This window comes from Triticum urartu, chromosome 4A, assembly GCF_056163025.1.
Source record: "Triticum urartu cultivar PI428250 chromosome 4A, HENAU_Tu73, whole genome shotgun sequence".
Taxonomy (NCBI): Eukaryota; Viridiplantae; Streptophyta; class Magnoliopsida; order Poales; family Poaceae; genus Triticum; species Triticum urartu.
Window position 1 is genome coordinate 50,356,132 of NC_141876.1, and position 70,548 is coordinate 50,426,679.

The window sequence follows — 70,548 nt, forward strand, 5'->3', positions numbered from 1 at the left end:
CACAACTCACTTGTGTTCTACTCGTGCATATGACATCTACGCATAAAACCTGGCTCTGATGCCACTGTTGGAGAACGTAGTAATTTTAAAAATTTCCTACGCACACGCAAGATCATGGTGATGCATAGCAACGAGAGGGGAGAGTGTTGTCCACATACCCTCGTAGACCGAAAGCGGAAGCGTTAGCACAACGCGGTTGATGTAGTCGTATGTCTTCATGATCCGACCGATCAAGTACCGAACGCACGGCACCTCCGAGTTCAGCACACGTTCAGCCCGATGACATCCCTCTAACTCCGATCCAGCCGAGTGTTGAGGGAGAGTTTCGTCAGCACGACGGCGTGTTGACGATGTTGATGTTCTACCGACGCAGGGCTTCGCCTAAGCACCGCTACAGTATTATCGAGGTGGACTATGGTGGAGGGGGGCACCGCACACGGCTAAGAGACGATCAACTTGATCAACTTGTGTGTCTAGAGGTGCCTCCCTGCCCCTGTATATAAAGGAGCAAGGGGGGAGGCGGCCGGCCTAGGAGAAAGGCGCGCCAAGGGGGGGGGTCCTACTCCTACCGGGAGTAGGACTCCTCCTTTCCTTGTTGGAGTAGGAGAGAAGGAAAGAGGACGAGAGGGAGAAGGAAAAGGGGGCTGCACCCCTTGTCCAATTCGGACCAGAAGGGGGGCGCAGGCCTCCTTCCTTTTGGCTATCTCCTCTATTCCCGTATGGCCCAATAAGGCCCATATACTCCCCGGCGAATTCCCGTAACTCTCTGATACTCCGAAAAATACCCGAATCACTCGGAACCTTTCCGAAGTCCGAATATAGTCGTCCAATATATCGATCTTTACGTCTCGACCATTTCGAGACTCCTCGTCATGTCCCCGATCTCATCTGGAACTCCGAACTCCTTTGGTACATCAAAACATATAAACTCATAATATAACTGTCATCATAGCGTTAAGCGTGCGGACCCTACGGGTTCGAGAACTATGTAGACATGACCGAGACACGTCTCCGGTCAATAACCAATAGCGGAACCTGGATGCTCATATTGGCTCCTACATATTCTACGAAGATCTTTATCGGTCAGACCGCATAAGAACATACGTTGTTCCCTTTGTCATCGATATGTTACTTGCCCGAGATTCGATCGTCGGCATCTCAATACCTAGTTCAATCTCGTTACCGGCAAGTCTCTTTACTCGTTCTGTAATATATTATCTCGCAACTAACTCATTAGTTGCAATGCTTGCAAGGCTTAGGTGATGTGCATTATCGAGAGGGCCCAGAGATACCTCTCCGACAATCGGAGTGACAAATCCTAATCTCGAAATACGCCAACCCAACAAGTACCTTCGGAGACACCTATAGAGCACCTTTATAATCACCCAGTTATGTTGTGACGTTTGGTGGCACACAAAGTGTTCCTCCGGTAAACGGGAGTTGCATAATCTCATAGTCATAGGAACATGTATAAGTCATGAAGAAAGCAATAGCAACAAACTAAATGATCAAGTGCTAAGATAATGGAATGGGTCAAGTCAATCACATCATTCTCCTAATGATGTGATCCCGTTAATCAAATGACAACTCATGTCTATGGTTAGGAAACAAACCATCTTTGATCAACGAGCTAGTCAAGTAGAGGCATACTAGTGACACTCTGTTTGTCTATGTATTCACACATGTATTATGTTTCTGGTTAATACAATTCTAGCATGAATAATAAACATTTATCATGATATAAGGAAATAAATAATAACTTTATTATTGCCTCTGGGGCATATTTCCTTCAAAAGGTGGTATGTGAAGACATTCACATTGAAGACTATGACAAGAGAAGACATCGCGTGAAGACTATGGAGCGCGAAGACTTAGCAATTTCATCGTTCTTTTTCTTCTTTGTTGAGTCATAGGAACCACCGTACTGTTAAGTGGGGTCCAAGAGAACTAGTCAGAATGACTGAAGTGATGCTTAACCAAAATCCTATGTCTTCGAGTGAAGACTATGAGAGCAAATCTTATTCAGAGTTGGATAAGTCAGCTTTGCTTGTAGCCCAAGTAAAGTTGCCGTGTGTGTTTGAAATCTAACGTTGGAACACGTGTCAGTTCCTTAGTGACCCAGGGTCATTTCGGACAAATCAGGTTGGGTTGCCTAGTGGCTATAAATAGCCCACCCCCTACAACCATAAACGGTTGGGTGCTCAGAGTTAGTGCACGGCTTTTGTCATTTGAGAGCAACCCACCTCGAAGCCTTTGAGAGAGAATTCCTTGTGAGGATAAAGCCCAAACACCCAGAGCCAAAGAGTGTTAGGCATCACTTAAGTCTTCCTGTCTGTGTGATCTGAAGACTTATTATAGTTGAGGACTGTGAATCCTCCAGCCGGTTAGGCGTCGCATTCTGAGCATCCAAGAGTCATTGTGGATCGTCGGTGAACGAAGTCTGTGAAGGTTTGGAAGTCTACCTTGAAGACTTACCAGAGTGATTGGGCGAGGACTGGGTGTCCTTAGCTCAAGGGGAATAAGGTGAAGACGCGGTCTTCTGAGTTGAATCTCAGCCTCCCTAACTAGACATACAGTTGTCACAGCAAATGGAACTGGTCCAACAAATCATTGTCTTCAACGAGTCACTGGTTTCATCCTTCCCATTCCTTTACTTACTGTTGGCCCTGGTGAAGTCATTGTATGATTGCATTATCTTTTGTTTTCACTGAATGACTGCTTGTTCTGATTGGCTTCACACTATCTTCCTACCTGATCTATACTGCATAGCTGCTATTAGTCATTGTGCTTTCACTTCATTGAATACTTGACTATGGCTTGCTTAGTGTAGTCTACCTTCCGATGCATGGTAATAGGTTTATTTCTATCGTTTGTCTTCGAAACTTCCATGTTTTGAAGACTTCCATAAAAATCGCCTATTCACCCCCCCCCTCTAGTCGATCACTAGCACTTTCACAAACCCCCCAGCAACGCTGACTGTTCATCCAGAGGCAGTATCGATCGGCTTCAGTTAGCAGCAGTAGCGAAGGAATCGCTCGATCGGGTTCAGTTAACAGCCATCGATCGATTGCTCGGGTTCAGTAACGCGTAGCCTGCAGTGCAATCGCTCGGGTTCAGTTAGAGCCCAACGCCTCGCACCCACGCGCGTGCGTGTACGAGAGAAACGCGCATCGCTCGGCCCCGACCACCCACCGTAACCGGGAACACCCCAATATTTTCCTCGCCCTCGCTTCTACCATGGTTTTTTCTGTCATGGACGACCCAAAGAATGTCATGCAGCTGCGTCTCCGGCCCACCCAGGATGAAAAGCCCATTTTTTGTCATGATTTTTTGTCATAGAAGTAGGACCCCACCACATCTATGATGATATCGGGTTTTGTCACAATTATCGTCATAGAAGTGTCATAAGTATGACAGAATTTTTTTCCATTCGGCCCAAAATGTCACGGATGTGTCTTTTCTTTGTAGTGTAATTAGGAGGTGGGTGACTAGGATAATATTCAGCTTGAGCAGGTCTTTGAGTCTTCGAGGTGGCTTTTGATGCCTCTCGCTGTTCTGACGCCACTGCCAATGCCTTCTGTAACACCCGCTTCAACCGAGCTAAACTTTGGCAATCGGTTCGAGGTTCCTCAACCTCTTTCATGGCAATCCACTCCACCATGTGCGTTGTTGGACTAACCAAGGGTCACCCGCACCTTGGCTGCACCACCTTCACCATTGTTGTCGACATCAAGAAGAACTCCCAGGGGATTTAGGATTAACTTGGTGGAATCATAAATCTAGGTCTCATATTTCTTTTTGCTCACTCAAATTGAACTTTGGAGCTTTGCTAAGAGAGATATGGGAACGTAGAAGGCCAAGACTCGTTGAATTTCTTATTTGATTGCCTTCCTTGGGAAGAAGGGATTAACTTTATATGCCCCCCAAAATATGCCCACTATTTGACCATTTCAAGCCTTGGAGACTCCGACGCATTCCGAAATTCCGGGGTCCTTATGGGAAATACTCCAAGCTAGATAGAAGGGTCAAACCACATATGTAGGCCTTCCCGAAGTAGGCATGGAGCCTTCGGGGTTGCTTTTCCTATAACTCAGTAGTTTCAAAGAGACTTTAGGAGTGCATATGCTTCGTATCAGTAATGGATATATACTCTTCATCATTTGTTAAACCACTCTTAATACGGTTTTCCTATGACAAAGATAGAGAAATGTAACAAAAAAGTTTAAAGATGTAGTTTATGTTTATCCTTTTTTGTTTGCGTGTGTGTGGGTGGGGGGGCTCAAACCACCTTTATTTCATTTTCATGGGACTAAACACAAGTTTCGTATATTCATGAATTAGGCCCCGCTTGGATCATGTCCATGATCCAGCTTCCCGACCCGTAGGACCATCCACCCATCTCTATTTTGTCTAAGATGGCTAGCGACGTTCGTTGGCACGTTTCCTTCACACCGTACCTCACTACGGCACACACCGTCACCTTCACCGACGGGGAGATCCTTCTCCGACGAGGGGCTCTCCGGCTCGTGCTGATCGACCAGAAGGGGGTCACGGTGGACGTGCGTTATCTCCGCGAGGGGGAATGCGTTGACATCGGGCAGATCGTGTCCTTCCCGTGCCACTTCGCGAGGGTTCGCGATCGGATCCCGGCGAACGCGGCGGTACACGAGAACGCGGCACGTCCCGGTGGGGACGGAGTGCATGTATCGGGTCGGCATGATGCGGGTTTGAGTTCTCGGGCCCCAAGCATCTTGGGTCCGTGCCCGGGTGTGGTGGCGCCGCCTGCCGCGGATGCTGGCCACGTGGACAGAGAACGGGGGATCCATGGCGCAGACGATGGCTGCGCGAGGGGTAAAAAAGCACAAGGTCAAGCGGCTCGCCCCATTCTTGACCTAGACGCCGCTCTTTCCCATCTCTGGGCGGTGCCGCGAAACCCTAGATCGAAAATTTCATCCTCGTTCCAGTGGTGGGAGGGGAAGATTGGTGGTGATCATAGATCATTCGCGGAGGTGGTATCTTCTTCCCCGAGCGAGTTCAAGGTGATGGAGGAGTATGGTGATCGGAGTTACCGCGGAGGGAGACGCAAGGGTTTCGGATCTGGCCGGATGGGGCGTGGGCCAGTCGCTTCAATCGCGGCCGGGGACGCGGGTGCTTCTCCTGGTCCAGGGAGGCGGACGGCGACGATATCTCCACCAACAAGAAGATGGCGTCGGCCTCCGATGACACCGAGCGCTGGGACGAGGCAGCGGAGCGCGCCAAGCGGGCAAGATCTGGGGGGTTTGGGTGGCGAAGAACCCTAACACCTCTGGATCTGAAGCAGCAATCACGTTCAAGAAGAAGTAGATGCCTGATGCTACATCTCGTGTGACCCCCCCCCCAATCAGGTGCCCCCTTCCAAGGCCTATGATCCATGTCCTATATGCAAAGCTACTAGCCATACTCCTGCTAGTTGCCCGCAAGCCTTTTGTGAAAGATGCAGTAAAATGGGTCATTTGGCATCGGTGTGTGTTATTTTTCTGCATTGGGAGTGCATTGCTCCCATGTGTGCCTTCCAGGCCAAGGGGCAGGGCTTCTTTTACATTCCTGATTCATGCACTGCTAAGCAGCTTAAGGAAAGATCTACCAGTGTAGTGATTACTATCATAGAGGGTGAAGCTAGTGTTAAGGACCTAGAAGAGGCTTTTTCTGATTATATTGGGACCAAGTGGCACTGCACTGCTCGAACCATTGGCCCTAATACTTATGTGATGAGATTTCCCAATCAAAGGGATGTGAAAAAGCATGTTATAATGATAGAATGACCCTTAAATCTTGCGGTGTGGTAGTTAAGATTGTCCCTTGGTCGGCCAACATTGGAGCTAAGGGAGCCATGGAGATGGCATGGGTAAAACTTGCTAATATTCCCCTAGAAAGAAGGAATGAGAGGAATGTTGCTTATGTTTCTTCCCTGGTGGGCGTCCCACTTGAGATCGACATGGCCACCCTACATAAGCCTGAATTTGCCAGGGTCCGGTTGGGCTGTCGCAGTGTGGACGAGCTCCCTGGGGTTGCTGAGGCAGTGTTGGGCACGCACTTCTTTGATTTCTTCTATGAAATCGAGAAGGTGTTGGTGCGTGATCCAAAAAGAGAAAGGAAGGATGTGTAGGTGGGGGCGGATACAAAAAAATCCGCCCATGTGAAAACATCTACCTGGGGTAAAAATGATCCTAAATCTAGATACAAAGAAAAAAAATGAGGGATGCAACAAAAATGGTAACGAAGGGGACGATGACCCTATTGATGCAAAGGAGGAAGAAAGTGTGGAATCTGATGAATTAGAGGATAACACATTGCTGACTGAGACTATGGCTGTGGAGGCTTACAACAAAGAAAAAATGCAGGGGTCTCGGGCAATGCTGGGTATTGATGATACCAAGCATAATGCTGATGAGATTCGGGTAACAAGAAAAAATGATGCATGTTCATTCGATGATGCTATACCTCATGATAATGTAGCTCATTTAAATGTGGCTATGGATTGTGAGCAGGTGGTGGAAATTGAGGGAGAGGACCTTTCCAAGTTGGGAAAATCAGAATATCTGGTACAATATCCTACCTCTTCTTCTAAGGATGTGGGAGAGGTGATCCCTACTCCTCCCCTTTTGTCTGAAGAGGTCCAGAGATTTAGCTTGAGGAACTTGCAGAATATGGAAGGAAGAATGCAAGAGAAAGCTATTGCCATTACCAAGAAGAGAAATCTGGAAGGTAACTCAGCAAATCATAACTCCTTTGATGCCTTGTCTAATCCCGAGCTTATGATTCGAGCTTTAAAAATGGGGGTAGCTTTCCCTGACAATAACTTCTCTAATGTGGACATTATTAGAGAACTTGAAATAGCCAGGGGAATTCCAAAAAAGAGGGGGAACAAAAAATGAGGATTGAGGAAGAATTGATGTATATCACTGATGGGAAGGGAGACCAAACCCCTATTAGCACTGAGTGGGGAGATGGGGATGAGGATATGGAAGAACAATTTACCATGGTTCGGTCTAGGAAAAGAAAAAGCCCAAAAGTACAAGTGGCTATTTCCAGATCCACTACCAGAAGCCAAAATCTTGTTGAAAAAAACAAGCTGGCAGCCCTGTCCATAATACTAGGGCCACCAGAGGGGGGAGAAAGGGAAAAAAACATAAATGATAGGTCTATTTTGGAATTGTAGGGGGGGCAGGAAAAACAGGGATGAAAACCTGCCTATCCCACATTATTAGTGACCATTCCCTTGATTTTCTCTGTTTACAAGAGACTTTAAAAAAGAATTTTCTGGATAGTTATTTCAGAAAACTTGACCCACATAATTTGTTTGAGTGGGAATGGACCCCCTCAATTGGTAAGGCCATGGGCATCCTATGTGGGGTTAGAAAGGAGAAATTTGAAGTAGTTGCTTGGAGGAAAGGTAGATTCATTCTTCAAGTATCTCTGTATGATATCAATATGAAGAAAATTTGGACGCTCTGTACTGTTTATGTAGCGGCCCACGAATGTGATAAAAGTGAATTCCTTAGTGAATTTGCTGATTTTTGCTTCCATATTCAAACACCACTATTGATCGGAGGTGACTTCAATATCCTCAGGCATAGTGGGGAGAAGAATAAGAAATGGCGGTGATCAGCCCATTCTGACTAATAACCAAGCTCATCCTACCTTGGATAAATTGGACCATGTACTTATGAGCAATGATTGGGAGGATATGTTTCCTCTTGTTAATATGAAAAAGCTCGTTAGGGAGGTATCTGGCCACAATGCTCTCCTATTGTACTCTGATAATCATGTTATCAGAGCCCCACAAAAGAGAGAGTTTAGATTTGAGTTGAGCTGGTTAAAATCTGAGGATTTTGTTCCTTTAGTTAGCAGGATTTGGAATCAAAAAGTGAATGCTACTGATCCTATTGATATTTTGAATATCAAACTTAAACGATTTAAGAAGTTTTTTAAAGGCTGGGGATCGCATAAATTCGGTCATGAGAAAAAAGAAAGCAAGAGATTAGGGAAGAGCTTGCTTCTATCGAAATGCTAGAGGAGGAGGGAAGTATAGACCATGAATTGTTTGGTAGAAAGATTGATCTCCTTGTGGAGCTGAATGAAATACTTGTCAATGAGGAACTTTTTCTGTTGCAACAATCCAATGAGAGATGGTTGCTTGGGGGGATCGAAACACTACTTATTACCAAAAAATAGCAAATGGTAATAAGCGAAAAAATACGATCCACTCTCTTAATGTTGGGAGTACGGTGATTGAGGGGACCGAGAAGCTTCTGCAACATGCTACTGATTTTTATAAGAATCTTTTTGGGCTAGCCCAGGGAAACATGTTTCATCTAGACCCTGATATTTGGGGGGAAGAAGAGAGGCTCGATGAGCTGGATAATGAGATTCTTAATAGACCCTTCATGGCGGAATAAGTGAGGAAAACTTTATTTTCCATGAAAAGCAACAGGGCCCCGGGCCCAGATAATATACCTGTTGAGTTTTACCAGCACTGCTGGGATATAGTGAAAGAGGATATTATGAGATTGTTTACTGCTTTTCATGCAGGGGAGCTTGATGTTAGTAGATTGAATTATGGCATTATAACTCTACTGCCTAAGATCAATGGGGCTAATAAGATCCAACAGTTTAGGCCAATTTGTTTGCTTAGATCTCCCTACAAGCTGATCAGTAAGGCGCTTGATAACAGAGTGGCCCCCCTTGCGGACAAACTGTTTAGTAGGCATCAGAATGCTTTTATCAAACATAGAAATATTATGGATGGAGTATTATCTTTGCATGAGATCTTGCATCATACTTCTATCCAGAAAAAAGTGGGCATTGTTATTAAGCTCTATTTCGAGAAAGCGTATGACAAGGTAAGTTGGGACTTCTTGTTGGAATGTCTCAAGATGAGAGGGTTTGGTACCACTTGGTGTAAGTGGGTTAAAAGTGTCTTGGTTGATGGCACAGTCAGTGTTAAGTTGAATAACACTATGGGGCCGTATTTCAAAAGCTTTAAGGGGGTTAGACAGGGAGATCCTGTGTCGCCGTTCCTCTTTAACATTGCAATCAAGTGCATGTGTAAAATGGTGATACAGACCCAGAAAAAAAAACTAATTGTTGGGCTTGCACCGGATCTTATTGAAAATGGAGTAGCTATTCTGCAATATGCAGATGACACGGTCTTGTGCATAGATCACGACCTGGATAAGACAGTGAACATGAAACTGTTACTATATGTCTTCGAGCTCATGTCCGGGCTCAAAATCAATTTTCAAAAAAGTGAAATCCTGTGTGCGGAGGGAGATGATGATATTCTTAAAGCTTATGTTGATATCTTTGACTGTCAAATAGGGCATTTTCCCATGAAGTATCTGGGGGTGCCAGTGACTTTTTCCTCCTTGCGAGCAGCAGATTGGGACTTTTTGGAGTCCAGATACATTAAAAAGTGTGATTCTAGACTGGGGGCAATGCCTCCTCCAGAGGTCGCCTGACGTTACTTAATGCCAATATCTCTAGCATTGCTTTTTACTATATGTCCATGTTTCTTCTATCCAAAACTATACTTGCTAGGATTGACAAGTGTAGAAGAAGATTCTTTTGGCATGTGACTCAGAATAAGAAACGCTATTATCTGGTTAAGTGGACTAGAATATGCAGATCTAAGAACAAAGGAGGGCTGGGTGTGAAGGATTTACATAAACAAAATCTCAATTTGCTTACTAAATGGTGGTGGAAATTAGAAACTAAATCGGGCTTGTGGCAGGATACTGTGAAAGCCAAATATTTTAGTAGGGCCACAGTGGCTGATATTAAAATGAAGAGCAATGACTCGCCATGCTGGAATGCCATTATGAAGGTGAAATATCTTTATATGGCAGGAAGGAGAGTGATTGTACAATCAGGAGACATTGCCAGGCTATGGATTGACCCCATTGGGGACAATATCCCTCTGGCTGAACAATTCCCTCATTTATTTTCTATATGCAACTATCCTGAATGCACAGTTGATAAGTGCTTAAATGTTGATCCCTCCTCTTTCTTTAGAAGGAGACTGAACAATGAACTCAGCGAACAATGGTTGACTGTGGGTAACATGGCAAGAGAAGCCTGTGTCTCAGAAGCCACTGATGTGATTAAATGGGGCCTGGGAGGGAAATCTTCATTCACCACGAAATCTGTATACTCTCTCCTGGAAAGGAATATTGCTGGGTGCGACTACAGATGGATCTGGAATGCCAGGATACCTCTAAAAATTCAAATCTTCTTGTGGCAATTGTTTCAGGATGCTGTCCTAACTAGAGATGTGATGTAACATCAAGGTTGGAAAGGGAATCCTAAATGCTCTTTCTATGGTGGGCGAGAGACTGCACAACATTTGTTTTTACTTGCCCTGTCGCTAGGGTGACCTGGAGGACAGTGGCATGCATGTTTGGCACTGCTCTGTGCCCTGATAACATTTGGCAAGCTTATGTATGGTGCTTTACATTCTTCCCTGGTGGGGAAAAGTTTTATACAGTGGGGATTGCTGTTGTGTGTTGGGCGATCTTGTCTTGTCGCAATAGAGCTACCTTCGAGTTCAAACCGCTTAAAAATCCTTTTGAATGTATTTTTTCTGCATGTGCTCTAATGTGATACTGGGCAGGATTGCTGAAGCAAGATGATGCGGCTACCATGAGGGATGGGGCAAAGATGCTGAAGGAGAATGCGTCGATGATGATGAGAATCTGTGCGGCGAACCATGAAGAATCGGCTCGTTGATCTGTAGAAGCTATGATTCCGTGGTTTAGCTAGATGTTGAGTTGCTTTCCCTCTGCGTGGGCCTGATCATTTGTTGCTCAGTTGTTGTGAGCCTTATAACTTGTGTCCTTTTGGGGCTGTAGGCCCTGGATTCTAGATACTGAGATTTGGTGTCGTCGGGTTTTCGCCCCACGGTGAGTAATCTCGATGGCGAGTGCTCACGGTGGGTTTCCCTGCGATGCTTTGGATTCGCTTCCCCTTTTCCCATTCTTTGGACTGCCGTATTTCCGTTATGTTGCAGTAATGGAAAGGGGTAATGCCCGGTTCAAAAAAATGATCCAGCTTCCCGAAATAGCCTTGAGAAGCCAGCTGAACGATCCAGCTTCGAGAAGCCCGCTCATGGAGAAAGAGCAGCCCATAGTGCAAATTCCTAGAGCGGGGGAAACGCAACTTTGTGAAAATGGAAGGGGAAGTTGCCCGAAATTATGTGGGAATGCCCTTCCAAAGTGCCATCCTCAAAACGTTTTTCACTCCTCGAACAGTTTTCCTCTCGCTACGAGCCACTGACTGGGCCTCAAGCTCCCTTGGGCTGCCAGCCCATGCTGACGGAGAGGAGCTGCTGCTGAACGCATCATGCTCCCATCAGAAGTTGGTGGCGGCTGGCTTCTCGGGAAGCTGGCAACGTTCCAAACGGGACCTTAATACTTTGTCATTACCACGTGAATCCACATATTGGCCAAGACATCCTTTCAGTCTCTCACTTTTTAGTGGATGATGACAACGCGATTTATATTTGAATGCTTCTAAAAATAAGTGTTTTTATTAGATATGGAGTTTGCGCCTCTAGATTTGTGAGTTATTTAATTTTTTTGCTTTTGAATGCAAAATGCACAAAATAATGTTGATAGATATATATTTATATTCCCGATGGATGCAAAGTGATCAAGATATCTAATAAGAACACACTTTTGTACTAACCAGCGAGTGAGACATGTCATTGAGCAAATACTAAAACTCACTTCACTAAAGTGCATGTGTGTGTCATGGCATATGCATAACACATGTATGAGAACATCAGGAACACTAATGTTCTCTAATATGATGGACAGTTTTTAGGATCTGTCCCATGAAGACGATTTCTATAAGATTGACTAGTACACACCGATTCCATCCATATATTGGGTTCCGATACACCTTAGCTAATAATCCAGGTGTATAAACTTTCCTTATCTGGTCACATGCTTGCTGACTGCAAAATTTGGTTGGTTTAACAAGCATATGTTCTCCACACACAACCCAAATGAAAGTTTACTTATTTTTTGAGTTGTAATGGAAGCTCACTTGAAGTGTTAGTGTTAGATTACATAAGAAGTAAAGATAGAAGATTAAGTGTTGCCATAAAGCTCCAAATTCTGCCATCTGTATAATTTTTTTCTCATTTGCTCACATATATACTGAGAGAAAGGAAGAGCAATAATCTTGCATAGTGAGTACTGATGTGTTTTTTTCTCTCGTCGGAGTGCTGTGGAATGGAGCTAATTAATCTTTTTAATAACAGTATTAGGAACTTTATAGCAACAGAATTTGGAGGGGAATGCAAAAGTTGGGGTTTGAGTGCAAGAATGGTTTGATTTATTGCCACTGGTTTCCTAACCTTTTCTCATCATGAGTTATCTTGTCATACGTGGCCAATAGATGAATCCCTGGTTTATATGGCATTCTTTTCTTTGTCGTTGGTTATCACAAGTTTTATAACCTTTACCTAAGATGTCCTTTCAGTCCCTCACTTTTTGTTGGATGCTGACAACACGGTTTGTATTTGAATGCTTCTAAAAGGATTTGTACGTGCATTGTTTATTAGATATAGAGTTTACCCTCCTTGATTTGTGATTATTCTTTTTTGCTTTTGAAGCAACATGAACAATTTGGGCCCCGTTGCAACAAAGGAATTGTGTAGGAATTTCATAGGAACGGAATCATATAGATTTTTTTTCCTATGTGCCCTTTGGATTATAGAATTGGCTTCAAATTCCTGTATGAATCCTTCCTTCCCTTCACATTTTGGAGGATTCTAGACATTTGCTCAAACATCATGTTTTCACTTCCATTGAGAAGTCCAATGCAACAATGTGTCTTTGTCTCTCATCTTCTCTCTCTCCTAAAAAAACAATTCCTGCGAATTTCCTATGGAGCATCCAAACAACTATGTTATACAATTCCTACATTTTACAATCATGTAGGAACCTACAAGACATGACTTGTAATTCCTACACTTTTCCATTCGTGTGTTTTTCCTATCATGTGTTCCGAACAGGGCCTTAGTGTTGATAGAGAGCTCCCCGTATATATTTATATTTCGATGGGTGCAAAGCGATCAAGATATGTAATAAGAACACACTTTTGCACTAACTAGTGAGTGTGACATGTCATCGACCAAAGATGGCATATGAGTGTGAAAACATCATCGTTTGTGAGTTCTCTAATATGATGGGCCATTTTTGGATCCGTCCCATGAAGATGGTCTCTATATGTTAGATTCCCTATATGTTAGTTGATCCAGGTGATGTTCTCATCTGATCACATGATTGCTGACGCAAAATAAATAAATAAATAGAACTTGGTTGGTTTAATGAGCATATGATATCCAGAGTCCGCACACAAACCAAAAAAAGAAGTTCAGCACTGATACTATTTTTTCATTCGCAAAAAAAAAAGTATCAGTGCTAGCTCACATGAGAAATGAATGCAGAAGAAAAGGATGCCATATAAACCAGGGATAAAGCTATTGGCCACGTATGATAAGATAACTCATGCCATATTCATGCTGAGAAAGTTAGGAACCCAGTGGCAGCAAATCTGGCCATTCTTTCACTCAAACCCCAACTTACATCCCCTCCAAATTCTGTTGCCATAAAGCTCCAAATATTGTTATCGTAAAGATTAATTAGCTAGTGATACACGACATTAAAATTTCCATTCCGCGTGACTCCAACGAGAGCAAAAGGCACAACCATAGTTACAACGCCAGTTGGCGCTCTTCCCATTCGTAGTACATACATATACAAGCAATACACATCTAGCTAGCCTACCTCAAACTACAGACATCCCATCCATTTGAAAGAATCCACAGAATGGCATTCATGTCTCAGCTCATCCTCTCGGCCGCCGTCCTCCTCGCCGTACTCGCCGCAACCTCGGCCACCGTCGGGACTCAGTGCGTTCCAGGGTCGGACATTCCATACAACCCACTACAAGCATGCCGCGACCTTTTGTCCACTAAAATATGCAGCATAGGGCCCGTGTACGCCTCCGTCGGGATGTTGAAGAGACGGTGTTGCAACCAGTTGTCGCGCATCCCAGCATACTGCCGGTGCGAGGCGCTGCGCATCCTCATGGATGGGGCAGAAACTCCGCAGGGTGTGTTCGAGGACATGCCCAGTTGCCCAAGGTTTACCAGGAAGTACACCATGGGCCTTGTCGACCCGGATGAGTGCAACTTGGAAACCATCCACGGCAGCCCGCACTGCCCCACTCCGATCACTGGGGGAGTGGACGTGTAACTTTAAAAATAGCTCGATCGTGAATAACCGTGTTGCATCGATCGATGGATGAAATGGCAATACATGTATCTGTGCGCATGTGTGAAAAATGGCACCAAAGAGCATCCTAGAGCCTGCTTGTTAATCTTCTGTAAAGATGTGCGGTGGTTATAATTAACTACGAGGCGGACCATGGGTTTGATTCAGAGATGAAGGAAAACCGGGTTCTCCTAGCCCGCTGCAAGGCACGCAGCGTCGCGCTGAGGCGGGCTTTGAGTGAACGACTGTGAGACGAAAAAAGGTCATAAATTATGTCGTTCACTCTTCTTTTTGAGGAGATGCATCCATCAGGTCCAATGTGGGCCATTGAACCAGAACATGCGTCTTTTTTATCGCCCGTCGACCCTGTCCAAACAAGTATGTTGCAATGTGGCAAAGGCACTGATTACGTAGGATCTCCCGCTTTTGGATTCGCTTCGGCTGACGCGATGGTACTAAGCATTGTTCCCTTAAAAAGAAAAAACAACCATAGCATCATACGGCAGATTGTTTTATGAAGGCCCATAATAATCCAGCCATGTCAGCCTGTTTGCCTTGCATATCAGCATTAGTCTGGTGCATATAACATCGACGAACCGAGCAACTAACGAAGGAGTATTCTATACTAGGGTATGTGCTCTTCGCAAGCAGTGTTGGCCGCCATTTGTATTCTGACAAAATGCTATCACCCAGAAAACAGAGATTGAAAGGATAGTAGAGGAGCTGTTGCAAAATGATGTAATCAGGCCCAGTACAAGCCCCAAAGCAGCTCTGGTGTTGGTGTGAACCAAAAGGAGTGCTGTTCTTGGGTTGTACCAAGTATGAAACCGAATGGATTTACTTCTTTCCTATTTTTCTATTCTATATTTTTATTACTGGGAATCAAAACCTCAGATGGATCTAAAGATTATTTAGATTTCTTTATTGTCTTTAGTACAATTGTTATATGATACATGTTTTTTATGGGGAAACTACATCCTCGCATCCTCATCTTAATTTTCTATTCCACTCTTATGGAATAGAGTAGCGATATTTTACCGGAATCTATACATAAATCGTATTCCCTTTTTATTTCTTAGAGATTACTTCTCAATACAATTTCTTTTAAATAAAAATTTCTTGTACGGATTCTTCAATACATGCTATTGTAGAATTATTTGTGCGGCACGCCACCAAATTTTGCACGTGTGATGAGGGGGGGGGGGGGGTCATAAGCGCCTGTGCCGTAAAATAGATTTTCAACGGAATTAAAAAGACATATCTGGTAGAATCGCAACCATATCTGCCAAATATGGTTTTTTCACGCAAACATTAGAGGTGAGATCGATTATATGATGGAGACAGATGGAGGAGCAGAAAGTGAGAGATTGTGGCGTGAAGCAATGGTTTATACAAACTTCAAAAATAAAAATCTGTTGAATTTCTTCGGGAGCCTCCCCAAGGGTCACTTCGAGTGGGCTGAGAGCGCGTCACTTGGGATGCTCCCAGCCGCTGTCACGTATCGCGCTTTGGTTGCTCCCTTCGATTTTTTTTATTTTTCTGCACACATTTTTGGCTTTTTAGATGGTTTTTTTATGTTTTTTTCCGCTTTTTGGCTTTCCACCGGACTTTCTTATCGGTCCTTTGTTTTTAAATTGTATAGGTACCAACTCCCTCTTAATAGTATATCTATCTATACTAATAAAGGGGAGTTAGTACGTCTGTTGTTTCACACACGGTTGATTTGGCACGAAAAAATCTCTATTATACGGACCTAATTAATTGCATTTGTAATTAATTGCATGGTCAATTCATTGCATTAATTAGTTGATTTCTAAATTGATTTGGTGTTCGGTTGTCAAATTATTTTTGCATATACTGTTAAGGGGAGTTGGTACATTGTCGTTTCGCATGCAATTGATTTGGCATGAAAAAATCCCTATTTAAACCGACCTAAGTAATTGCATGTATAATTGATTATCTACCTAATTCATGACATTAATGACTTGATTTTCAAATTATTCCGACGCACGGTTTCTAAATTATGTTTTCATTAACTCTCCTTTAGTAGTATAGACTACTACCAAAGGTTTGATTTGGCGCAAAAAACGCTATTTAAATGAACCTAATTAATTGCACTTAATTATTTGTTTGCCTAATTCATTGCATTATTGACTTATTTTCTAAATTGATTTGGCGCTCGTTCTCCAAATTGTTTTTCGATTAACGACTACGTGTGAAGCAACGAGCGTAGCAATCCCTTTTACTCCCTCCATTTTTGTATACAAGACCACAAACTCAGATTACAGGTAACAATGTAAAATTTAATGCCTGTTTTACAAGTCAACTTTTTTCTTGTTTACTGGGATCATTAATACTTCGCATGCATGCAAAGAAACTGAGTGGAGGAAGTAGCTGACTGTCATTATGACTGCATGCATGCAACTATTAAACAGGTTGTTAGTACGAGAAAATATCATTAACTTTGCTTCGATTACTGTTGGTGGCCTTGTATAGATGCAAAATGTATATTCCATAGTGGCCTTGTATATAAAAATGGAGGGGGTAATAGACTTGGTGCGAAAAAATCCCTATTTAAATGGATCTAATTAATTACATGTGTAATTAATTGTCTGGCTAATTCGTTGAATTAAATGACTTGATTTCAAATTGATTTGGTACTCGGTTTCAAATTACTTTTGCATTAATGACTTTGTCCGAAATGACAACGTACCAACTCTGTCATCTAGCCTTTGCACCAAAACCGTCCACTAAATTTCCATCACAACCCTCAAACCTATCCGCCTTACACAATCACTCCCTTCGAGCAGATTCGCCGTCCCCAACCCCCAACACCCAATTCCTAACACCGACTCTCCATGGCGCGACGACCCCTCATCCTCCTCGCCCTCCTCGCCATGACCCTCGCAGTCGCCTCAGCGGTGCTGGGCGGCCACAGTGAGAGGCTCGGCGAGTGGGGACCTATCCTGAACGTGAAGGATGCGCACATCCAGGAGCTGGGAGGGTGGGCGGTGCAGCATGCGAGCCTGGCTAGGAACGGGCTGTGGTTTCGCCGGGTCACGCATGGCGAGCAGCAGGTGGTCTCCGGCATGAACTACCGCCTCTTCATCGACGCGGAGGATGACTCCGGCAAGAACGCGCCGTACCTCGCCGAGGTCTACGAGCAGTCCTAGACCAAAACCCGCCAGCTCAAATCCTTCAAGCCACTAATCTGTCCCTCGCATCTCATGAATATGTAGTTGGCGACCACAACCAATTTCATTATCTCGTCCTTTGAAGCACTAATAAATGAGTAGAATATTACTCCCTTGTTCCATAATATAAGATTGTTTTTCACTCTGACTCATAATATAAGATCATTTTTCAAGTTTAAAAAACAATCTTATATTGTGGGACGAGGGAGTACTCAAGTGTCGTGTGGTTGGATCGTGACGCCTACGGTTCATCCTCACTAGTGACTACTACTACTCCGGATAGTGTATTTGTTACAGCGTATTACTGGCAAATAAAGTTGTGAGTTCTCTAGATTGTTGTGATGGCCCATAATTCACAGTTAATGTGTACTAAAAGAGTTGGGCATGCTTTGCTGCATGGTTAGTGTTATTGGGTTTTCATGATTTCTTTACTCCCTCTATTACAAAATATTAGATGCATTAGTTTTTTGAAAAGTCAAACCTCTTTAAGTTTAATTAAATTTGTCGAGAAATATATCAATATCGATAATATCAAACCGGTGTCATTCGATTCATCATGAAATGAATTTTCATATTTTTGGCTTTGAACTTGGTCAATGTTAATGAAATTTGTCTTTAAAAAAGACTAATACACCTTATATTTTGAAACCGACATAGTATTTCGTTTGGCGAGTTAGAGAAATGGAGTGTGTTTTATTTTTATTTATAATACGGTGTTTTTGGTGGGCCTTTTGCGGTGCGATTCTAGGTTATCTGGTAATCAACACACACTTATGCAGGAAATTTTTCTACATAAATGACAGAGTGTACTATATTTGTGTTACAACATCACATGTTTGCGCTTCTTTTTTCTACTGTGCATGAGGTTGATATGTTTTTATGTGCATGTTGTTGTCGATTGATTTGAAAAAAACTGTTGACCTGATCAAAACGTGAACTAAGTCCAAATTTAATACCTCAATGAAATGGGAGAGCCTCAAAATTAGGGACTGTAGCGAATTAAAAAAATAGAATGAGAGAACTCATTAAGAAATTATTGACCCGGTCAAAATCGAGTGGTCAAATTTTAAATTGAACACCTCAATTGATTAGGAGGCCTCTAGACTTAAGGAGCATAGTATATTAGATAGACTAGTAGAATGTCCGTGCGTTGCTACGGGCTTTTGAAATGTTTTGTTGAAGTTATATAAACATAATGTTACATGTATAGAAAAGATAGTCAATAACGATTTGATGATAATTGAAATATACTTAACTTAACTTGCAATGTAAGTTGATTACAATATAATTTGATCATGTATTGTACACATAGAGAGCGGTGATCCAATTATTAATCTTTTACGAATTAAGATATGCTTGATGCGTTTAATATATTCTCACACAATACAAAAAAATTGTTGTCTTTAGCATACTTTAGCAAGTATAATAACAAATTCTTGATCAACTCATAATCGTCCTGCAAAAGTAATATATCTAGTTAGTACGAATATTTCATGTGTAAGGTCAAAAAATGTGCAACAGAGAATACTCAATACGCAAATCGGATGAACCAATTGTTTACCGTCTCACGAGAGCACAAAATCAAAAGAAAATAGCCAGACACATACCTGTAATTTCCTAAATCAATAGTATATCTTGAATATAGTGAAAACAAAAATAAATGCTTGTAAAATATTATGACAATGAAAAAATTGTCTATCCATATTTGTTCGAATACCAACAAAAAATATACATTGCCATCTAGATATATCCGAATTTCAGCCGGGTCATCCAATTTTGAGTGCATCATTGAATTCTCTCGCAAATCTTTGTAATGTCACTAAATACCTCGGTGTTTCAATCTCTAGCGACTATGGTGTATGGATAGGATCCATAATATATACACCGTGCATATTTTTGTCGCCGGCATACCATATTTATGGGCCGATGAATGCATATAGAAGATAAATCTACATTTGATAGCTATTAGAAACCATAAATCATTACAACAATGGACAAGAGACCTTACTTACCAAGTTGCATGACAAGATGTTGTGCTATCAAACAGTGTTGTCAACATCTGAATATTTGGCTTCACGCAGAAATCTCTCCCCTTACAGCCGCCCGTCCATCTGCTCCTGTCCCCGTCGTCTCCTTTCCAAAAACGGCGTCGCCGCATCCTCCTCATGCTTCCATGGCATCGGCCGACCCCTCCTCTTCCCACCATCTCGCCTCCCCACCACTGGTCGAGCTCGTCCCTTATTGTCCCCATAACCGACCATCTCTCGACAGTGTCACCCACAACCTCCTCTCCCCGCCACGGCATCGCCGACCTCCTCCCATGCCGACAACCTCTCGCGCCGCAACATTGGCACCGAGTCCTCGTGCCCACCGATCTGGCATCCTGGCCAATCCAATCCAACTGGTCTATGCAGAAGGGCTCGCCGCTGACGACGCCCTTGTCGTCTAAATCACGCACAAAGGTGTGACGCCACAAGGAGGGATGGTGCCCATGTTGTCTACATAGGGCACAACGGTGTGACACGTCGAAGAGGAGGGACAACACCCTCGTCGTCCACATGCGGCACATCAGTGTGACGCCGCAAGGAGAGACAACGCCATTGGCGTTTAGATCGGGCACAACAGTGTGGCACGACGATGAGGGGCGGCGAGAAGGAATAACGCCCTTGTCATCTAAATATTGTCGTGTTTGTTTCCCGCCGTAAATCTTCATCTTGTCTTCCTCATCTCATCTCCGCTCATCACTCGACTTGGCTCTACTCCATGTATCTCCGCCATAGCATGTCATTTTTCATCACATCCTAAGTATCCCCATTCCATTGTGCATGTCCTACTTCCTCCTTGAATTTTTTCTTCTTCGCACTAACTTTATTTGCTCCGTTGGGACCATAGATGTCACTTGGCAACAATTAGCAACGCCTTGATGCATCAAAAAAAATATACGATACAATGAGACGAGGGTTATACAATACGGTGAGATTTATGGCACCACATTGAAATTCAACGGTGATTGGCGGCTACACACACCCATAGGCTTCACCTTTAGATTTGACAATTGTGCTACACTACCCTCGTCTGTTCAAACTGGTCGGGTCACCCTGCCCAGATGTATGTGTAGATAAGTAGGCATTTTGTTCATCAAATAAAATTGTAAATTTAGGGGAATTTACCTTAGCTTAAACCGCAAAGATGAACCCATCCACAATATCGCTAAGCTAATATACCAATTAGAAACATACAAATGTTTTATTGTTAATCAAAGCTAAGGAAAAATGATCATACAATTTGTTGAGATTTTTCTTATGACAATTTGATGTCATGTCACAAGTTTTGATTTGCAAAGCTGCCGTGAGATAATTTGGTTAGGAAAAGGATCACAAATAAAATATTTTGGTGCCATCAAAATTTTCCATTAAATAAAGAATAATAGAATGCTATATAACAAATTGCTGAAGTAGCAAGGAAAACATTAGCTTCACCTTCACATAGAGAAACTTCATTTTATAGTCTTATCTCTAGATGGATACTAAACTAATCCTGGATCATAGGGACAAAAATATAAAGCCTGACAAGGGCAAAAAGCGAGAAGACATCCTACAATCTTACCTACAGATATCGACACACTTCAGGTGTTGCCTCTTTGCTAAAAGTATAGTTAGACATTTTAGAATGACCGACGTCTTTTAGCTCGTAGAATGACAGTAACTATTCCGATTGATGAGTAGGATATTTCCTGGCATCCCACTATGGCCAAGTACAAATTGAAGATAATATCTACATTGAAATAAAGTCTTCATTAAAACACTAAAAACTCAATTGCACATAGCTGCTGACTTGAAAGAATTATTCGATGGGAAGGTAATATATGTACAATAATTCTGAACCCTAATGCATGAAGAGTTAAAAAGATGTCTCTATGGAAAATTAGAAACATATACTTTGATGATCCATTTGCCAGTGCCATCCAATCAGGGCCTCATTCGCTAAACCATTTGTTGTTAATATCATTCACATAATTTTCTGTTCACCATCCAAAGCAGCAAAAATAGCTACAGTACATACGGATGATATTAGGTACAATAACCATGCGTGGTTCAACACCACAAATATTAGGTACAATAACCATATCCTACTTCCTCCTTGAATTTTGTCTTCTTCGCATTAACTTTATTTGCTCCGTTGGGACCGTAGATGTCACTTGGCAACAATTAGCAACGCCTTGATGCATAAAAAAATCAAAATATACGATACAATGAGACGAGGGTTATACAATACGGTGAGATTTATGGCACTACATTGAAATTCAACGGTGATTGGCGGCTACACACACCCATAGGCTTCACCTTTAGATTTGACAATTGTGCTACACTACCCTCGTCAGTTCAAACTGGTCGGGTCACCCTGCCCAGATGTATGTGTAGATAAGTAGACATTTCGTTCATTGAATAAAATTGTAAATCTAGGGGAATTTACCTTAGCTTAAACCGCAAGGATGAACCCATCCACAATATCGCTAAGCTAATATACCAATTAGAAACATACAAATGTTTTATTGTTAATCAAAGCTAAGGAAAAATGATCATACAATTTGTTGAGATTTTTCTTATGACAATTTGATGTCATGTCACAAGTTTTGATTTGCAGAGCTATCGTGAGATAATTTGGTTAGGAAAAGGATCACAAATAAAATATTTTGGTGCCATCAAAATTTTCCAATAAATAAAGAATAATAGAATGCTATATAACAAATTGTTGAAGTAACAAGGAAAACATTAGCTTCACCTTCACATAGAGAAACTTCATTTTACAGTCTTATCTCTAGATGGCTACGAAACTAATCCTGGATCATAGGGACAAAAATATGAAGCCTGCCAAGGGCAAAAAGTGAGAAGACATCCTACAACCTTACCTACAGATATCGACACACTTCAGGTGTTGCCGCTTTGCTAAAAGTATAGTTAGACATTTTAGAATGACCGACGTCTTTTAGCTCGTAGAATGACAATAACTATTCCGATTGATGAGTAGGATATTTCCTGGAGCACATACTTTCACGTTGACATGCATCAAAGGAAAGAAAATGATCAACATTTGATCTGGAAAATGCCTATTAATTAAGGATGAGAGGGTAAGAAAGCATCAGACTAATATGGTGCAGATATTGACTGGCTTACTATGGTACATGTAACATTGAAATTGCCATGAAGAAGCTAATATTCTATGGCACAAATTAGATCTCAGATACAATACAAATTGAGGAGTCTGCTTTGAAATTAATTGGCATAACCTCGAGCAAATATCTCTTCAAAGCCAAATGGTAAGCACATACAGTAGCTAGTAGCAATCAGACCGGCAGCAAATATAACAAACAAAAATAGCAGCAGTACCAGAACCACTTACCTGTGCACGCAGGTGGAGCTTATTACATGATGAAGCTTAGACTATTACTGCCCGAGCATGACGCGTCAATCTGAGGTAGCAGACCCAAGTAATAAAAAGTTTTTAACCGTATTGCATCATTAAAAACGCAGTAGGAAACGTTCCAATTCTTGCAATCTAGCATACGGCCAGAGAAACGTGTGCGGTTGGACAAAACGACATAAGACGGAAGATGGGAATGAAATGTTGCAATTTTTTTAGGTAGTAGAGATAGAGATATGAAGTCAATTGACAAATCCACCATCACCTGTGTGTAATTGCTGCTGCTGCCAATGTCATTCCGTCATCACCCTAGGAGACGGATGTCCGGTTGGTGCACCTTTGGTAAAGTATCAATCTGATGTCTAGAACAAGAACTGCAAATTTCATAATCTCCGTCAATAAGCTCTTGCATAGTTGCAGTTTCTTTCAGAATGAGAACCTCTGCAGACAACACAATAGTGTCATGTACCTGCATCCTGATATGTCTGAAATTCACGCAATAAAGAATGTTGAACAATCAAAAGATTGTTGTGCGTACTTGTTTGAATATGAGAAAATAACTACAAATTTAAATTATGAAAAGCAAGGCAGCAGACCTCTTTAGAGGAAGGCTACTATTTATTTCTTAACTGAGATACTAAAACTCGAGCAGAAGACACTCTGTAGTTATAAATAGTTATTCCGAATATTCAAAACCAACCAGAAACAGTAGGACTTGGCACTTGTTCAGCTCTCCATTTCATATGAGAGAACAAGTGCCAGTAGAACACTTAAAAAACCAACCAGGAATAGTAGGACTTGGTTATAACTTGATGGATTATTATAATGGATTGCAAAGCACATTTTAATTGACCATTTCACACATATGCATTTTTATGTACAACAAAATCAGCACCTAGAAAGAACGGCATTCATGAAGAGTGTCGACGCCATCTTTATCATTGATTTGTTCTGTTCTCCTTCGGTATTGCTGCAGCTACAGATGAATATGAACGCACACATTCCATTGTTGGAGTGAGGCCGGGTGGGGTGGGCTTACGATCTGCGCGACGACGAAGGCGAAGCAGAGCCAGAGCCCCGGGCGCTCCTGGAAGCACCAGCGGCGCGACCGGGTGACGAAGATGAGGGCCTGGCTGATGATGCTCACTTGAAGGTAGAGGGCAGACATCATCGCATCCTTGTTGCCCCTTAGCGAACGCACGTGGAACTTCTCCTGCAATTTGGAAACAAACAGGAACATTCAGCATATATTGTCTGTAAAGCAGCACGAGCCACGCCCATAAAATGTCTAGTTCGGAGGGATTAGACATGGCATGGATTGAAACAACACTTACGCTGAAGAAGTCAGTGCTGGTCATGGCGAAGAAGAACACCACGGCCTTCACAGCAAGGTAGGCGCCATAGATGATGCCGGTGATGAAGATCTCCGGCAGCTTCCAACTATCTGGATGTGGGGATGGCTTCACTCTGTCCTTGGAGATGGTCATGATTATGCGTGAGTTGAGTAAATCAATCAAACAAATGAGCAATGGACAGTAACATGTTTGGTCGGCTAAAAAACATGTTTGTTTGGCATAATGGATTTGTGACCCACCGTCGTTGAGAATGGCAATGAGCAGGATCATAAACGGCGAGAAATCGAACTTCCAAATCAGTGCGATCAGGATAAACTCCAGCTGCAGTTCAGTTGGACGGCAGAAAACGAATTAAATCAAGTCCAATGTATACCTACCTATCAGTATAGGAATGGTTAATAAGTTCAGAACAGTTTTGACTTACCACTATACGGATACTTATGGACACCGGGTAAATCTAGTACATTAACAACATAGAAAAGTTCTCCTTCGGCCACTCCTCTTGGAAATATGTGATGTTGCTTCCTGCAACACAGAATTATCAAGTTGAGTCACAACATGCGGTCGCAGAATTACGACTAATTGGGTGGCCACCACACCGTCTCACATCACCAGAATTACCATCGTCTTGGTCTTCAGTCTACTTCCCAAAACGCTTCCAAATCCTACTCCTAGAGGATGCAGGAAACAGGTTGTCAATCTCATATCATCATCGGCCAACAACTTTGCTCCCTCCCTTTCCTGATTCTGGTAATTCTGCAACAAAGGAAAGCATAGCAATAAACCATCAAAGACAAAGTTACAACACTGTTTTTAACACACCAGGATTGCTCAACAGAAGAAGTGGATCAAAACTCAACACAAGCTGCTTGTCTCAGCGGACAAGGAGAACCCAACGACATTGAGCGAACAAGCCAAGATCACGACGATGTCCGACAGCATGGGCCCGACGGCGGGGGCGGTATCGCGCTGCCATCGATGGTGCAGCCGCCCTGCCGCTGCACCCGGAGCCCACCTCGCCCACCGCACGCCGCACCACCACCACTACATCTTCTCCATCAAGCAACTCAACACACTGGGTGCCGCCGCCGTACTGGCCTTCTCGACCACCGTGCCGCTCTCGGAGATCGCCTTTGGCGTCCTGCTCCTCCCCTACCTCCTCCTCCTGGCCACGCCCGCCTTCCCGCAGCGCCCCAGGAAGCCCAACCCGTCGCGCCTGTCTTTCGCGGCCTCGCGCGCCTCCTCTCGCCGCGCACACCGTGGGTGGGTTCCTCGTCGGCGCCGTGCTCCCAGCGCTGTACATCCTCGACGGCCTCACCACCGCGTTCCCGTGGCGGTTCTCGCTCCCCGTCAGGGCCGCCGTACCGGTCATGTACAACGCGAGCAGGATGTTCGCGGCAGGGAGTGGCTCCGGCAGGAGATGGAGGGGGCGACTGCGGCGATGGGAAGGGAAGGGGGAGGGGGAGACTGCGGTGATGGGAAGGAAAGGGAGCGGAGCGGCAGGAGGGTGGGTTGGTCGAGGAGTTCCCCGGCGGCGGCGGTGGCATAGGAAACCCTAGAGGGCAGGAGTCGTCGCTCGTATGTGCGGGCGATAGGTTTAGTTTTTTTTGTCGGTTTTTCTGGTTTGTGGTGGCTAAGTCTGAGGTGGGAGGAGGTACCAAAAAAACCATGAGAGATGGGACTAAAAAAAACCTGGAAGCGAGACTACCAACTGCTTCATTAGGAGTAGAGATAGATTTCCTGCGTCCATTGCTTGGTTTTGTGGGGAGAGGGGTGGTTTCACTACTAACTCACGCGCACCGTTTCGCTTAGGGCGGTGATGATTGTCTTACCTGTGAAGATTCTGGAACGCAGAAGTTGTGCCAAAACCCCGTGAGGATTTTGCTTTTGGAGGCTTGTCACTCCTCACTTTGGTGTTGACAAGTGGCGCATTGCATGTTCATCACTTGTTGCAACCTATGAAATTTTTTTTCATAGATTCGTTCTTTTCAAAAGATTTATCTTTTCAACCATGCTTCAACTCTCAGGTTCGTTTTCACCGTTGCATTTCTCCCATCGATATCTTTGGAACTAAATCTCATGATAATGTGCTCCTTGTGTAAGCACGGGCAGTGCTACCGACAAAAAACAAGGTTGTGTTTCTTTGGCCGTGTTTTTTTACTTCTTTTGAAAAGAACAAATGTGTTTCTCATGAAAGCACATATTGTACTTCTCAAATAAAAGTGTTGCTTCCTGATTTTTGTTTTTATGAAAACCTAGGAAAAATCAAGAAAAACCAAAAAACTAACCCCCCCCCCCTTCCCCCTCCCCAAAAAACCAAGTAAAGTCCAAAATACATGCAGAAATAGAAGAACAAAATCCCAGGTATATGCCTAAAGAGCAACATGTGGCAGCGGATGGACGCACAACTTGACATGCTCTCAAGCAAAAAAAGTAACCTTTGGAGCCCTTCAAAAGGTAACCTCATTAGTTGTTTCCCATCTTGGCTCTCCTTTTTTTTGAGGGTCACCACCACACTTCATTTAACTCTCAATAATATTTGGTACAAATAAAACATTAGGAGTGGTAGATAACCAAATATGTCGTCCAGCGGCAAGAGAGGCCGAAGCGTTAGCCAGATCATGGGCTTCGAAATTCGATTCCCTTCCTTCATGCACAACTTCAGTTTTGCCGAACATCAGCATCCTATTCAAGATATCCCTGACAATAGTGGCAGAAGTACCCATAAACTCTCCCTATAAATGATTCACGGTGGCTGCACAGCCCGTTGCTACTTTAATCCTCTAGATGTGAAGATCAGCAGCTAAAGAGAATGCTTCACAGCAAGCATGAGCTTCTAAAACTTCTGGATCTGTGAGGCCATCAAACACTGTAACGGAAGCACCCAAATAGTTCCCCTGGTCATCGCGGCATAAGCCGCACTTGCTCCTCTGTCATTGTTTCTGGACAGCGCCGCGTCCACGTTGATTTTTGCTACACCCACTTCACTCTTCAGCCAATGTTTAGCAGCTACGTTGCCTGATTTCCCTTGCTGTTTCTTCTCCTTACCAGGCAGTAAATCAATGTCAGCAAGGAACCTCTGAATAAAAGCAAAAGTGGTCAGTGGGCTTTGAAATATTTCCTCATGTTTCACCTTTCGTCTCGCCCACCAAATAGCCCACAAGGTAACTAGGATCTTTGCTAATTCCTTCTCAGATAAGGAATTCTGCATCATTGATAGCCACAACCTTGCGTCATGAAATGTACAGGCGATCATGTGTTCAACCAGCTCATTATCAATCAATGCCCAAACACACTTTGACAACTGACAGTCAATTAGTGCGTGACGCCAAGAATCCGATTCAGCATTGCACAGGAAGCAAGCTTCCGTCTCAGAGATATGGCGATGTTTAAGAAGCTCACCCATCGGAACAGATTTTTTTGCTAGCCTCCATGCAAAAAATTTGACCTTTCCCGGTACCTTGGCCTTCCAGAGTTTCTGCCACTGAATTTGAGTTGCACGAGTATCCGACGTACTCTCTCGTTGCTCTATCCATTCCTCCCTTCTTCTCTTCGTATCCCCTATCCTGTTTAACATTGTGGTTGATATGTTAACACTTATGATAGGAAGGGCTAAGGAGAATGGTCAAGTAGGTGGCTTGGTACCTCATCTTGTTGATGGAGGTGTGTCCATTTTTCAGTACGCTGATAATACAATCATCTTTATGGAGCATGACTTGGCCAAGGCGAGAAATATGAAGCTGGTGTTATGCCTTTTCGAACAATTGACCGGGCTAAAGATTAACTTTCACAAGAGTGAGTTGTTCTGTTTTGGTAGAGCCAAGGATGAACAAGAGGCTTATAGGCAATTGTTTGGGTGTGATTTGGGGGCGTTACCTTTTTCTTACCTAGGTATACCAATCCATCACCGTAAGCTGACAAACAGAGAATGGAAGTGCATCGAAGACTGATTTGAAAAGAATCTGAGTTGCTGGAAAGGCAAGCTCATGTCATACGGAGGCCGACTAATTTTGATAAATTCGGTACTCACGAGTATGCCTATGTTTCTCTTGTCGTTCTTTGAAGTCCCAGTTGGAGTCAGGAAAAGACTGGAGTTTTATCGATCGCGTTTCTTTTGGCAGGGTGATGAACTAAAAAGCAAAAACCAGCTAGCTAAATGGGATATCATCTGTAGACCGAAAGACCAAGGGGGTCTTGGTATTGAGAATCTTGAAGTTAAGAACATATGCCTTCTTAGTAAGTGGTTGTGGAAGCTATCCCATGAGACTGATGCCACGTGGGCGCAAATACTTCGTAGCAAGTACCTTCAGACCAAAACTTTGTCACAAGTGACAGTTAGGCCGACCGACTCGCCTTTCTGGAAAGGACTGATGAAAGTCAAACAATCCTTGTTTAATAGGACAAAGTTTATTATTGGCAACGGTACTAGTACACGGTTTTGGGAGGATACTTGGCTCGAAGAGACACCCTTGGCCATTCAATATCTGTCTTTATATCGTATTGTTCAACGTCGTGAGGTGTTCGTTGCAACGGTATTTCAATCTATCCCCTTAATATCCAGTTTAGACGGTCGCTAGCGGGCAATCGATGGGAAGAATGGCTCCGTCTAGTTAGGCGACTAATGGAGGTTCAGCTTTCCCAACAACCCGATGAATTACGCTGGAAGCTCACTAGGTCCGGAGTATTCATAGTTAAATCAATGTATATTGATGTTATCAATTCGAGCTTCATTCCTACCTCCAAGCATGTTTGGGCTGTCAAAATTCCTTTGAAAATAAAAGTGTTTATGTGGTTTGTTCATAAATAAGTAATTTTAACCAAGGACAACCTGACAAAGCGTAATTGGACAGGATCTACTAGGTGTAGTTTCTGTGATCGGGATGAGACAATTAAGCACCTTTTTCTTGAATTTTTTTCGATCAAAGGGGAGCACCCCCCGGCTCCATTTTCATAGAAAACGAAACCCAACACGCATACAGGTCTTCTGGCAACGACACCAGGTTTCAAACAGTGACAAAGTATTGGCAACAACTGCCACTAGCAAAGATATTCTACTCCCTACTAGTAGTCTACTGGAGTATCAAAAGATAAAAGATATGATAAAACTAGATCTCATCTAGAATTGGGAAATTCAGCTCATTGGGAAGAAGACCACATGAATTTCTTCCGCCAGCCTTGGGTTCTCCTTTACTTGCTCCAGGGTAGCACGCCCTCCATGTGACAGCCCGTGCATGTTTTTGGACCAGGAAAGTTGTTCCGCGGCTTCACAGCATCTCAGTCTGGTTCCAGTTCCAGCGGTGATCTCAGCTTTCTCAACATGTGGTCTCTGAAGAGTTTCATCGCCCCTTCCTGCAGCTCCTTGTGCAGTTTCATCCAGTCCCCCAAGTATGAACTTATCTTCTGCCAAACCTGTTTGACAGAAATCCATTTAGTTCTATTAAACACAATGGAGTTTCTAGTATTCCACAGACCCCAAAGGACAGCAGAAGAAACTACATTCAGATGGGCAAATCTCTTCTCACAGAGCCAGCAAGCAGCTAACTCACCGAAAGAACGGAAGGTTTTATCAAAAATAATCTCTACCTCTTTCCACATTAATCTAGCAACTACACAGTCAAAAAACAGATGATGAACTGATTCTATTTCCTTACAGTGAACACACTCCAGAAGTTTGGGTATGCCTCTTTTTCTTAGGTTATCACAGGTCATAATTTTATTCTATGAAAACAACCAAAGAAAACCCTGCACCCTGGGTGGTATTTTCAATCTCCACACCACAGGCGTGTAAATAGGTTGCACCCCTCTAAAGTTAATAATAGCATACAAAGACTTAGAGGAATAGATGCCTTTAGATTCATATTGCCAAATCAAATTATCTTCCTGGTCAGTAAAAGTAATCGATTTGGCAACGGATTCTAGATCAAACCATTGTTGCATTAACACCTCATCAAAATTCCTTCTAAAGGAAATCTTTAAAATATCTCCATCCCAGGTATCTGCAATGGTTTTGTTTTTATCATTAACTATACAATACAAATCCCAGAACTGGGTGGCAAGTGGAGAGTTACCGAACCAAATATCCTCCCAAAACCTAACAGATCTACATTCCCAACAGACCATTTGTATCCCAGTTTAACTGCTTTCATAGCCCACATCACCCCTTTCCAAAATTGTGATGGATGAGGGTCATTACAGCAAAGGATATTAGGTCTCTTGGTATTATATTTGGAGTCCATAACTCTCTTCCAAAGAGAACCTTCACTAAAAATATATCTCTTAATCCAAGACCCTATTAAGCACAGGTTTAAATCCTGTAAATTCGGGATTCCCATGCCCGCAAATTCTTTTCTCATACACACAGATTGCCAGTTAGCTAAGTGAATTCTATGATTCCCTTCCTCATCACTCCAGAGGCAATTAGCTAGTTGAGAGTTGACCAAATTAATTGCCCATTTAGGGAATTTAAAAAAGGATAGCATGTAAATAGGGATGCTGGCTAGGCAGGTTTTCACTAAAGTAACTCTGCCTAATAGTGAAAGTAATTTACCCCTCCAGCTAGCCATCCTAGCTAGCAGAGCATCAACAAGGGGTTGTAAATCTTCTCTCCTAAGTTTATCAAAATGTAAGGGAATCCCCAAATATTTGATAGGGAATTTCCCTTTAATACAATTGAATACCTTTTTCTTGATTGCCCGTTAGCCAAAGTTCTTTGACGGACAGTCCACATTGCTTTCAATATTACTCCACCGAATTCTGTTAACATGTTATTTGGGACATGGCTTAATGGGATTGAGTCTGACTTAGCGAGACATATTCGTGTGGGAGTATGCGCTTTGTTGTGGACTATCTGGAATTGCAGAAATGATTTGGTTTTTAACAGAACATCACGCTTTCATTTTGTGCAGGTTATCTTTCGAGCCACGACATTGATCCATTCGTGGTCGCTACTCACTCCGATGGAGGCCAGGGAGCATTTGATTACTGGATCTATCCGCTGGGAGATGGTAGCTCGGGATATCTTCAACCGGTTTGAATGGCGGCATGTAATAGGATAGTCAATTAGTTTACCTATCTTTCTTTAGCCAGCCGGTTGTGGCGTCCCTTATTTGGCTAGTTTGTCTTTCTAGCCTATTTGGCTCTGAGTGAGATTTTTTTTCAGTTGGAGACTTTGAGACCTTGTTGGAACCTTATTTATTTATTTTAATAAGATGACCATATGCATTGTTCTGATGCAGAGGCCGGGGTAACCCCTTTTCAAAAAAAAAAAAACTAACATGCGATACGCTGATCAGACCAAGAAAGACCCAGGACGCTCGTAGTGCCAAGCCCACCAATCACCTGAAGTTGCAGTGCTCAAAGGAATGTTCATGATTGCATCTGTATCCTGGCTCTCCTAATTGGTGCATTTGGGTAAGTGGCGCTCACACACGGAAGTGTATGCGCCACCCCCAACGAAGTTTTCTTTTTTAAATCTTAACGGTGGACTGCGGTTGTTGATCGTGACCGGTCCACCAACGACCGATGACCATGTAGAGTTGACCGTTGAGTTTCTTTAGAAACGGAGAAAATTCTCAAGAAATAAAAATAGTTCAACAAATTTGAAAAGGTTCATGAAATTTGAAAAAAAATCAAGAATTTTTGGGGAAAATAAAATTTTGAAAAAAGTTCCTAGATTTGGGAAAAGTTCATAAATTTGAAAAAGGTTCAAGACTTGGAAGAATTCATATTTGAAAAAAGAAATCATAATTTTGTAAGAATTTGAAACGGAAATTCACAAAAGATTTGAAACTAGTTTGTAATTTGAATAAAGTTCACGAAATTTGGAAAAAGCTCACGAATTTGAGAAAAATGAAAAAATATAACTAAAAGAGAAAAGGAAATAAGAAAAAGAAATCAAGAAAAGAAAAAAAATGAGAAAATGATTGGAAAAACCCGACATGGTCTGACCCATTTCAATACCAGAGTTGTTAAGATGGTGTGCGCTAGTTAGCAAAATGCACTGTAACCGGCACTTACGGCACCAAACAGGAATTGGGCGTTGTGGCACCAAAGAGAGCAGCAGGTCGAACATAATCAGTAGCACGCCTGTAGTAGGACGCAGAGTGCAAGAGCTATATATCTCGCTCAACAAGAGATGGTAGCTCATCTTGCTAAAGGATTTTCCACTCCTGTCATTTTCTGGGCTGACCTGTTTTGGTTTGTTTTTTCATTCGCCTCGGATCTCATTCGCTCGATCGCTGTCATGTGCATAGGTTTGGTCTGGTTTTCTTTTGGTTTTCCTCTATTATTTGTTTTTATCTTTTTTCTATTTTCTTTGTTTCTTCACCGGTTTTCTGCGGTTTCTTTCTTGGTGTTCTGTGTTTTTTCTTTCTTCTATTATTTTTATACTTTTTATGGGGTTTACTGGTTTTTTATTCCTTTTTGTGTGTGTGTACTTTTCGGTTTTTATAGGTTTATTTGCACATTTTTGTATGCACCAGGAAGAACTTTTATAAACATGTTTAACATTTGTCAAATATGTGATTTTTTTATTTTTTATGTCTACTCTTTTCATAAAAATTGTATACTTTTTGTATACCTTTCATATACATATAGGATAACGCTATTTTAAGCTTGAGTGTAGAATAACTTATTCTACACCTCTAGTAATGCTATATACAAAATCTAGTAACTGCACGTATATATTTAAAATATAATTTTATTTTCCTGCTCTTTGAGAACATGCGTTTTGAGGCATGCTTGGATGTTAGACCGATGTGGTTTCATTTATTCACAAATGAAATGGAACGGGGGGGCTCCAAACTCCCCTGATGATCTAAAAAATATTTGAAATATAAGCAAAAGTAAAAAAAACATAAAACAATTGTAACAAAGTAAAAAAATAAAAAGCTCTGAAGGCATGTTTCCATGCTAGGCCGGACCAATCGGACGTCTGCCTTCAGTGAGACGTCCTACTATCTTGCTTGAAGCGAGACATAGACGGAAAAGTCCATTCTGCACCCGAGCTCATATGCTCCCGCATGAACAGTAAAATTGAAAAAAAATCGAAAAAAATTTAAAAAATTCCAATTTTTTTAAAGAGAAATATTGACAAAAGTTTTAAGTGCCTGCAAAAATTGATCATGAAATCACATTCCTGTAAGGCGTGGCAAAAAAAACAAATTCAGTGCTTCAAAATGCATTTGAAAGTAGCTTTTTCAGAGTACTATTTTTGTTTTTTTTTGCCACGCCTTCTAGGAATGTGATTTCATGACGAATTTTTGCAGGCACTTAGAACTTTTGTCAATGTTTCTCTTAAAAAAATTGGAATTTTTTGAATTTTTTATATTTTATTTTCGATTTACCTGTTCATGCGGGAGCATATGAGCTCGGATGCAGATTAGCCGCGTCCGACATAGACGCACCCACATGAAGGCATCTAATAAACTGATTGCTATCTTAACAATTTGAAGTGTACCTAAAATAAAACAATTTGAAGTGGATTTTTCTTGTGCAAAGAATGTCGCAACGAGAGAACAATGTAAAGACTCTAGGAGACTGATAAAATGGATTGTCTTAGATTGTTAACCAAAATGGGGTAAATTGCTTTGTCCTCTACATACTAAATTATTACGCTGTTTTCGTTGATAGCTTCGGGCAACTTCAACGCACCGTTTCATTTTGTTCGTACGCATCTGTTTAGGTCCATGTGAACAAAAAACAAGGTCCAACACACCGACGAAAACAAACAGGTGTTCATTTTGTTGTTCGCTTGGACCCTTTTTCGTACCAAATTTAGGCTGGATTTGCGTCCTCACGGACACGGAGCGGATGCCCGCAACATCCTTCCCTTGTCCTCCCTTGACCCATCCGCTGGTGGCACACATGCCAACCCCCTCCCAACACCCTCGGCCTCTTCGTCATTGCTACCGCACCCGGCTTCCAATCTATTCACTACTGCCCGAATCCCCACCACCATATGGACCGACGGTCCATCGCTGTCGGATCCAACGATGCCCACTCTGCCATTGTTGTGGCCAGTTCTTACCGTCGACGGAGTAGTACAAGGTCCATGTACCCATGGTTGTCGACAACCCTCGGCATACCACGACTACCTCTAAGGTCACCGTCGGAGGATGTGGGTTTCAACAGGCCTGCTGCCTTCGTCTTCGTTGATGGGCAAAGGACGGGGCAAGTTACCCCCGCAGTAACTCCTCCATGCCCATCGCCGTCGACGTCAGTAAGGCGATCGGCCGTTGCCCGGCCCAGCTGAGGCTCGTCCACGCCCACCGCTGTGTAGTGAGGTAAGGACTCATCACTCCAAAGGATCACCGATCATGTCAAAATGTGTGATTGGACAACTCACATTCAACTTTAAAATAATTTGGTTGACCAAGATGGCTACACCTTTTCTTCCAACTAGTCAAAGTGTACGTGCAATGCACGTTATTTTGAATGGGCGCCTCTGTATATGTGCGTTGCGTCTATATCGTGTTCAAAAAACATGCAATGCACGTTAATTTGGAAGTATATTAAGTACATGCGGATATTAAGTAGGATATCATTTATGTGTTATTATGTGATTAGCACTATATTTGGTATAAAATTAACTACACGCTAAACGCGTTGAGTGCTCGACATTGAAGCAGTCTAAGTCGTTGGATTGACATCATTTGATGGCCAAGATTAACCGGATCTGCCACTTTGGGTCTTTTTATATTTGGCATGAAATTAATTTGATGGCCGACATTGCACGCTAAACTATTTGCTACACGCTAAACTATTTGCTACAATTTTAAATTTATTTGGTTTGTAAACTATATGATTTTCATCTGTTTGTTTAATAATGTGCAATTCGATTCATTTGACATTTTATTGTGAATGATAATTCAAAAGATAAACTAAAAAATCCCCTTCCGTTTGAATCAACGCGTTGGAGTTGGCCTTACCAAGCAGACCGCTTGGTATTTTTGTTAGTCTTGGTTCCAAATCATTGCGTTGCGAAGGTGACGAAGCTCACGTGGCACGGGTCTTCGAGGTCCCGCCGTCTCGTGTTCAGAATCCGATGCTCAAAAGCCACCGTTGCCGTGGCACCATGCATCGATCCGTTGCGCATCTTCTCCCGCCACAGCTTCCGTTGCCCGGAAATCAATATCATGCCTAATAAAAATAAAGATAACGAAGAAATCTGGACTCACATAGCCGTTGCGGGATGCCGTCTCCACCCCCCCTCACCAACGGCTCTATTCCCCCCACCGCCCGCTCCACGTTGACCGTTTCGACCATTAAAACCCTCCTCCCCTCTCGCCCTTCTCCCCACACCCCCAAATCCCCCATCTCTCTCCCCCCAAACCGACGCGCACATCTTCGTCCCCGGCCACGGCCCAAACCCTAGAGACCGACAACCGCCGCGCGAGCAGCGAGAGGGAGAGGAGGAGGAGGCCGGCGCCATGAACGACCTCATGACCAAGTCCTTCATGAGCTACGTCGACCTGAAGAAGGCGGCCATGAAGGACCTCGAGGCGGGCGGCGACGAGACCGGGACCGAGCTCACCCAGGCCGGCGGCGGCGGCGCCACCGACGAGCGCCTCAAGGGCTTCTTCAGGGAGGCGGAGGCGGTCCGCGAGGAGATGGCGGCCATCCGCGACGCGCTCGCCCGCCTGCACGCCGCCAACGAGGAGGGCAAGTCGCTGCACCAGCCCGACGCGCTGCGCGCCATGCGCGTCCGCGTCAACGCCGACATCGTCGCCGTGCTCGGCCGCGCGCGCGGGATCCAGCGCGCGCTCGCGGACATGGACCTCGCCAACGCCGCGCAGCGCAGGCTCTCCGCGGGCTGCCAGGAGGGCACCACCCTCGACCGCACCCGCACCTCCGTCACCGCGGGCCTCCGGAAGAAGCTCAAGGACATCATGCTCGACTTCCAGGCGCTGCGCCAGCGGATGATGTCCGAGTACAAGGACACCGTCGAGCGCCGCTACTACACGCTCACCGGGGAGGTCCCCGAGGACGAGGTCATCGAGCGCATCATCTCCGAGGGCCGCGGCGAGGAGATCATGAGCGCCGCCGTCGCCGAGCACGGCAAGGGCGCCGTGCTCGCCGCGCTCAACGAGATCCAGGACCGCCACGACGCCGCCAGGGAGGTGGAGCGCAGCCTCCTCGAGCTCCACCAGGTGTTCCTTGACATGGCCGTCGTCGTACAGTCGCAGGGGGACAAGCTTCAGAACATCGAGCACCACGTGAGCAACGCCAGGGACTACGTCCACTCCGGCAACAAGGAGCTCGGCAAGGCCCGCGAGCACCAGCGCGGCAGCCGCAAGTGCCTCTGCATCGGCATCATCCTGCTGCTGCTCCTCATCCTCATCGTCATCGTCCCCATCGCCACCAGCCTCAGGAGGTCCTGAGCAGCCACGCCACACCGGAGTTTGTGACGATGATCATCTGGACACCTGCATTTGTGTCTAATATGCTGTTTCGATTTCGTATTCTACTGCTTCATTCGTTGATTTCTGCTCCCCCCGAATTGTCTCTGTATCGTCAGGATTTAGCTGATGATGAATAGTACACCGTATATCTGTTCAGTTAATTTGCAACCCTGAAAAAATCTGCTGATTGATTCTGTGCATGAGATGAGCTTTGGTGCATGGATTTGTTGCTGTTGCAGTAGTCTGCAGATTTATTGTGCTTGCAGTTGGGGCCTGAGCGCCCTGATCACTGTACACAAGATAGGCAAGCAGGGTTTATTTGTGGCTTCCTATCATCATTTTCATCTTTTCTCATTTGATGATTCAATTGCGGAAAGGAGTCCCAACGATATTATTATAGAACTTGTTAATGTGGTTCTTGTACTAAAACCATGGCTATGTGTCCTCCATGTCATAGCTTGCTGCTGGGGCAGAAGCAGAGACAACAGGGCCAACAGAGATGCGATTCAGTCCAGTACCAATATTTCGTTTTGTTGATATCCGTATACTATCCAGATTTCTTTGTAGGCTGCTTTATTTTTATTTATTTTGTGGGGAGAATGGCTGCTTTCTTATTCTCAGTTCATTTGTCACTTCGGTATCTGAATTTTTAGTCCTGTTTTCAGTAATGTTACGAGTAAGAATATATACGGCCAACAACTGATTATATGGGAAGTTCTCTTTGGTGATCAACAACTGATTATATGGGAAGTTCTCTTTGGTGATCACGATGTGTTCGTACATATGGTTGAAAGGATGACATTGATAGTGTTGCTACCAATGCATCTGTTGAGGCAACAGCTGTCAATTAAATACAACTTGGTTTCGGTGTCGATGTAGTATTACATGGGGAAGTGAGAAGCTAATGTTCTTACAGTTAACAGAAAGTTGTCCTGGTTGATCTGCTTTCTTTTGGAAGATCATGCTGTCTATGATTTGTGCTGTCTTCCCATATTGTATTCTACTACTTGGTTTGTTAATTTTGTGCCCGGATGTCTCTGTATTGTCAGGATTTAGCCGATGACGAATAGTAGTAAACCGTATATCTGTTCAGTTAATCTGTATGGAATTAATCCCCAACAAGGAATGCAGTGTGCACTTAAATATCATCAGCTCACAAGGAAGCCTGATCGAATAGCACCAACTAAAATCCTTAGAAATTACTCCCTCCGTCCCAAAATGTATAGTGTCAAAAATGGTTTTACATTTTGGGACGGAGGGAGTATCTGCTTACTATGAAGATCTTTTGGCAGTTGTGTATCTGAATTTTTAGTTATTTTTCTGTAATCTAGTAAGAATAGATATTGTCTATCAAGAATCTGAAATTTTATCTCATTTGCGTCTGTTGTTTCGATTTTGTATTCTAGTAATTTGTTCCTTGATTTCGTCCGAATGTCTCTGTATCGTCAGGATTTAGCTAACGATGAATAGTACACGTTCAGTTAATTTGCAGCCCTGAAAAACTGCTGATTCTATGCATAAGATGGGATTTGGTGCATCCAGAGAGATTCGGTGCATGGATCTGTTGCTGTTGCAGCAGCCTGCAGATCTGTTGTGTTTGCTACTGGGTCCGAAGTGCCCTGTGGTGTTAAATTCAGAACAGAAGTGCATGATCACTGTACCACACCCACCTGGCTTGGCACAAGATAGGCAAGCAGGGTTTGTTTGTGGCTTGGCTTCGTATCATCATTTTCTGCTTTTCTTCTTTGATGATCCAATTCATTTTGAATAACTGTTTATTACATCTGCAGAAACTAGTCACAAGGATATTATTACAAGGATTTGTTATATAGTCTTAATGTGGTGCTTGTACCAAGCCATTGCTATGTGTCCTCCATGCCACAGTTTGCTGGTGGGGCAGAAGCATAGACAACAGGAAGAACAGAGGTGAGCCAAGATTCAATGAACTTACCTCTCTGAAGTGGATTTAGTCTGATCCCGTTATTTCTTTTGATTGCGCCATACGTATATTTAACAACTGAACTGACTTGCTGAAGTTGAGTATCCACATTTGTTTGTAGAATTGCTGCTTTATTATTCTCACTGTTTTTTTAAGGAACGGAGGTAATTTGTGGATGATTGATTAGCACCAACTAAGTTTCCTTAGATGATTGCACCTTAGAAAGAGGTATCTGCTTAATATGAAGATCATTTGTCAGTTCTGTATCTGTAATATTACAAGAATGGATATTGGCTATCAAGGGTCTCAACTTTTATCTCATTTATTGAATGCAGACGCAGCATCTTCACTTATTTCCTTGCAGATTCCTGTTAAGGAAGCAAAGGTAACCCTGCTATCCTGGTATACAGATAGAATGAAAATATAATGCAGTATTTGACTACCAATGAAACACATAGAATTAGTTGTTGAACACGAATGATATGGGAAGTTCTCCTTAAGGGATCACAATGTTTTCCTACTTAATCTGCTTGAAGGGATGGCGTTGATAGTGTTGCTACCAATACTGCTGTTTTATTTTTTTGAGACTACCAATGCTGTTGTTGTCAATTAATTCCAACTCACATTTGTTGAGGGGGTGATACAACTTAATTAGGTGTCAATGGTCAGTGCGAGTTTAATATCATATGAGTAACGTAATGTTCTTGCAGTTTACAGCAAGTGGTCTGATGGGCCGCAGTTTGTCCTTGTTGGTCTGCTTTCGTTTTGGAAAATCACCATGTAAGATTTGTGCTGTCCTATCAAAGTAAAAAAAAATCAAGAAAGACGCGAGGTAAAAATAGATTCAGTATTCATTATGCACAATCTTATGTGTATTTCCTACTTCTTTGAAATCTAACAACCTCCTTGTCCACAAAATGGTCAATAAATCCAGAGTCCCTCTGCCAAGAGGTGCAAACTGTTGGTAGGATATAAGATGATTGCACCTAGAAAGTAGTATCTGATTAATATGAAGATCATATGTCAGTTCTATGCCTGAATTTTTAGTACTATTTTCTGTGTCTGAATTTTACAGGTAGAGAACTGATAGTGGCCATCACGAACCTCAACTTTTATCTCATGTATGCTCAAATGCTGTAAAGTGTAACCTGCATCTTCACTTCTTTTTTCTCGACTTGCATCTTCACTTATTTAACACATAGAATCAGCCAATCAGGTGTTGAACAAAGACTATATGGGATGGTCTTTGGCGATCGATCACCATGTTGGTCCTGCTTATGATTGAACGGATCACGGTTAGTGTTGCTACAAGTGCTGCCGATGAGGTAACAGTTGTACAACTGGGTTTTTTTTTTGGCGGAAATTTCAAATCAACTTCCGTGTGATGTTTACTGCGGGTTTAGCACCACATGGGGTAGTGCAGCTAATGTTGTTCGGCAGGTTAATTTACAGCAAGTAGTCCAGCCAGCCCTAGCTCTGGTTTTGTGGAGACCAGTATCTAGGCACCCCGACGATCCCAGAGCCGTCCGTCCGCTTGGATCCGTGGCGGCACAGCAGGCGTGCATCGCCGAAAAAGGCCAAGCAGCACATGACATTCACTTGATCTTGCTCACCAACTCACCATAGTTTTGTTTTTTTTCTCCTGTCAGTTCATCACAGCTCAAGCACAGCAAAGGCAGCACTGCTAGCACAAATGCACAACGCATGTGTCATGTCTGGGAGTTGTTGTGTGAAACAGCACACACGACGCGAAATGTCTGTAGGACACGCATGAAATCGCTGGGTTCGGTTCTGCCACCGGTGGAGTGGCGCTTTGCTCGCCGCGGCACGGCAGCCACGGTAAAAAGCCTTTTTGTCTTCCAAAGAGAGAGAAGCACAGCACGGCGGTCCAGCAACGGCTCTGAGCCGTCGCCAGCAGCACGGCATGTGGTAAGCCACAAAAAATATAGTCACGCTCTCGTGTCCGTGAATAATCGCGCCGCGCCGAGAAAAACGTGACGGGCGGCCCGTCGCGCGGCGCGGGGGGCGCGCGCGCGCGCGAGGACGCGGGGGCCACATGACCAGCGCACACGGGATTGGGCGCGGATTCCTCCGGATGGGGCGTGTGCGGCTGCCGGGGCCGCATCGTGTTCACGCCGAATTCCCTCCCTCGCCCTCCCTCCCCTACCTCGGCCTCACCTTATCTCCTCCCAGCTGTGGCCACCAGCAGCAGCTAGCTCCTATCAGTATCAGTATCAGTATCACCACCACAGCCCCCTGCTCCGGCATCGCGCCCGGCACTCCCCGCTTCAAAACCCCGATTCTTGTTGGCTTCTCTCGTCGCCCGACCGACCCCCAGTAGGCAGTAGCCACCCACCCAGCCGCGGCAATGAACATCTTGAACCAGCCCATCGGCCCCGGCGGCGCCCACGCGGTGGCCTTCCCGGCCGGCGCCGCCGCCAAGGACGGCATGCCGGCGTCGCTGCGCTTCGACGTCGGCCCCAGCACCGCCCACCGCGCCCCAAGGCGGCAGGCGCAGACGCTGCTTCGGGCCAGCAGCAGTAGCTACGTCGGCGCCGGGCACGCGGACGAGGCCGCCCTCCAGAGCGCGGCGGAGCAGCAGAAGGGGGCCGTGGTGCCGCCGTTCCAGCCGGTGACGCTCAACTTCCTGCGCTCGCTGCTGGACAGGGACAGCATGACGTCCATCGCGGAGGAGGGCGGCGAGGGCGCGGGCGTGGCCGCCGCCGCGCCCCCGCTGCACGCGCTGCGCGTGGTGGTGTCCTCCGCCGTGGCGCTCGACGCGCGCCAGACCGAGCTCATCGCGCGCAAGATGCGCCGGATCACCGGCTTCGTCAACCTCGCCATCGAGAACGTGGTGGAGCCGTCGCTCATCGCCGGCTTCGTCGTCTGCTACGGCCTCGACGACTCGCACACCATCGACCTCAGCGTCCGGGGCCGCCTCGCCGCGCTCAAGAACCGCGTCGACTCCTCCGACCTCGACGACCGCCTGCACCCGCGGACGCCCGCGCCGCTCCATTGATCCACCCGTCAATTATACCCATAGTTCCACACACAACACATACCGCGCGCACCACCACTTCGCCGTGCTTGCCGCGAGTTCATTTACGTCGTCCGCCATATCTCCATGCCATGCATGATGAACTCTATACAGACTAAGATGGATCGACTGCAAGTTCGTCGCCGACGACAACAGTTTTGCTATGTAACGTTGTTGTAAATTGTGAGGCACTTGACTAGCTTCTGCTATTATGTTTGTACCAAGTGTACTGTAATACTGCTATGGTACTGTACAAGCTGCAGATTGTAATTCTATGCGAGGTTCAGGGTTACATACTCTGTAATCCCAGAGCAGAAGGCTGGTGTGAGAAACCTACTGCTCCCTCCGATCCATACTAAAAGTTGCGCTAAATCTGCGACCATTAATATGGATTGGAGGGAGCCGGCAACGAATTCGAGTATGAAATAGCTGGTAACACTTTCTCGGTGCGAAGTGGTTGGTGATACGTACCGACGGCAGGCAACGGAGCTTTATTGGTGTCTTATAATTATTCCAGAGCAAGAACTGCTGATGGGGCGAGTTGCGGTACAGGAAAGAAGAGCACAAACACTGATCAGTCACTGACAGGACAGTGCCACTGCCGGAGAACCGGAGCTTATAGCAGCGGCGATGGTGCAGACGGCGGGAGATCGGTCAGGGACGGCGCTGCAGGGCGTCGGAGAGGTGCTTGAGCGCCTTGTCGTAGGAGACGAAGCCCATGAACCAGAACTCGTGGCTGTCGGTGGTGGCCACCTGGATGTACCGCTCCGACGGCCTCCACATGCTGGCCGACGGGCTCACCGTCCTCACCTGGTTCAGCGGAAGCACCACCTGCAGCGCAGCCGGTGAATGAGAGAGATTGTTGAGAGTGCCAAGTGAACTGAAGCTGACGAGAGAAGGGAGGATGCTTGCCTTGTAGTACATGGGCTCGGGCGGCTGGGTGGGGGAGGGGGCGTGGTAGGAGACGGGCGAGTCGCTGCAGAAGGCGAGGCGGGCGGTGGAGAGGTAGAGCGTGCCGATGACGGGGCCGGAGGAGGTGGAGAGGTAGCAGGCGTAGGCCTTGCGGAGCTGCTCCCCCGGCACGCCGCCGAACACCTGGTGGAACACCCGCTCGTGCCCGCCCTCCGCGTACACCTTGGTCCCCTGCGCCAGCCGCGCCACCGCCGCGTCCGCCATGTTCGGCGCCGTCCGGACTGCGCCAGGGCAAAACGTGCGGTGTCAGTGCGCGTGCATCATGATCCGAAGCAGGGATGAGTAATACTCACGGTGGTTCCAGATGTTGCCGGTGGTGTCGGCGGCCTTGCGGGTGCCGTCCTCCAGCAGCTTCCCGTACCGCCCCAGCGCCTTCATGATGGCTGCACTTGCAAGGCGGCGCCAGAGCACGCCGACGTCAGGATCGACGGACACACGAGAGTACAGAGCAGCATTGAGGAATCGAACGAGACGAGGGGTGTAGGACGGTTACGCACACTGGCAGGTGGACGGGGACGCGCTGGCCGGGGTGACTTGCACGTAGGGGTTGCCGGCGCCGTTGCTGGCCGCCGTGACGGCGACGGCCGTGGACTGCGGGCGCGCGGCCTGGCCGCCGTGCGTCGGGTACCCCGCCGGCGCCGGCGCGGGAGCCTGCATCGACGCCATGGCACGCGATGAGTTTAGTCTGGTTCTGCAATGAAACGGGCTGGAGCTCTGCCTTATGCGGATTGGCGACGGATGAGGAGGAATGATGCGGTGCGGTGGGCGGCGGGCGGTGGCGGGGGAGAATCAATCGGAGGTAGTGGCGATGGGGCGAAGGTTCTCTGGGCCTGGCGGCTGGCGCGTTTACTTTTTGTAAGGATCGGGGGAAAGGGGAAAGCGAGGAGTGCGGTGCGGTGCAGCTGATCGAGATACAGTACGCCAGCAGACATGTGGTATATCTGGGGCTCCGCGCCCGGGATCTCCGCGTGCGACTGCCCCTCGTGCGCCATGCCGTGCCGTGCCTTCGCAACAAAGGAAAAGAACGGCCATGGCGGCCCGACTGAACGTGCAGCACTGGATCATGGTGAACGCCATACGGAATCCGGTTCCATTTTAGAGGGCACATATTCTATGTTCGGCTCTGAAAGCGAAAAAGGCCCAAGTCTTTATTTTTAATAGAGCAGTTGGTAGTCTTCGCCAGTCAATTTTCGTTCCATCATTTTCGTTCGGTTTTTTCGTAGGTTAACCTTCATAGATTTTTTTTCGTCGTTTTTTTCGTCTGGTTTATTTTTGTCTCACCTTTCATTATTATATCCTCACGGTGATTTTTTTCACTCTCTCATTAAAAACTTTCTTAACATTTGCAAACTTTCCTAACCATGCATGTCACAAATGGGCAGGTATTGATATCACGTTACAAACAATAAAACCCATTTTCATGGAAATCAATTCAAATCCTAATTTCCTAACATATTGATTCTTACCTTTTCTAATCTCTACTCAGTTGGTAGGCATGTCACAAACGGGAAGGTATTGATATCACATTACAAACAATAAAACCCATTTTTATGGAAATCAATTCAAATCCTAACTTTCCTAACACGTTGATTCTTACCTTTTCTGATCTCTACTCAGTTGGTAGGTGGTATCTTCGCTTTCTACTCCCAAACCTCGATCGCACAATCCCCGAGGATTCCCCACGATTCTGCACGCACAAAAGAAACAAGCAAGAAAAACCAGCGTGACTGAAACCTACGAACCTATGTCCCTCTTCCTCCCCAGCCGCGAAGCAAAGCCGGTCGACCGCCACCCATCGCGTGCGCCTAGGGTTCTCGATGGAGCCTGCGGCCTCCATGTCGTCGGCGAATAGGCGAAGGGCGGCCTCAGAGGCCCTGGAGCTGCAGCTACGACAGAGGACGCTCGAGACCATGCTGGAGCAGTGCGGTTATCGAGACGATGTTCAGGAGTGCGAGGACAGGAATCCGGGCTAGGGGCGGACGGCTGGGCGGCGACATCAGCGACGGGGAGAGGCCACCCCCAGCGCCGGGGTTGGCGTATCCGAGGGCAGTCCATGGTGGCTGCGGCGAGGGTGGGCTCATATCCCGTTCATGGAGCTCTCCCGGCACCGCCGCCCCGTTTCCCATCTCTTCCCAATCCGGCGCCGCACCATCGTCTCCTATCTCTCCCTGAAGTCACGATACTGGTGGTTGCCAGGGGCTCGATCCAATGAAACGCAGGATGGTCGGACACTCCAGTGCGGATGCTTGCAAGGGCGTGCTGGCCCTCGCTTGGAAGGGGATGAGACTGTCAAGAAGTTAACTTGGTTGGTGAGAGACCAGGCGCAAGATGTGGTGGAGCGGAGACGACGGAGGTTATGGTTGGTGTGGAGATCACGTGCCAGCTGCTGGGAGGATCACGATGATGGCCTGTGTGCGTTCCAGGCATTGGGCTGGGTAGCAATGCAGGATGGCTATGCGACTTCCATGGCGATGCAGACGGAACAATCAACGTTAGCATGGCCTTGGTTGGCTTGGGAAGGCTTCAAAAACTGTATATTGGTTTCATCTTGCTTTTTTTCTCTTTCACAAGTACATGTTCACTGATTCTATTTTTTAGCTGATGTTCTTTTGGTTTTAATGATGCATGAGGGTGTGATAAAAATGATTAGAAGTAATATACACTAACGTTAGGTTTAGCATTGGGGGTAACTTGGTAAGTAGTAACAATTTGTGGGTTCAAGCCATGCACCAGCAGAAGGATGCCATGCCGAGGAGTGTCGGATGTGGCCGGACCTCCAGTTTTCAAGGAAGATGGAGGGCGAGCCTCCACATCAGGGAAGAGATGAGGGGCTCCGGGGCACTTGCCAAGGAAGCTTCTCTTTGTAGTTTCTGTGTGCCAAGTTCCAATGGTCGGTCTGTATATTTTTCTGAAAGCAGTTTGTGAATTCTGAACCTATTTGACTAATACTGAAGCCATCTCCTGTTTTCACTCCTTCTGAACCTAGCAAAATGACCTGCTTGGGCCGAACGAGGACATGGACATGGTGGTGGATATAAGAAGCATGGCAAACATTCAGCTACAGAGGAACATTATGAAAGCTATGTACGGTAACTCTAGCCATGCATGGCCACACACCAACATATGTTTTGAACTGTTGCATATGTTTTAACCTAAACAAACTTGTTTACTGTGAACTGAACAATGATGCGTTGTGATACAGAGGTTGGAGAGGCTGGAGGAGACCATATGCCAGCACAAAGCGCATCTTGATGGCCATCAATATGAGGAGCTGGACCTACCCACCAATTTTAATAAAATCAGACCCGTAAATCAGGCTAATTGCAAGCATCGGGTACTTGTTAGCTATCAATTAAATCTCTTGTCCTGCAAGAACATGTACTTATTTGGATGAGAGGACTGTAGCACGACTCAATGAAGAGCCAGATCGACCGTCCGCTCCCAACGCACTCCCCGGTGCTGTCGTGCTGCCCTTTGCACCAACCATCTAGTAAAGATTCTGAGTTTAACATCTTTTCAGGAAGAAATTATCTATTGATCCACATGTTTGTATTTTGGCAGACATGAGTTAATTTATCATCTTTTAAGGAAGAAAATACTAGAGAGAAGAAAGCCCGGTTTTGCAAGTAGTGACAGTCCAACATCATATTGACAAATCTGGTTTCTCTTTCCATATACATAAGTGTATAATTTGTTTTGATTAAGAAAGAAATGTATACATGTTTTTTATATATGTATCTCCCCTGATCTGTTTGTAGTAAAACCGACTTTGGTGTTGTAGTTTTCCTCATATTTTAGTGCTATAAGTACTAACTCGCTTTAGTAGCAATATTTTCTACCCAGGTAGATGCCTGTTTCTGTCCAACCATGGACCTATTATATTGCTTTGTTGTAAATTATTAAGCCTGAAACAATCAATGCATTTCCTGCAGCCTATCTCACGCAGGTAGATAGGTGTTGCATTCAAGCAAGCCACTACGCGCGATTAAATAGGTTCTACATGGATAGAGATATCCACTTAGTGCACATCTTTGATATTCAAAAGGTAATTGACATTAGTTGAGATTCAAAAGGTACTTGATTTTTGTGAAAATTATCGGTTCATGTTGTGCCCATTTGTAGACTTTTTCTCAGTTTTTTAAAAAATATTTGTATGTACAAGCCGAATTCAGGTGCGGTACAAGCCATGGTGCACTATATACTTACCAAGGGTGATGTGTTGTTGGTTGAAAAATTGCCCCAATTAATAGCTTCGGCTTAATATTTGACACGGACTTGAACCATTTGCAGTGTCATTGTCAGGCTGATTATTGCTATGGAGAATGAAACATCCATGCTATCGATGAAGAACAATCTCACAAAATTGGATATATCTTCTTCTGCTATTATTGCTGAAATTAAGAGGCGCACTATAAGTCTGAGAAATTGTCAAGCTTTGTGTGAGTGAGGCGTCGCAGAGGCCGGGCTTCATGGAGCCCGTTTTACAAAAAAAAAATCAGAATATACTTAAAAGTTTCAAAAAATATCAAATCTTTTTATACAAATACATATGACTGTTCGTCAAGTTACAAAAAAGTTTCATCAGGTAATTTGATTATTTGCATGCTACACAAAAAAGATAAATATCTGGCCTAAAAACAACAAAGATAAAGCCCATTTTAATCTGTGTATTTATCTTTTTTTATACATTACATGTTAACATTATGTTCATGAAATTTTATACATGTATACTACAAATAAACATCTATGTATATACTTTTTTTCAGATTTTTTCAATGTGTGAAAATAGTATTTTCGCTGAAAAGAAATAACGAGCTATGTGGAGCTCGGTCTCTGCTATGCTTTTTCGAGCTTTGTGTATCTTATAATAGTGGCACCCATGGATGCGTGAAGTTGAGTAATATTAATACTAAATCGTTGATGACATATATCCAGTTAGCGAACGATTTGGTTGGTTAAGGAGACACAATGACTACCGAGAAGAAAACAAGTGGAAGAAAGTCTTTATTTGTCGATATATGATGGAGTATTTCCGAATTAAAAGAATAATTTGATCAATGTTTCTATGTTTTTTATTATTATGTGGCAACACATGGACATTCGGCTTTTGCCCGTTGCAACGCACGGGCATTCCACCAGTACTGGTAAGTTCTTTCACACGTTGGTTGGATCTGATCCACATAGTTTGAGCCCGTAGTTTAGGTTCCTTCTCTTTAGAAAATCAGAGAACCCCTCAAAAAAAAATCGGAGGGATACCCCTTAATTAACTAGTCAATGTGTATGTGCAATGCATGTTAATTTAGAAGTATATTAAGTGCATGCGGATATTAAGTAGGATATTATCTGCGTGTTATTATGTGATTAGCATTACATTTTGCATGAAATTAACTGCACGTTAGACGCGTTGAGCGCTCGACATTGAAGCAGTCTAGGTCGTTGAATTGACATCATTTGATGGCCGAGATTAATTGGATATGCCCATTTGGATTTTTTTATTGATATAGATATAGATATAGATGATTTCGAAAAATGAGGGCTGCTATACAGAAAACCCTATATAAGATCAAATGATGTTGAAGCTCGCAGAGTGACCGAGCTGAGTCAGTCCAATTTGACATTCTTGTATGACGGCTCCATTTGAATCGGTTTTTTCCCTTGGTCTTTTTTGTGGTCTTTTATCATTTGTTTTTTGTTTTTTGTTTCTCTGTTTCTTTTTTCCTTTTCTTCTCCTTTTATTTTTTTATGTATTTGTAAAATTTTAAAAAAATGTTCCATTTTCAAAGAATACTCGGATTTCCAGTATTTTGTTCATTTTGTTCAGGTTTCCCCCAAAATGTTCTCGTTTTAAAAATGAAATTAAAAATATTCATAATTTCAAAATTGTTCACATTCTAAAAAATGTTCAGAATTTCAAAACATTGTTCATGTTTTAAGGAAATGATAAAATGTTGAAAGTTGTTACCTGTTTTCAAGAAATGTTCTAAAATTCTAGTAAAGTGCGGGAGTTTTAAAAGAAAATACCATCTAAAAAATTATTTAAGTTACCAAAAATTTCAAAGAAATGTTTATACTTTCAAAAGATGTAGCCATTTTTTAGAAAATATTCACAAATTTAAAAAGTTCTCATTCCCAAATAATGTTCACTTCACTTTTCAGCAAACCGCAAATATCTAAACCACAAGCTAAAGTTTGGGAACGTACACATGCTGCAAGATATCAAAAAAAGTACGCGAGCTACAAGATATATAAAAAAATTACGCGAGCTACAACGTCGCGCGCTTGCCACGCAATGGGCCGGCCCAGGCGTGTGACCCCCTGTACGTCACACTGTTGTTATTTGGATAGAATGAGCGTCCAATGGGAGCCCCCTACTATATATATCGCTCTTGTAAGCTATAACGAGACCGCTCGCCCACAACGCACCTCTAAATGGGTCTGGCATTGCGACAGACTGATCGCATGTGCTTAGTTAACAAGCAAAAACCTATTTTATTTTTTTAGCCAGTCTAATTTTAATTCAAAAATATTCAGGATTATGAAAAAATGTCGATGAATTTATGAAATTTCATGATTTTTTTTAAATTGCTCATTTGAAAAATAATCATGCATTCGGAAAAATCACGAATCCAATAATTTTTGGGGAATTCAAAAAATGTTTGTGGGTTTGAAAAATGTTTGCAGATTTATAAAAAGTTCATGAATGCAAAAATATTTGCGAATTCGAAAAAATGTTCATGAATTTGAAAAACATGATCATGAGTTTGAAAAATGTTTGTGAATTCAAAACAATCATGAATTGTAAAAATATACTTGAATTCAAAAATTGATCATGAATTTTAAAAGTTGTCTGGGACTTCAGAAAATGCTCGTGCATTTAAAAAGGTGTACGCAAATTTAAAAGGCATGTATTTAAAAATGAAAAGAAGAAAGAGAAAAAACATATTTGAACTCGAAAATGAACAACACCAGAAACAAATTAGGAACCAAAATAATAATCCAAAAACAACAGAAAACCATAACAAAGGAAGGTAGAAAAAAACAACGAGAAAACCAGCATGGATGAGAAGCTTTGAGAAAAACTTGCAGAACCTTCTGCACACTTGGTTGCAAACGCTTGACGCTTTAATGGGTCGGCCCACATTTTAACGTTGTGGGCGATTGCACCGATGTATTGCTTTGCGATGAATGAGAGATTTCATGTATTAGTGATGGTGCATATTTTTGTACCCTCAATAGGGTGCCTTGCGTAGCTGGAAGTCGCTCGGGGAATTACCCAGATTCGGGCCTCCATGGTGAAGTAATACCATACATCCCACTTGTTGTATTTATTAATGATGGAATATCTCATGCGAGGGGGTTAGTGATGATGAATATGGCAACCAAGAGTCTAGTCTAGGAGAGTAGATGAAAAAGGCTACCCCTAGCCCTGCCTTATATATCTGGCAAGGGCTAGGGTTTACATGGAACATATGTAATCTCACACCACCACCACCTCCTGATGCTAAACCTCCTTTAGAATTCGAAGCCATCGTCATCACCAACACTCTAATCATCATTGGAATCACCATCCCCATCAACACCTTCATTAGCACCATCATCTTCATCAACTCCCTTCACCCCATATTTTTGATCTACGAACTTTTGCCTCAGATCCTTTGCCGAGTATAGTTTTTGGTATTGGTTACTCATTGTAGTTTATTCATAGAATTTTTATTGGTGAAATATTTATATGTTTAGATTATTATTCTGTTGGGAAACGTAGTAGGAAACAAAAAAAATTGACATACGATCACCCAACAATAATATGAAGATGCATAGAAGGTTTGGATCAATGATCGTTACCGACTCCGGAGTGCAGCGGAAGTAGACGAGTCGGTGTAGATCGTACTTGGAGTCCCTCGTATCGTAGATGAACGATGCCACGAACTTCCCATGAACGATCCCTCGAATGGAAGACCGAAAGCATGGCCTCTCTACTTGATTGCAAGCATACAGTCTTCACAATATGGGGGTGCCTGGCCATCCAGAGCTAATCGTCGCTGGAGAATTAGAGGGAGGAGATTAGAACCACACTGAGTTATCTTCAAATTGGGGTGCCTAGTTGTCATCTTTAATTCATTGATTGCATTATGTTTGAAATATAGTCTTGAAGGATTGCGAGATACTTCATTACCACTTTGTGATATGTTGAAATTAATGGAATGATGCTACTTGTTATTAGAGTTATCATTGCATATGTGATCAAAGGTTTGTTCTATTCTAGCACTCACACTTTATAAATTATTTCTTTTGCTATTTACCTACTCGAGGACTAGCAGGAATTAAGCTTGGGGTGTTGATACGTCTCCAACGTATCTATAATTTGTGAAGTATTCAAGCTATATTTTACATCAATTATTTTATAAAAATTGCAATGAGGATTTCCATACTGTGTACAGTCATTATATTTTACTTCAATTATGTATGGCTCTTGTGCACTTTTATATTATTTTTATGGACTAACTTATTAATCTAGTGCCCAGTGCCAGTTCCTATTTTTTCCCCACAAGAAATCCATATCTAGGAAGGTCCAAACACGATGAGAATTTATGACAATTTTTTACGGAATATGTGTGATTTTGGGAGAAAGAATCAATGCAAGATGGTGCTCGAGGGGCCCACAAGCTAGGTAGTAAGCCCTACCCACAGGGTGCCCCTGATTTGTGGGCAACCCTTAGATCGGTTGGAGCCCTTCTTTGGCTGCAAGAAGCTAATTTTCGGAGGTAAATCCCCTCAAAGTTTCAGCCAGTCGGAGTTATAGAACTCCGGCTATAAAAATGATGAAAGGCTAGAAAACAGAAGACAGAAGAGAGATCCAATCTTGGGGAGAGCTGCCTCTCTCCCCGGAGGGCCAAGGAAGAAGAAGAAGGAGGGGCACCCTTCCCCCTCCCCTCCAGTGGTGTCAGGACGCCGCCAGGGACATCTCCGTCATCACCATCAACACCAACACCAACTTCTCCTCCGTTCTCATGGCGATGTGTGAGTAGTTCATCCTCGAGGCTGAGGGTATGTACTAGTAGCTATGTGTTTGATCTCTCTCTCATGTTATTGATGGATTCGATCTTGATTGTATCATGAGCTTTATCAATAAAGTTGGATCATATGATGTTCTTACCCCTCTATCTTTTTTGTGGAGAATTGAGTCTTACTTTTTGATGTTTATTTATGTTGGATTGAATACTTTGGATTTGAGATCACTGGATGCATGTCTAGTAAAATAGGGGTCTTGATTATTTCGTCTTTGCCAGAAGCTTGTCGGGTCACATACATAACAAGTGCTTCCTCGAACTTTGGCACTAGTCCTTCACTCGATGCATTGACATGGAAGAGAATAGAGCTCCTTTTTTGGTGGTAGGTGTTGTTGGGGAACATAGTAATCTCAAAAAATTTCCTACGCACACACAGGATCATGGTGATGCGTAGCAACGAGAGGGGAGAGTGTGTCTACGTACCCTCGTAGACCGAATGCGGAAGCGTTAGCACAACGCAGTTGATGTAGTCGTACGTCTTCACGATCCCACCGGTCCAAGTACCGAACGCATGACACCTCCGAGTTCTGCACACGTTTAACTCGATGACGTCCCATGAGCTCCGATCCAGCAAAACTTCACAGGAGAGTTTCATCAGCACGACGGCGTGGTGACGGTGATGATGATGCTACCGATGCAGGGCTTCGCCTAAGCACCGCTACGATATGATCGAGGTGGATTATGGTGGAGGGGGGCACCGCACACGGCTAAGAGATCAATGATCAATTGTTGTGTCTATGGGGTGCCCCTGCCCCCGTATATAAAGGAGCAAGGGGAGGAGGCGGCCGGCCAGGGAGAGGCGCGCCAAGAGGGGGAGACCTACTCCCACTAGGAGTAGGACTCCTCCTTTTCCTAGTAGGAGTAGGAGAGGGGGAAGGAAAGGGAGAGGAGGAGAAGGAAAGAGGGGGCCAGCCCCCCTTGCCCTAAACCAATTCGGTTTGGTCCTGGGGGGGGCACACTCCCCTTGTTGCCCTCTATTTCCGGTATATGTCTGAAACCTTCTGGAACCTTTCTGGTGTCCGAACATAGTCGTCCAATATACCGATCTTTATGTCTCGACCATTTCGAGACTCCTCGTCATGTCCGTGATCATATCCGGGACTCCGAACTACCTTCGGTACATCAAAACACAAAAATTCATAATACCGATCGTCACCAAACTTTAAGCGTGCGGACCCTACGGGTTCGAGAACTATGTAGACATGACCGAGACACGTCTCCGGTCAATAACCAATAGCGGAACCTGGATTCTCACATTGGCTCCCACATATTCTACGAAGATCTTTATCGGTCAAACCGCATAACAACATACGTTATTCCCTTTGTCATCGGTATGTTACTTGCCCGAGATTCGGTCGTCGGTATCTCAATACCTAGTTCAATCTCGTTACCGGCAAGTCTCTTTACTCATTCCGTATTACATCATCCCGCAACTAACTCATTAGTTACAATGCTTGCAAGGCATATAGTGATGTGCATTACCGAGTGGGCCCAGAGATACCTCTCCGGCAATCGGAGTGACAAATCCTAATCTCGAAATATGCCAACTCAATAAGTACCTTCGGAGACACCTGTAGAGCACCTTTATAATCACCCAATTATGTTGTGACGTTTGGTAGCACACAAAGTGTTCCTCCGGTAAACGGGAATTGCATAATCTCATAGTCATAGGAACATGTATAAGTCATGAAGAAAGCAATAGCAACATACTAGACGATCAAGTGCTAAGCTAACAGAATGGGTCAAGTCAATCACATCATTCTCCTAATGATGTGATCCTGTTAATCAAATGACAACTCATGTCTATGGCTAGGAAACATAACCATCTTTGATCAACGAGCTAGTCAAGTAGAGGCATACTAGTGACACTCTGTTTGTCTATGTATTCACACATGTATCATGTTTCCGGTTAATACAATTCTAGCATGAATAATAAACATTTATCATGATATAAGGAAATAAATAATAACTTTATTATTGCCTCAAGGGCATATTTCCTTCAGTTTCCCACTTGCACTAGAGTCAATAATCTAGATTACACAGTAATGATTCTAACACCCATGGTGTCGGTGTCAAAACCGGCGGATCTCGGGTAGGGGGTCCCGAACTGTGTGTCTAGGCCGGATGGTAACAGGAGGCAAGGGACACGAAGTTTTACCCAGGTTCGGGCCCTCTTGATGGAGGTAAAACCCTACGTCCTGCTTGATTAATATTGATGATATGGGTAGTACAAGAGTAGATCTACCACGAGATCGGAGAGGCTAAACCCTAGAAGCTAGCCTATGGTATGATTGTTGTTCTATATGTCGTCCTACGGACTAAAACCCTCCGGTTTATATAGACACTGGAGAGGGTTAGGGTTACACAAAGTCGGTTACAATGGTAGGAGATCTACATATCCGTATCGCCAAGCTTGCCTTCCACGCCAAGGAAAGTCCCATCCGGACACGGGACGAAGTCTTAAATCTTGTATCTTCATAGTCCAGGAGTCCGGCTGAAGGTATAGTCCGGCCATCCGGACACCCCCTAATCCAGGACTCCGTCAGTAGCCCCTGAACCAGGCTTCAATGACGACGAGCCCGACGCGCAGATTGTCTTCGGCATTGCAAGGCGGGTTCCTCCTCCAAGTACTTCATAGAAGATTTTGAACACAAAGATAGTGTCCGGCTCTGCAAAATAAGTTTCCACATATTGCCATAGAGAGAATAATATTTACACAAATCTAACCTGCTGACGTATTCCGCAGTGTGACATCGCACCACGGCCAAGCCTTTATTCGAATCGTTTTATTGTCCCACCTCAGCGTGTCATGCGAGGTGGTTTCGTTGGCACGTCTTGTTAAAGCAGAGATCGTGTCCCCTTATTCCGAGATTCTCATCAATACGGACGTGGGTAACCCAACCGCCTCTAGGACTCCTAGACTATAGGCAAGTCCAAACGGCCACGGAGAGGACGCTTGATATTCACCCTCTTTATAAAGGGACAAGGCTTTTACTTTTTTCCCTCCCGTACTCAATCGAATCCTTCCCCCACCTCAAGCTCGAACACCCAAAGTTCGGGTCAGGTGCTCTGAACCTTCAATCATGTCCGGATCTAGCCTTCAAGGCCGATGGGTGCCTTCCTCTGTCACGGAAGAAGACATCAAAAAGTTGAGGGAGGCCAGATATCTGACCGCCGAGGTTTTGCATCGGCTGCCTGCCCGAGGGCAGGCCGTCCCCTCCCCCGAACCCAACGAGAATGTCGTGTTCGTCTCCCACTTCCTCCGAGGTCTAGGCCTTGCTCTGGATCCTTTCGTCAGGGGTTTGATGTTTTATTACGGGCTAGATTTCCATGATCTAGCTCCGGACTCCTTTCTTCATATCACGACATTTATTGTCGTGTGTGAGGCCTTCCTCCGGGTTACCCCTCACTTTGGCCTGTGGCTCAAGACCTTTGAAGTAAAGCTGAAGATGATTGAGGGGCCACATGCAGCGTGTGGAGGTGCCTCAATACGCAAGATGACGGGAGCTCCATGGCCCAAAGGTTCCATTCCAGAGGTGTCTGAATTGTGGCAACATGAGTGGTTCTACATCACGGCTCCTAGAAGTGCCAAGTGGGCGGCCGCCCCTGTTTTCCGCTCGGGCCCTCCACCACAGCTGATGTCATGGATCAGCAGAGGTCTGAGTTGGGGTCCAGCCAAGGACGTGCCTATACTGCAAAGCCGCATTCGAGATCTCTTCAATGGAGATTTTAGTTTGGTTGCGGTAATACAAGTCATGCTGGTTCGTCAAGTCCAGCCTTGCAAACGCCGACCCCTTCGCTTGTGGGAGTTCAATCCCGAGGGACCGCGTGTCATTCAAAATTTCCTCGGCCTAACGCACGAGGAGATGTACAAGTCATTCTTCGGACCTCAGGTAGAGTGTCCGGAAATCACCGAGGACGTGGGCCTGAGCAGTAACCGCGCCGCCGAACAGGTAAGGAATCTTCTGGCCGAACATACTATCTCTCATTTGTTACGAAGTTATTTTTGAGAGTTCGCTTTTTGACCAGGACTGGATTACAAAGGCGAAGTTGATTCGGTGTTCGGCCCCCCTCCCTGAGGGTTTGGACAATCCGGTATTGGAAAAGATGCTCCAGGTCGCACCTTGCCCGGAGCCCTTGAAGGAAGATACTGGGGAGGATAATACGGGCGGACGCGGGCCCCCAACGCTGCCCACTCTAACCGAGGGAGCGAGCGTCTCCATGAAGGAAGACGACCGGAGGAGGAAAAGGACTGCGCCCGGGGATTTGGAAGCCGAAGCTTCCAAACGGGAGAAGAAGTCTCCCACAGAGGGTCCTACCTTGGGGGGTGCTTTTGCCGCACAAAGTCCATGGGGGGATCAATTCTTCAGCGAGTCGTAAGTGACCCGAAATACTTTAATAGTACAGGCATGCCCTCTTTTTCTTCTGAGAAAATAACCACCGCATTTATTTTTGCAGTTTGGGCCTTAGCCCCTCTCAAATGAGCTCGTCTTCGGGGGATCTTCTTCCAGAGATGATGGAGAGCGAAATGCCTCCTCCGGACTCCTCTGCTTCGGAAGCGGGTGACGCCGAAGTGTCATCGCGGAGGGCCTCTCCGAGTCCGGTAAGGCCAGAAGATAATCCCATTGACCCCCGAAGCTCCCAGTGTCCGGCTCCCGAAGAGAGCAGACAAAAGGGTCCGACACCGTCTGGTGTGAGATCGGATGTTCTGAGGGGGTTGGTGGGGCGAGCGGCCATCTCAGATGAACACCGTATGCTGATGAATACGGTGATGGAGAGAATATCGTCCGCCGAAAGCGGATTGCATGAAGCTTTTATGAGTCTACTGACAGGCTTTGAGGTACGTAAAATAATGTATGATAGTCCTGCACATGCTAGGTGTGCCTTGTGTAGATAGTAGCCCCTGAGACTATGGTTGTCGTCGGAAACGACGACGAACAGAGGATCATATTCCCAGGTAATAACCATACCGCCTCTATGTGCAGGTGATGGAAGCTCCGGTGGCTAGCCGGACTAGCGAGTTTGCCCATTTAAAACGGCAGTTGGATGTGGCAGACGCCGACATTGAGCTTGTTTAACAAAAGGCTTGACGAGGCATAGGGTAAGTGTCATTATCTGGTAAACGCCACATAGTAAGAGCAGCATGATGCCAGTATCTTTAATATGTTGTGACTGCAGATGGAGCTGCCACTGTTGAAGCCTTGCGGGCAAAACTTGCCCGAGCCAAGGAACAAGCAAGGTTTGGTAATGCGGCTGCTTTGAAGGCGGCCGAAGAGTTGAAAGCCGAGAAGGCCGCGCATGGCAAGAGCCAAGATAAGATGGCCAAGATGGCCATATAATTAAAAGCCGCCGCCGACCGTTGCCGGGTTCTTGAAAAGGAAAACCTAGCGAAGCATCGGACCTTGAGAAGGCTGCTGCGACGAGGAAAGACATCCGCTCTGCTATGAGGGCGAAGAAGGAGGAGCTGCGGGAAGCCGGGGATATTGTAGCTGGGAAATCCTTTATGTTGCGGAGGAAGTTCGTAGATCCATGGTATGCCTCTCTGGATCGGCTGTGGAGTTTGGAGGATGTGTATATGGATTTGGCGGCAAGCGCCGCCGATGCGGTCAAGTACTTCCAGGGTCAGACGGACCGTGAAGTGGACCATCTGTTTTGGACACAATTCCATTCTCCCGAGCGTCCGCTTTCATTGACTGACCAATTAGCCGAATGGGACGAACTGAATAGGTTGTCCGGACGCGCCATGAGGTCTGTTGTGGATCAGCTATGGCCGGAAAGGCCAAAACTGAACAGCTATTTCAGCTTGGTGCAGCAGTTCCTTGACGCGGTGCCGCGCATTAATGCGATGAAGAGGTCGGCGTGCATAGAGGGCTCACGGATGGCCTTTGCCCGTGTTAAAGCATACTGGGCGGAGATGGATGCTACCACTGTTGCAGCGCGGGATTCGGCCATAGGCCGAATGGCTGCTGAGCACTACTTTGAATAAGTTCTTGAGGGTGCTCGTTTGATAGAGACCCAGTGCTCAAAAAAATTATGTTTGAGTGACATGTAATCTCATTGTAAGCGAAATGCTTTTATAAATTTTTATAAGGCTATTTTTATACTTTTGCCTGAAAGTAATATGATGCCTCCTGGACGGCCGTTTATGTATACATGTGTATAACCTGAAAGATTGCAGCCGTCGGCTTCAACTCCCACGCATATAATGCGGAGGTGCTCGCAAAAACATGCGTTCACACTTAACCCAACGTCTTGGTCCTATTAAGGAGGTGATAGCGGAGCGAGTGAGGCAACCGGACTATAATGCTTTAGCACTTTCACTTAGCCATAGGAGTTTGACAGTGGGGCTACTAGATAGCCCCTGGTGGCTCCGCACTCTCCCGATCCCGGGGTGCGTACATGCCTGGCCGGAAAACGGCCCTTCGTTAAGGCGGAGGAATTCTAACATTCCAACAGGTCATCGAGTGGTTGACCAGTCTCACGCTATATCATGACAGTCAGTTTTCGGCTTTCTCTACTAAGGTGCTCGTCCGGATGAACCAGGGCACAATTGCAGTAGTTCTCTTGGTGCTACCTTAGCCGGTAAAGCGGAACGTAAGGCACCAAAACACAGGAGCCGGGCAAACCCAACATTTGACCAAAGACAATGATTCGGAGCTGATGCATATAGGGCCAAACTCGCGACCCCGAACACTCCCTAAGGTATTCGGTCTTTGTGGTATAAACCGGGCCTAAATAATGGCCTTTGCAAGAAGCCCCTTGTGTCCAGGTACGTGCATTGTTCTAGCGTGGCCACATGCCAAGACGTCAGCATCCTTCTCAATGGTGGATATGTATCAACAAGAGACAGTAAAAAAGGTTTACGCAGGGTCTTAATATAAAAAGAATCCTTGGAGCGGGTCCTTGCTGCACGTCTGCGCCTGTGTCTCCGTTGTGCCGTATCCTGGACGGGTGTAGCACGATGATCGTCTGTAAAAGAGAGGAATTTAGGTGAAAAAGTTATCCTGCGAAAAGATAGTTTTTAAAGAAACCATGTATAATTCAAGATGAGAAGAAATTGCCACTTGTCTGCGCGCGTTGAGCCCCTTGTATTGACAAATAGGGGTGTGACCATTTATTCGGTATAAATAGCGGCGCCGGACTTGATTAGTTGTGTCTGAGGTCTTGACGACCTATTGGATGCTTTCGCTGGTCCGGGCGCCTTTAGTGTGCGGCTGCCAAGGCAGCCGCACTCTCTCCGGCGCGTAGAGATCGCTTGATATTTCCTTTCACTGAAATGATGCCACCTGGACCGGGCATCTTGAGTGTGAGGGAGGCGTAGTGTGGTATTGCATTAAAGCAAGCGAAAGCTTCGCGTCCGAGCAGTGCTTGATAGCCACTTTGGAACGGAGCGATGTGGAAGGTTAAATGCTCGCGACGGAAGTTATCGGGGGAGCCGAATATAACTTGTAGTAGGAGGGAGCCCGTACAATGAGCCCCTGGGCCTAGCGTTACTACTTTAAAGGTAGTATTGCTATGGCGAATTTTTGTTGGGTTTAACCCCATCCCGCGGATTGTATCCTGATATATTAGGTTTAGACTGCTGCCACCGTCCATCAAGACTCGTGTGAAGTGATATCCGCCAGTTACTAGTCTAATACCAGGGCAGCCCATCCTACGTGTCGGATACTTGCTGAGTAATCGCAATGGTCGAAAGTGATCGGTTGAGACAACCAGTGGCAGGACTTCACGGTGACAGACACTTGGGTATATTTTCCTGGGAGTGCTGCGTTGTTTTTTCCCTTGATCACGTGTAACACGTTTACTGTTTTGACTTCTGGTGGAAATTTCTTTTGTTCCTCAGTGTCTTGCTTGGGGGGCTCGTCCTCGTCTTCACTTGGTGTATCCTCCCCCTTGTGTACGGCGTTGAGCTTGCTGGACTGCTTGAAGACCCAACATTCTCTGTGGGTATGATTAGCCGGTTTACCAGGGGTACTATGGATCTGACATACTTGGTCCAGAATTTTGTTGAGGCTGGACAGTTCATCCTGGTGCCTTTAGAGGGCGGCTTTTGCTGACCTGGCCGAGAGCTTTTGAATCCGGCGTTTACTGCTGTGCCCTTCGTGCTGTCTTCTTTGTTCCGGCGTTTGTTATTGCTGTTGCGCCGTGATTTCCCGTTTCCATCTCTAACTTCAGATGTACTGGGGTCGCTGGTGCTGCATCTGGCTAGCCATCTGTCCTCACCCGTGCAAAAGCAGGTCATGAGGCTTGTTAATGCGGCCATCGTTCTCGGCTTATTTTGGCCGAGGTGTCTGGCGAGCCATTCGTCACGGACGCTATGCTTAAAAGCTGCCAAGGCTTCGGCGTCCGGACAGTCAACAATTTGGTTCTTTTTAGTAAGAAACCTGTTCCAAAGCTTTCGGGAAGACTCTCCGAGCTGTTGAGTTATATGACCCAAATCGTCCGCATCCGGAGGTCGGACATAAGTCCCTTGAAAATTTGCCCGAAAGGCGTCTTCGAGCTCTTCCCAACTTCCAATGGAGCTTTCGGGGAGGCCTTTAAGCCAGTGACGAGCTGGCCATTTGAGCTTGAGGGGTAATGTAACACCCCGGATATGACTTACCCAATATGTATTCCAACTCTTGCCGTTTCCGGCGTTAAGTTATTTTATTTTCTCGGGTTCGGGTTTTTGTCTCCGTGTGTTGTTATCGTTGTCATGCATCTCATATCATGTCATCATGTGCATCGCATTTGCATACGTGTTCATCTCTTGCATTCGAGCATTTTCCCCGTTGTCCGTTTTGCATTCCGGCGCTTCGTTCTCCTCCGGTGGTCATTTCTACCTTTCTTTTGTGTGTGGGGATTAAACATTTCCGGATTGGACCGAGACTTGCCAAGCGGCCTTGGTTTACTACCGGTAGACCGCCTGTCAAGTTTTGTATCATTTGGACTTCGTTTGATACTCCAACGGTTAACCGAGGGACCGAAAAGGCCTCGTGTGTGTTGCAGACCAACACCCCTACAAGTTGGCCCAAAACCCACCAAAACCTTATCCATCATCTAGAGCGTTCGATCACGATCGCGTGGCCGAAAACCGCACCTCATTTGGACACTCCTAGCTCCCTCTATGCCTATATATACACCACCCTCCCGAAATTCGTGGATCCCCTTCGTCCAAACCCTAGATCCACCCTCTCCTAGCGTGCCGGACAAAAATCCAGCCGCCGGTCACGTCCGCTTTCTCCGCCGCCGCCAATCGGGAGCCGACACGTGGCAACCGGCGCCCGCCGCCGCCACGGCCCGCGGAAGCTCGCGGCCGGCCCTCTCCATTGCGCCACCGGGCCGTGCCCCGCGCCGATCCTCTGTCCGCGCCGCCCTTCTTCCCCCATGCCGGCGCCGAACTCCACCGCCACCGGCTGCTCCGCCACGCGCCGCTCGGGTGCCGCCGCACCTTCCTCGCCGGAGCAGCGCGCCGCCCGCGCCCGGCCACCTCCACCGCGCTCCCCTCGTCGCCCCCCCGCCGCCCGGCCAGATCCGGCGTCCCCTCGGCAAGTCCGGCGCCGTCCTCGCAACTCCGGCGAACATCGGCAACTCCGGCGAACAGGGCTCCCGGTGAACCTCGAACCGCGTGCAAACCCGATCCAGATGTGAGATTCGGTTGACTTTTTGCCCGAAACCCTAGCTCATATGCTCCTGTTCATCGCATCGTAACTTTGCATTCGTAACTCCGTTTTGGGCATATAGCATATCAAAATGTTCACCTCGGAGAGTACATCATTTCATTCCATTGCATCATTTTCATTTGAGTTCATCTTGATGCCCGAAATGCTGTTAGAAGAGGGCTACTTGAGATAATTGTCAGATGTGCTGCTCCATTTAGTTATTTGTCATTTTTGCCATGATTATTGTGTGCATGATATGCCCATGAGCTCTACATATGTTTTGTTAAGGGTTTTGCCATCTTTCCAGAGGTGCAACCCATGTATTTTTGTGATGTGTGTGGTGACTAGCACAAGCTTGCAAAGTGAGGCACTTGGTAATTCTGATTTCAGGGACTTAGCAATTCCACTAAGTCCTTGAGCTGTTTAACTCATATTGCCATATGTTCATGTTGTTTCCTAGTGATCCGTGCATCTTTTGAGGATGATAAGTAAGGATGTTTTGTTTATCTTGTAGTGCTCTATCCATCCATGTCTTTGTTTGCAATTATGGAGCACCCTAGCTTGAGTCAATCGAGCTCTACTTTTGCTACGTCATGAATCTGGGCAGATTGTCTACTTGTTAGCGATTTTGCTGATGATGTTGTAGTTGATCCATGCATGCTATGCTATTGTTCTTGCCATGTCTAGCTTGAATTTTGTGTATTATTGATGGGTGTATGCTTAGATTGTCATGACTTGCTTTGTAGTGAGTGCATCGAGCTCGTAAACATGCCTACTTGATATCTGTTTCAGCATGCTCCAGTTTTCACTAAGTCTGAGAACTGATTATGTTTTTGCCATGTTCACATGCTTGCAATTGTATTTTATGATCCCTTTTGGCTCAAGGTCACTAAGGGACTTTTGTTAAGCTCTTTGAGTAGCTCCATGCCATGCTTTACTTTGCCATGTTCAGGTCCTGTAGCATATAGTTTTGTTGCTCCTAAGAGTGTTATCTGATCTGAAATTCCAGACAAGTGTTAATTTCACTAAGTCTGAAATCTGTTTGTCATATGCATTTTTGCCATGCTTGTTTGAACCTGTTAATGGATGAATTGGCCGTAGCTCAGTGCTAGACTTTTGTTAAGCATCATGAATGCATCCCTGCCATGTATTTTTATGCCATGTTTGAGTGCTGTAGCATGTTCATCTTATTGCATTTAGATGACCACTTGCTGTAAATCGTAGAACGTGGTCATATTTGAATTGCTTGCCATTTCCAAACCGTAGCTCCGATTCCGGCGTTCTTTATATCGTTTTCAAGAGATTTCATCTCATATTTCCAGTGGCACACTTGGATTTCCAAGTTGAGGCCAGGTTCATGCATCCCTTGTCAAATCTTGCATATGCATCCCGCATCGCATCCCGCATAGCATACCATCCTTGCATCATATTGTTTGATCCTTGCACGGGGTTGATTGTGTCCTTGTTGCTTGTTTTTCTTGTTTGGGTAGATCCGGGAGACGAGTTCGCTAACAAGGAGCCCGTTGAGTTTGCTTTCGAGGATCCAGTCAACTCTGACAACTTTGCAGGCAAGATGATCATACCCTCGAAATCACTACTATCTTTGCTATGCTAAATTGCTCGCTCTTTTGCTATGCCAATGCTACGATGCCTAACACTTGCTTTCAAGCCTCCCAAATTGCCATGTAAAACCTCTAACCCACCATGTCCTAGCAAACCGTTGATTGGCTATGTTACCGCTTTGCTCAGCCCCTCTGATAGCGTTGCTAGTTGCAGGTGAAGATTGGAGACCGTTCCTTGTTGGAACATTATTTACTTGTTGGGATATCATTATATTGCCATGTTATCTTAATTCATCTATATACTTGGTAAAGGGTGGAAGGCTCGGCCTCTCGCCTAGTGTTTTGTTCCACTCTTTCCGCCCTAGTTTCCGTCATATCGGTGTTATGTTCCCGGATTTTGCGTTCCTTACGCGGTTGGGTTATAATGGGAACCCCTTGATAGTTCGCCTTGATTAAAGCTTTTCCAGCAATGCCCAACCTTGGTTTTACCATTTGCCACCTAGCCTCTTTTCCCTTGGGTTTCCGGAGCCCGAGGGTCATCTTATTTTAGCCCCCCCGGGCCAGTGCTCCTCTGAGTGTTGGTCCAACCGAGCGATGTCCGGGGCTACCAGGGGCAACTCTGGGCTGGCCTACCCGACATCTTGCTCATCCGGTGTGCCCTGAGAACGAGATATGTGCAGCTCCTATCGGGATTTGTCGGCACATCTGGGTGGTGTTGCTGGTCTTGCTTTAACCTGTCGAAGTGTCTTGAAGAACCAAGGTACTGAGTCTGATCGGAACGTCTCGGGAGGAGGTCTATTCCTTCGCTGACCGTGAGAGCTTGTCATGGGCTAAGTTGGGACTCCCCTGCAGGGATTTGAACTTTCGAAAGCCGTGCCCGTGGTTATGGGAATTTTTTAATGTCCGGTTGTAGATAACTTGAACCTTAACTTAATTAAAATGAATCAACCGAGTGTGTTACCATGATGGCCTCTTCTCGGCGGAGTCTGAGAAGTGGACACGGTGTTGGAGTAATGCTTGTCGCAGGTTTTCCCTCTTTAGTTATGCGTTCGCGCTTTTACCTTCTCTTCTCACTCTTTTTTGCGAACAAGATAGCCACCATATATGCTAGTCGCTTGCCGCAGCTCCACATATATTTACCTTGCCATACCTATTAAGCTTAAATAGTCTTGATCGCGAGGGTGCGAGGTTGCTGAGTCCCTGTGGCTCAAAGATTACTATTACACCAGATGCAGGGCCTGATGATTCCGCTCCAGGTGACGCGCTTGAGCTCAAGTGGGAGTTCGACGAGGACTCTCAATGATACTATGTTTCCTTTCCTGATGACCAGTAGTGGTGCCCAGTTGGGGGTGATCGGGACCGTGTCGCATGTTGGGTTATCTTTTATTTTGGCGCCGTAGTCGGGCCATGAGTGTTTGAATGATGTAATGTTATTTATGTACTTGATTGACGTGGCGAGTGTAAGCCAACTATGTTATCTCTCCCCTTTTATTATCTATTTTACATGGGATGTTGTGAAGATTGCCTGACTTGCGACATATGCCTTCAATGCGATTATGCCTCTAAGTCGTGCCTCGACACGTGGGAGATATAGTCGCATTGAGGGTGTTACAAGTTGGTAATCAGAGCCTTCCCCGACCTTAGGAGCCCCATTGCTTGATCGTTTCTAGCGGCCGAGTTGTGTCTAGAAAAATGTTTTGAGTCATTTAGGAATTATATATCGGAGAGTTTAGGAATTCTTTTTACTTCCCAGTCTCCTCATCGCTCTGGTAAGGCATCATGACGTAGAGTTTTGACTCTTCTCTTCTCAAATTTCAGCGCTGGGTCTGTGTGATCGTTATTTCTGTCGAGGCGGGATTTGGGGCGGCGCTTGCGTCGCTGCTTTGATTGCTTCTCGAGGGAGCAAGCCTTCGGTGCGTCCTTCCGCTCCTCGTCGTCATGTTTTGGTGCGTCCACCATGTATACGTCATATGGCGAGGGGGCTTTCCAGGGCCCAGTAGGCGCTGGTTCTTCATCGTCTCCTTCATCGGCGTCCATACCGTCGATGTCTTCAGAGTCGAAGTCGAACATGTCGGTTAATTCGTCGACAGTGGCTACAAAGTGGGTGGTGGGTGGGCTTTGAATTTCTTCATCGTCCGTATCCCAACCTTGCTGACCGTAGTCCGGCCAGGGCTCTCCCGATAAAGAGAGAGACTTTAGTGTCTTCAGAATATCGCCGAAAGGCGAGTGCTGAAAGATGTCCGCGGCAGTGAACTCCATGATCGGCGCCCAATCGGATTCGATCGGCAGGGGCGCGGAGGGTTCGGAGTCCGGAGAGGAGTCTGGCTCCTTGGAGTCATGAGTCTCACGGAGTGCGGGGCTGGTGTTCAGCTCGATCGCCGTTGGGATCGCAGCCCCCGAGGCGGCGTCCAACCACCCATCCTCGATCGACGTAGTTGGCTCCGAATTAAGGGTCGAAGCCGATGCGGGTGCGGCCTCCAGGGCACTATTCGGCGGCAGAGCTAGATCATGCTCGTCGTGACAGTGCGGCGCGCTCGGCAGTGGCTCGAATCTGTCGAGGATCAAGTCCCCGCGGATGTCAGCCGTGTAGTTTAAACTTCCAAATCTGACCTGACGGCCAGGGGCATAGCTTTCGATCTGCTCCAGATGGCCAAGTGAATTGGCACGTAGTGTGAAGCCGCCGAAGACGAAGATCTGTCCGGGGAGGAAGGTCTCACCCTGGACTGCATCGCTATTGATGATCGTAGGAGCCATCAAGCCTAACGGCGACGACATAGAGGAACTCTCAATGAAAGCACCAATGTCGGTGTCAAAACCGGCGGATCTCGGGTAGGGGGTCCCGAACTGTGCGTCTAGGCCGGATGGTAACAGGAGGCAAGGGACACGAAGTTTTACCCAGGTTCGGGCCCTCTTGATGGAGGTAAAACCCTACGTCCTGCTTGATTAATATTGATGATATGGGTAGTACAAGAGTAGATCTACCACGAGATCGGAGAGGCTAAACCCTAGAAGCTAGCCTATGGTATGATTGTTGTTCTGTATGTCGTCCTACGGACTAAAACCCTCCGGTTTATATAGACACCGGAGAGGGTTAGGGTTACGCAAAGTCGGTTACAATGGTAGGAGATCTACATATCCGTATCGCCAAGCTTGCCTTCCACGCCAAGGAAAGTCCCATCCGGACACGAGACGAAGTCTTCAATCTTGTATCTTCATAGTCCAGGAGTCCGGCTGAAGGTATAGTCCGGCCATCCGGACACCCCCTAATCCAGGACTCCCTCAGTTGTTGGGGATATTACTACTGGACATAAACTAGCCAGGAGTGGCCGGGTTAACTCTATAAGAATTAGAAGCCCAGAAGATAAAGGATGATGGCGCTTCATAAAGGCCCAAGGCCCTAAGGAAGGTTAAGGCCTGTAGACATAAACTGACATTGTCATGTAACTTGTATTGTAAGATAGGAGGAATAGAGACCGAGTTGGACACAATGATGATCCGGCCTCGGGACTCTATAAACCGACGGGCGTCGACCTGTGTATATAAAGGGACGACCCGGCGGTGGTTTAGGGACAACACACAACAACTCGAGATCCAGGCAAAGCGGATTCGCTCCCTGGTCATCGAAACCCTAGCAATACCACCACAACTGGAGTAGGCCTTTACCTTCATCGAAAGGGGCCGAACCAGTATAAACTCTTGCGTCCCTTATCCGCTTTAACCCCTTTAAGCTAACCCATAGCGATGGCTCCATGACTAAGTCCTATCACGAGGACATCTGCCATGACAACTCCACGACAGTTTGCGCCCACCGTGGGGCTATCGCATGATGGTTTCGAGTTCTTGAAGGGCAGCTTCGAAGGGCTCAAGGGATATGATGTGGGCCGGATGATTAAAAGTTGTCGCAGCAAGCTCTACATCGACGATGCAGGATGGGGTCCCGAGGCCGGTTCAATTGAATACGGATACCGGGTCCCCTTTGGCGGAATTCACGTCTTCATCGGCAAGATCGGCGAACTGGGCCCTGAGCCGGACACGTGCACCGACCTCATCGAGATGGCTCAGCATGCAAGCTCTGCCCAGGTTCAGCCCGCAGCAAGGCATGTCTTCGTAGGTGTCATCCATGGAGCGGAATATGAGGATGGACCTGCATCTGATGGAGAAACCGTTGTCTGTTCCGACGACGAGTCTTCAACCGGAGAAACCGAGTCACTGTACCAAGTGCAGGATGGCCGGATTAGCGGAGGTTCCGATGGAAACAGTATTCCGGACCCCCTTGATCTGCCAAGCCGGGTCACGGTCTTCATGGCCGGTACACAGCCAGCACAACACTCTTCTACGGCTGCGGCAATGATCTCCGGTTCAGCAACAGCAGCGCCAGCAGGGGCAGGGGGCTCTGCGCTGCCTCTGGCTCAGGTTTTGTCCGATTTATTCGACGCTTTAGCAACATTGCTGGCAGCAGAGGTGGATGCGGCAAACCGAGATCAGCACAACACGGAGATTGCAAAGGTGAAGAATCAGATAACTCAGGCTAAAGCGGACCTGGCAGCAGAGAACGCCATGATGGCTACAGAACGGGCCGAGTTAGAAGCTCAGACCTACCGGCTTAGGCTGGATCAGAGTGCCTTAGATGATGTCATGAGGAGGAGATATCGGTCGCACCTCCTGCCAGGTTATGAGCCAAGAAATCTCTTCAACACGCCAGGAGCAGGAACGAGTAACCAGCCAGTGGTAAACCGGATGGAGGCACGGGTAACAGGAGCGTCGGTTCAGCCGCGCACGATGGACCCGCCTCGTGAGAACACCATTTTGTCACAGCGCGTTCCGACGCCCCCGGGGCATTACTCCAACCCGTTGGATAACATTGTGGCCGTCGCTTCACGATTGGCAGCTCTCCCGATAGAAGGCGAGTCACCGGTGGCGGTTGAGACACGACGATCTAGGGAACTCCTCCAAACGGCTTTAACCCAGCAGCATGCTTATTCGCATAGTCGTGAGAGGATCAATTTCACCCCTCGTTCAAGTCGGAGTTACAGTAGGCATATTGATGAACCGGCTGTGTCAAGCAGTGTGCGGCACCATAACCCGGCGGGTGGTGGTGCTAATGCACAAGATGTGGTGGATCATGGCCGAGCACGTCGAGAGGCCGAGTTAGCAGCTCAGCACGCAGCTCGTCAGCCTACTCCGGTTCGTCCGACCACCTCAGTGGAGCCAGGTGTGGTCTTCAGTTCTTTGGGGGTACCATGCCTCACCCCGGCCTTGTGTAATGTGCGACTGCCCAAGGATTTTAAAGGCCCTCATAAGGTGCCCAATTACACTGCTGATTTGCCCCCTGAATCATGGGTTGAGAGTTATGAGATGACAATGGAGATGCTGGATGTGGATGAAGCGGTGTGTGCTAAGTATTTCACCATGATGTTGGAAGGAATGACCCGTACCTGGTCAAAGAGTCTACCAGCTAATTCCATTGCGTCATGGGCCGAGTTAAAGAGCCAGTTTATCCAGAATATCAAGGATACATGTAAGCAGCCCATGTCAATTGTGGACCTAGCCGCTTGTGTTCAAGAGGATGGGGAGTCTACGACCCATTGGGTGAAGCGAGTCTCAGCTATTTTGCATTCATCAGACTGCATCAATGCAGATACAGCAGTTTTGACGCTGGAGGGCAACTGCCGGTTCATGCCATTAAACTGAAGTTGGGAAGGCTCAAACGTCACTGTAATGACATGTCAACGCTTATGGCCACTTTGGTTAAATATGCCGATTCAGATAGTACCAAGGACCCTGATTCTGAAGAGTACAAACCAAGGAAAGGGAAAAGAACGACAGTTCCAAGGGGTAGCAGCATAACCCGGCATGTCATGGGAACAATGGTAAGCGCAAAGCGGACAATAGCCTGGACTTTGTGGCTAACTCCAACGCCCAGGATACCGGTCAGCATCGTAAGGGCAAACCACCCCAGAGGGGCGGAGGGTCAGGCCCCAATCTGGAGCACCTGTTAAATCAACCTTGTCCAAAGCACGGATCGAAGGAGAAGCCAGGTTCGCATCTTTGGAAGGATTGCTTCATCATGCGAGAGTTCAACAATTCTAATATGTCTCAATACGACAATGGCCCGCCCGGCGGTTCAGGAGGCGGTTTTCATGGGTCGGGTTATGGAGGCGGCAGCTCCGGTTCAGGATTCCAAGGTAATCAAGCCGGACATGGTAATCAAGGTAATCAGGGCAATCAAGGAGGTTATAACCATCAGGGGAATCAACAGTAGCAGCAATCGGATTATCAGAGCAATCCGAAGCAGTTGAATAGCGGGCAGTATCATGTCTTTACCACTAGCTTGTGTAAGTGCGATCAGAAGCTTCAAAAGAGGGCCGTGAACTCCGTTGAACCGGCGGTGCCTCAGTATTTGCGCTGGTCTGAACAACCCATTTTATGGAGTCGGGAGGATCATCTGCCCCGGTTTGATAATCTGGGTCATCTGGCCTTAGTGGTGGCTCCTCAAATCGGGGGCTACAAGTTCACCAAAGTGCTTATGGATGGAGGGAGCAGTATCAATATCATTCACTATGATACCTTCCGTCGCATGGGGCTGACAGACAAGAGTCTTAAACCGTTGAACACCATCTTTCATGGAGTGGTGCCTGGTAAATCGGCGTACCCAGTTGGCAAGATAGCCCTAGAGGTGGCTTTTGGAGACGATCATGATTCAAGATCAGAAACTTTGACTTTTGAAGTGGTGAAAATCAAGAGTCCATATCATGCCCTGTTCGGAAGGCCGGCTTATGCTAAGTTCATGGTGAGGCCGTGTTATGTTTATCTGCAACTTAAGATGCCGGGTCATAAGGGGACCATCACGGTACATGGGAGCAGGAAGATTGCTTTAGAATGTGAAGAAGGGGATGCAGCTTATGCTGAGTCAGTTTGTGCCACAGAGGAGCTGAAATTTTATAAAGACAATGTTGATCCGACAGATATGACTTCTCTGAAAAAGGCAACTATAGAGCATGATCCGGCGCTGAAATTTAAATCAGTTGCAGACACTAAAACGGTTGATTTTGTTCCTGGCGATTCATCTTAGCAGTTCAACATTAATGCTAACCTAGATCCGAAATAGGAAATCATGCTCATCGAGTTCATCCATGAGAACTGAGACATCTTTGCATGGAAGCCTTCTGACATGCCAGGTGTATCGAGGGAACTCGTTGATCACACCCTTAATATAGATCCTAAGTTCAAACCGGTCAGGCGGTTTCTCCGCCGCTTCAACGAAGAGAGGCGTAAGGCTATTGGTGAGGAGCTAGCCCGACTTTTGGTAGCAGGGTTTATCATGGAGGTTTTTCGCCCTGAGTGGCTAGCTAATCCGGTGCTGGTACTTAAGAAAAACGGCACTTGGCATATGTGTGTGGATTACACAGGCTTGAACAAGGCCTGTCCAGCTAATCCCTTTGCTCTCCCGCGTATTGATCAGATTATTGATGCTACGGCGGGCTGTGACCGTTTGTGTTTTCTGGATGCTTATTCTGGTTATCATCAGATTAAAATGGCAGTTAAGGACCAGGAGAAGGCAACTTTCATAACTCCCTTTGGAGCCTTCTGCTATGTGTCTATGCCTTTCGGGCTCAAGAGTGCCCAGGCGACTT

General features: G+C 45.6%; 6 protein-coding genes and 1 pseudogene across 29 annotated transcripts; 5 read left to right on the plus strand and 2 right to left on the minus strand.

Annotated features, from left to right (window-relative positions):
• Positions 1-13,817: 13,817 nt before the first annotated feature.
• LOC147974711 (trypsin inhibitor CMe-like) lies at positions 13,818-14,430 on the plus strand. The gene has a single exon (XM_087517720.1). The coding sequence runs from the start codon at positions 13,878-13,880 to the stop codon at positions 14,304-14,306; it is 429 nt and encodes a 142-aa protein (XP_087373846.1). The 5' UTR covers positions 13,818-13,877; the 3' UTR covers positions 14,307-14,430.
• A 2,661-nt stretch (positions 14,431-17,091) lies between these two features.
• On the plus strand, positions 17,092-17,856 carry LOC125530172 (cysteine proteinase inhibitor 8-like). Its single transcript, XM_048694579.2, has one exon. It carries the CDS (start codon positions 17,183-17,185, stop codon positions 17,495-17,497), a length of 315 nt encoding a protein of 104 aa, XP_048550536.1. The 5' UTR covers positions 17,092-17,182; the 3' UTR covers positions 17,498-17,856.
• A 2,852-nt stretch (positions 17,857-20,708) lies between these two features.
• Positions 20,709-25,924, minus strand: LOC125530170 (plasma membrane ATPase 4). Of its 24 annotated transcripts, none has more exons than XR_015600252.1 (9): positions 25,155-25,924; positions 24,902-25,050; positions 24,719-24,819; positions 24,534-24,615; positions 24,274-24,406; positions 23,979-24,152; positions 23,205-23,408; positions 22,919-22,988; positions 20,711-21,292 (listed from the first exon to the last, which is right to left on the minus strand). XR_015600252.1 is itself a non-coding variant. In XM_087517717.1 (8 exons), the coding sequence occupies exons 1-7, from the start codon at positions 25,194-25,196 to the stop codon at positions 23,244-23,246; spliced, it is 846 nt and encodes a 281-aa protein (XP_087373843.1). In that variant the 5' UTR covers positions 25,197-25,923; the 3' UTR covers positions 21,498-22,988; positions 23,205-23,243. The 24 variants fall into 24 exon arrangements, 4 of the variants coding, with proteins under 4 accessions (XP_087373843.1, XP_087373842.1, XP_048550535.1 ...); XR_015600253.1 differs by lacking the exon at positions 20,711-21,292 and adding an exon at positions 21,498-21,736; XR_015600247.1 differs by lacking the exon at positions 20,711-21,292 and adding an exon at positions 21,498-21,919.
• On the plus strand, positions 25,240-25,843 carry LOC147974712 (uncharacterized; annotated as a pseudogene).
• A 9,651-nt stretch (positions 25,925-35,575) lies between the features above and the next one.
• Positions 35,576-36,889, plus strand: SYP111 (syntaxin of plants 111). Its single transcript, XM_048713574.2, has one exon. The coding sequence runs from the start codon at positions 35,724-35,726 to the stop codon at positions 36,672-36,674; it is 951 nt and encodes a 316-aa protein (XP_048569531.1). The 5' UTR covers positions 35,576-35,723; the 3' UTR covers positions 36,675-36,889.
• A 3,914-nt stretch (positions 36,890-40,803) lies between these two features.
• LOC125550553 (ATP synthase delta chain, chloroplastic-like) lies at positions 40,804-41,988 on the plus strand. Its single transcript, XM_048713576.2, has one exon. It carries the CDS (start codon positions 41,003-41,005, stop codon positions 41,651-41,653), a length of 651 nt encoding a protein of 216 aa, XP_048569533.1. The 5' UTR covers positions 40,804-41,002; the 3' UTR covers positions 41,654-41,988.
• A 159-nt stretch (positions 41,989-42,147) lies between these two features.
• On the minus strand, positions 42,148-43,553 carry LOC125550552 (GEM-like protein 1). Its single transcript, XM_048713575.2, has 4 exons — positions 43,141-43,553; positions 42,937-43,026; positions 42,584-42,864; positions 42,148-42,502 (listed from the first exon to the last, which is right to left on the minus strand). The coding sequence occupies exons 1-4, from the start codon at positions 43,307-43,309 to the stop codon at positions 42,326-42,328; spliced, it is 717 nt and encodes a 238-aa protein (XP_048569532.1). The 5' UTR covers positions 43,310-43,553; the 3' UTR covers positions 42,148-42,325.
• Between the last annotated feature and the right edge of the window lie 26,995 nt (positions 43,554-70,548).

Excerpts from the sequence above, each read along its gene's own strand:
- LOC147974711 (XM_087517720.1), top strand. The coding sequence starts at position 13,878 with ATGGCATTCATGTCTCAGCTCATCCTCTCGGCCGCCGTCCTCCTCGCC.
- LOC125530172 (XM_048694579.2), top strand. The coding sequence starts at position 17,183 with ATGGCGCGACGACCCCTCATCCTCCTCGCCCTCCTCGCCATGACCCTC.
- LOC125530170 (XM_087517716.1), bottom strand. The coding sequence starts at position 25,196 with ATGTCGTTGGGTTCTCCTTGTCCGCTGAGACAAGCAGCTTGT. Across the intron at positions 24,820-24,901 it reads ACGATGGTAATTCTGGTGAT|GAAGCAACATCACATATTTC; the intron begins GTGAGACGGTGT and ends TCTGTGTTGCAG. Across the intron at positions 24,153-24,273 it reads CCAGCACTGACTTCTTCAGC|GAGAAGTTCCACGTGCGTTC; the intron begins GTAAGTGTTGTT and ends TCCAAATTGCAG.
- LOC125550553 (XM_048713576.2), top strand. The coding sequence starts at position 41,003 with ATGAACATCTTGAACCAGCCCATCGGCCCCGGCGGCGCCCACGCGGTG.
- SYP111 (XM_048713574.2), top strand. The coding sequence starts at position 35,724 with ATGAACGACCTCATGACCAAGTCCTTCATGAGCTACGTCGACCTGAAG.
- LOC125550552 (XM_048713575.2), bottom strand. The coding sequence starts at position 43,309 with ATGGCGTCGATGCAGGCTCCCGCGCCGGCGCCGGCGGGGTACCCGACG. Across the intron at positions 43,027-43,140 it reads GTCCCCGTCCACCTGCCAGT|CCATCATGAAGGCGCTGGGG; the intron begins GTGCGTAACCGT and ends TTGCAAGTGCAG. Across the intron at positions 42,865-42,936 it reads CGGCAACATCTGGAACCACC|TCCGGACGGCGCCGAACATG; the intron begins GTGAGTATTACT and ends GCCCTGGCGCAG.